General features: G+C 40.5%; 2 protein-coding genes, 4 long non-coding RNA genes and 1 pseudogene across 6 annotated transcripts; 5 read left to right on the top strand and 2 right to left on the bottom strand.

Moving 5' to 3' along the window:
* The first annotated feature begins 11,680 nt into the window (after nt 1-11,680).
* Nucleotides 11,681-18,362, top strand: LOC133391431 (uncharacterized). Its single transcript, XM_061645857.1, has 5 exons — nt 11,681-12,541; nt 12,611-13,061; nt 13,151-13,455; nt 18,099-18,227; nt 18,352-18,362. The coding sequence occupies exons 1-5, from the start codon at nt 12,406-12,408 to the stop codon at nt 18,360-18,362; spliced, it is 1,032 nt and encodes a 343-aa protein (XP_061501841.1). The 5' UTR covers nt 11,681-12,405.
* Nucleotides 18,363-19,067: 705 nt separating this feature from the next.
* On the bottom strand, nt 19,068-23,798 carry LOC133391430 (uncharacterized). The gene is made up of 2 exons (XM_061645851.1): nt 23,710-23,798; nt 19,068-20,317 (listed from the first exon to the last, which is right to left on the bottom strand). Exons 1-2 carry the CDS (start codon nt 23,796-23,798, stop codon nt 19,228-19,230), a joined length of 1,179 nt encoding a protein of 392 aa, XP_061501835.1. The 3' UTR covers nt 19,068-19,227.
* A 19,620-nt stretch (nt 23,799-43,418) lies between these two features.
* Nucleotides 43,419-44,160, top strand: LOC133392664 (uncharacterized). The gene is made up of 3 exons (XR_009765735.1): nt 43,419-43,520; nt 43,585-43,989; nt 44,054-44,160. It is a non-coding gene; the product is annotated as an uncharacterized LOC133392664 (long non-coding RNA).
* A 6,396-nt stretch (nt 44,161-50,556) lies between these two features.
* LOC133391362 (uncharacterized) lies at nt 50,557-55,392 on the top strand (annotated as a pseudogene).
* A 40-nt stretch (nt 55,393-55,432) lies between these two features.
* On the bottom strand, nt 55,433-57,484 carry LOC133391788 (uncharacterized). Its single transcript, XR_009765254.1, has 4 exons — nt 57,391-57,484; nt 56,661-56,930; nt 56,521-56,589; nt 55,433-56,459 (listed from the first exon to the last, which is right to left on the bottom strand). It is a non-coding gene; the product is annotated as an uncharacterized LOC133391788 (long non-coding RNA).
* LOC4576112 (uncharacterized) lies at nt 56,926-63,230 on the top strand. The gene is made up of 5 exons (XR_009765253.1): nt 56,926-57,258; nt 57,323-57,641; nt 57,760-57,904; nt 57,974-58,141; nt 62,170-63,230. It is a non-coding gene; the product is annotated as an uncharacterized LOC4576112 (long non-coding RNA).
* Nucleotides 63,231-64,265: 1,035 nt separating this feature from the next.
* On the top strand, nt 64,266-66,260 carry LOC133391790 (uncharacterized). Its single transcript, XR_009765260.1, has 2 exons — nt 64,266-64,520; nt 64,594-66,260. It is a non-coding gene; the product is annotated as an uncharacterized LOC133391790 (long non-coding RNA).
* The last annotated feature ends 5,829 nt before the right edge of the window (nt 66,261-72,089 follow it).

Genomic DNA, 72,089 nt, shown 5'->3' with positions numbered 1-72,089 from the left:
CCTATTCCGTCACGTTGTAGGGATATGAGTATTCGTTCAAAAGTGCATAAATCATATCTATTCCCTCGCGTCGAAAACCCTCCAATTCGTGATAATAATACGCTTTCGATTTGATTTTCCACTAACTGTCTAATTCCTGTCCACTCAGGGAATAAGCTACCATTCAGTTCTCTTTGCCGTCCTCTCGGAGACGTGAGTTAGTCTCACCCACTCACACACTCAGGGGTACCAATATACTCTAACATTTTAACAGTTTCCACTCAGGGAATCAGCTACCGCTCAGTTATCCTTTTGCCGTCCTCTCGGGGACGCTATTTTGTATATTTACTCACACAGAGGTACCAATATACTCTAACTCACATGTTTCAGTCAGGTAATAAGCTAACAATCAGTTGTTTCTTTGCAGCCCTTTCGTGGACGCGAGGCAGAATATTCATCCACTCAGGAGTACCAATATACTCTAAAGCTCCGTTTTTGCTTGAGAATTGCGACCGTTTCGGTTGTATTTTTCCTATAACGAACCTGCTGGAGGGACTAAATACGTGACGGTTGATACCTAACGACAGACAAACACATATGAAAGTTTGATGTCCCTGAGCAAAATGCAATTTTGGCCGCCATTTTGAATTGATATATCAAACCCAACTGATTTATGAAATATTACTCCAACTGAAGATTTAAGTCACGGTTTGGGCCATGCTTACGACAGATCCATCTTCAATTCACTTCAGGCGCTATTAAAGCGCAACTGTAAAACTAATTCGCTAAGTTTCGCTTTGTTTTTTTTTTTGTTTCCCGTTTCGCATTTTAACACAACACTTACGCTTGTGTGACAGTAGGTGTAGGTGTGAAACATAACTAGTTGGCAGCCATTTCGTATGGCGTGTCTATTTGCCATACGATCATACTCAAGCACGTTCCGCTTCTCAGGCGTAACCCACGCTCGTGATTCTTTAAGAAAATTTGGCACTCCTTTATGGTCCCACACACTATAAAACAAATTATCATTTTGTTCAGCGGCATTTGTTCATCAATGCCCTAATTTTTTTTTTTGCCACTATCACGGAGTCGCGCCCGCCTAGCGTTCATCTTATATGACAGGTCCGGTCTTTCCCTTTTTTTTCTTTGCTTCTATCTTAAAGGACAATTGCGGGAATCGACTTGATCACTCGATTTCCCTCTGCATAACGCTCTTAATTCGCTTACCGATTTGCGCCATTGTGGTGATTTCTGCTCGCCGAATACTGCATTTGGGGCCCTTTCCGTTTGAAGCTCGTAGGCTGAAATTTCAGCCTGTCAGCTGTTTGCATTGTATAGCAGTTTTCGAGCAGCTATCTAAGTGAGTATAATATACAGGTGGGCTTATCCCAAGGTGTATGAATTTAGAAGGCTGATTTTTATCGCTTTTGCTTCTGAATGAAGATTTTAAGAGTGTTTTGAGTATTCGTCAAGCCTCCAGGAAGCTCACTGGAGCAAAAGTTTTCAATCGTTCTGGCAAAAAGTGATATTCAAATTTGGTTATAAAAAAATGCTATGAGACCACCTGGACTACATACACTTTGATTCCAGATTCGATCACCTGATTTCTTTAATGCACCTTGGGATAAATGTAAACAAACCCGTGTTTTAGAGCAGGTACTCGAATCTAATTCTAGCTTTTAGGCTAAAATTTTCTAGACTGAAAATCGCAGACTAGTTTTTTGTGTGGTTTTGTATGGATTGTTTACATGCTTTCAGCCTCCAACTGTCAAACTCCATACAAAAAACTAACTAGAATCGTGAAGGCCCCCTTTATTGGTCTTGCTGCTTTCTTGTTCAGATCAATCACAAGACTGACGATCCGGTCCCCGTTTCCTTTTTTTCCGTGCTTTCTCACCCCTTTTTCGTTTTCGCTCTTGCTTGATTTATTTTCCTTTGTTACTATTATCTTGCATTATCGGTACTCAAATTGAACGTTAACGTAGATGATTTTGACGAATCCTACCGCTTTACTCCCTTATTTCATTTTTTTTTTTTCATATTTTAAATGTATTTCCCTTTTTTTATTATTATTCCTGTGCTATTCCTGATCTCTACAACTCTGTATTTGTGTGCTCTTCCGAATCGTGCTAACTCTTATTACAACGGCCAATTAACCTTCCGCCACCCGTAAAACGCTTGGTCGTTACAATTTATCCCACATAACCAAGATACCGAAAACGCCACCAATTTCCTGTACTAAAAATCCAGTTGCATCGAACAAAGCCAAAAAACTGTCAGATTGGTGGGTTAAACCACACATCTCTAGAAGCAGCCACTTCAATGTTTGTTAAAGTCAGTTTTTTTATGCACGCGTAATTCATTTGCTCGACATATATCACCTCAAAATGTGTTTAATTGTGTAAAGGAAGTAATGAAACTTGTGTGTTTAAGTTCATTTGTTGTGAAACATATTTGTGTAAGATGTGGATGCGTGTGTTTGTTTACTTGCAAATGGACTCTTTCATTTCGCTGGTCAGTGCATAGTTTATAGATTTATAATATTGCCGAAGTTATGTTGTGATGTAAGTGAATGAGTTAAAGTAATCAATGTGTTAAAATCATGTTCGGCATATTGACCTTAGCTCGCACTTGATCCATCTTTTTTTCGTCAACATGTTTGGAAAAGGTGGGCCAAGCGTGGGCAAGGTCAATACATCTTATTAGAACTGACAGCTCCAATTGTTCTAAAATTTGGTGGGTTAACGACTGAATCGACCACCACTAACCCACGTGGGTTTGAAGTGGTTTTACAGTGGGTTAAGGCCGATTTGGTTATTTGGGATTAATTTTCTTGACTTTATGCGAAAGAATCATTCGTTGTTTTCCATTTTTGTTGTTTTTATTCATCATTATCAGGAAATACAATTCGCTCTATCGACATTGACAATAAAAATCTACTTTGGAGCAAATCGGATATGAGCATGCTGAATTCCAATTTTCCGACTGGCTTCTATCTGTCAAACCTTGCCCACGCAACAATCGAGCAGGAAAATGTATGGAGATCTGTCAGATTCCGTGTTGTTTGTATTGAAGCAGTACCAATGTCATTGGTTTGAAAGCTCCCTTCACCTGGTTTCGCTTTGTCTTCCCGGTTCCCCGTCCTGAGCGTGTTGCTTCCATACGAGTTTCAACTTGTCGCCGGTAGCTTCTTACTCCTCTTACGAGTTGTTTTTTCTTCAACGGTAGTGAGTGGTTGTGCATCAGCCATTTTCAGTGTTTTGTTTAGTGCAATCAATACTGTAATGTGTTGGAATTTTCTAATAAAATAATTGACACAACTTAAACTGTTATGTATCCTTTTAAGTTATACACAAAACTAAAACCTTTTATTCTATACTATAGTCTACTTTGATTCAACAACACAACGTTGTATTCTATGATATCTAACACTCCTCCTCAACGCTGTGTTCTTACTTGTAATATTCACTATGCAAATACTAAACCACACAATTGTCTCAGAGTCTGGATGCGGATTCTCGATATTGGTTTCGTTAACATGTCAGCAAGCATTTCTTCAGTCGGACAATACACAAATTTCACTATCCCGAGATTCTTCAAATGTTTCGCAAAGTGGTACCTAGCATCAATGTGTTTCGTCCGATTGCTATATTTCTCTGATTCTAACATCTGCAAACAGCTTTGATTATCTTCATGTATGATAATGTTTAAATGTTCTTCTCCAAGATTTTTCAACAACTTTTGTAGCCAAATTGCCTCTTGTACGCTTCAGATAACGCAATAAATTCTGCTTCTGCAGTTGATAACGCAACACAGGTCTGTTTTCTACAACTCCAATATATTGTTCCACCACAAAATTTAAATATGTATCCGCTGTTTGATTTTCGGTCAATGCATTCCGCCCAATCTGCATCTGCGTAACCAAAAAGTCCAGAATCTGGTCCAGAATCAAAACCATATGTTTTGAAAACTTTTGGCTCTGGATCGATACAGGAGCTGATATATCTGGCCTGGTATTGGTTGCAATGAACAGCAATTGTCCTACTAACTTACGATATAATTCGTTATCTTCTAGAAATTCTCCTAGTTCGTGTTTTCCGTATCCCGTATCCAATGGAATATTCGAAGGTTTTGCTTGTTCTAATCCACTCGATACAACTACTTCGTTAATATATTTTTTCTGATTTATACAAAAATCGCCAGCTTCATTACGCTCTACTTCATTTCAAAGATAATAACGAATATCACCCAAACTTCTTATTTCAAACGATCTTGAAAGTGCTTGAGCTACTTGATTGATAATTGTCTCACCTTTACAAGTAATTAGCAGATTATCAACATAAACTAACACGTAACAGTGTATGTCATTCGTCAATTTTTGATATAAACATGGATCTGCATCGCAAGCACTGAATCCTTCCTGCTGTAAAACTGTATTCAAACGATCGTTCCAAACTCTAGCTGCTTGCCTTAATCCAGAAATATTTTTCTTCAAATTGCATACCTTATTTTCATCACCTTTAATTATAAAGCCAGGTGGCTGTTCCATGTAAATCTCCTCCTTAAGTAGAAAAGCTGTTTTTACGTCATATTGCTTTATAAGCATTTGTCTTTTTCCGGCAATGCACAAGAATGTCCTAAAAGTAGTTTGTCGAACGACTGGTGCAAAAACTTCATCATAATCTACTCCATAACGCTGACTAAAACCTTTTGCCACCAATCGTGCTTTGTATCGACAAATGTTACCTTTCTCATCTCGTTTTATCTTATATACCCACTTGCAACCAATTGGACGTCTTCTGTTTGGTGATTCGACTAAATTCCAAGTGTCGTTAGTTTTCAATGCATTTAGTTCTTCTCGCATTGCTTTTCTCCATTCTTCTTTGTCGTCACTTTCAAGAGCTTCTTTAAAATTTCGTGGTTCTTTTTCTTCTGGTTTCACTGTACATGTGTATCGTGCTGGAGGTAGTCCACATGAAACTCTTGTAGATCGACGCAATTGTTCATTCGACGTTTCATCTGAATAATTTTCTTCCGATTCGGATATAGTATCATAATCTGTCTCGCTATCAGTTAGTATTACATCCCCTTGAGCTCCATCATCTTCATTAGGTTGAAATTTAGTTTCCTGAGAATTATCGAGTAGCGACACTACTACTTCATTACATTTTTTTTATTTTTCTAAATTGGGTTGAGGTATTTGGTAATTGTGCGATTCTATAAATTTAACATCACGACTTATAGTAATCTTACCAGTTGTAGTGTCTATTAAACGATAAGCTTTTGATTCGACACTATAACGCATCAGTCTTAACTTTACCGCCTTATCATGCAATTTACCACGATGCATACTTGGTACATGACAATATACCTCTGTTCCGAATGCTCGCACGTGTCCAAGATCAGGTTTTCGTCCAAACCACCTATAGTACGGGGTATCATCTATAGCTTTACTTGGTAGGCGATTCTGTAAATAGTTTGCTGTATTAATTGCTTCACCCCAATAACATTCGTTCAAACCTGCATCAATAAGCATACATTTTGCCATTTCAACTAACGTGCGATTCTTTCTTTCCGCTACTCCATTTTGCTGCGGGGAATAAGGGGCTGTTAGTTGCTGAATTATTCCCTGATTTGCAAGAAAATCCTTGAAAATCTTTCCAGTAAATTCACCACCGCGATCAGATCGTAATATTTTGGGTTTCTTGTCAAATTGAGTCTTGACCAGTTCAACATATTGTTCAAATTTTTTTATTGCCTCGGATTTTTTATGTAACATATAGATGACTGTATATCTGCTATAGTCATCTATAAATGTTAATAAATACCTTTTTCCTCCCAAAGTGGCATTGCGCATAGGTCCACATATATCTGTATGAACTAGATCCATCACTGCATTGGTTTTACGTTCAGATTGCTTCGGGAACGGAATACGCTGCATTTTTCCTTTCAGGCAAATTTCACAAATATCCGAACAAGTACAATTCTTGAATATAATTCCTCTTGATAGTTCCGTCATTTTTGAAATACTGTGACATCCAACATGTCCCAAACGACGATGCCAAACGTGTATACAATCAGTTGAATTAACCATAGCTACTGAATTTTCTTCTCTTCCTAGGCATAATACGAACAAATTACCAAAAATCTTAGCTACTGCACCAATTATTCCACCACGTTGGATTTGTGCACCAGCCTGGTTAAATGTAATGGTGTATCCTTCTTGTACTAGACGTTTCACTGATATTAGATTTGATTTCATACTCGGCACGAATAGCACATCCTTCAACGTCACAATTCGTTCATTTCCGCTTCCATCCAGCACGATCAGCCTACCTGATCCACGTCCTTTTGATTTTGATTTCATTCCATTCGCTACGCTTACTTCTTCATCGAAAGTTTCATCCAAAATCTCAAAAAAAACTTCTTTCCTTCGAGATGTGACAAGTAGCGCCCGAATCTAGTAGCCACAGTTTCTCTGATAGAGATATTTTTCTGGTTGTAAATGCCCAATTTTCTCCGCTATCTTTTTCTAAACGCGAGCCACAGATTTTTTGCAATATCGATACCTTCGTCGTCACAGTTTTCTTCACATGGAAGTCTTCCAGTTTTTTCCATGCATCCGCAGCATTGCCCGCCTTTTTTATATGAATCAACTGGTTGTCTTCCACGCATAATCCGATATGAGCCATGGCCAGCTCATCCAGTTTACTCCAAGCTGCCGTTATTGGTTACGGTTTCTCTTCTTTCATGACTGACCAACATCCTTCCTTTATGAGAAGAAGTTTCATTCTGTAACTCCAATTCTCGTAGTTGGTACCATTCAATCTCGCGAACGACACTTTATCAGCCATTTTCCTGATCAGCCAACCTGTTGGAATTTTCTAATAAAATAATTGACACATCTTAAACTGTTCTGTATTCTTTTAAGTTACACACAAAACTAAAACCTTTTATTCTATACTTAGTCAACTTTGATTCAACAACACTACGTTGTATTCTATGATATCTAACATAGTGAATATTTATTTGGCGTTAATTTTTGTTTTCGGAGCGCGCTTCAAAGGCGATATATACTCAAAGAAAATGAGAATATCCGGGCAATTCGCTAAAATTCGCCGAGCCAACCAAACCAATTTTGAATGTCAAATGCAGGCATTGATGGATCCCTCACGTAGGTTTTTTGTTGTTGTACTAGAGTTAAGTGATTTTTTTAACATTATGTAAACATTTTTTTTCAGCTTGCCCTTCAGTTGTTCCTATTTCGATTGAAGAAGACTTTGGCATGCCAGAAGGCATTGATAGTGATACTCAACTTTTGGAAGATGATGAAGACGTGGAATCTATTCCGTCAACTAATGTTTTATGTTTATGTTTTGTTTATGTTTATTTGTCTATCGATGGACAATAATGCCCTCTCGAACCATTTTTGCAATGTTTTACAATGAGTTCTTTACAGTGGATTACAATAACATAGAACATAAAAATGTGCACTATGGAACCAAATTTAACACAGAAACACGATCATTAAGCTCAGTTGGCGAAATCCTCGGCTCAAAAGCGTCGCTGACTGCGTTGAAGGCACGGCACATGAGTAGGAACGGGTCAGAGGAGCCAAATTGCGTTCTACGGTCGTCGAGGGCCAACATTGCCCGAGTCCGGAGCGGGCTGGCCGGAACGTACAGGTTGATGGTAGCCAGTAGTGACGGAGAGTCAATACGGCCGTCGAGAAGTCCCGTGATGAACGACAACCTGGCTTTTCGTATTCGCTCACTTAGGGTGGGTAGCCCGAGTAGTAAACACCTAGTCCGGTAATCGAGCCTTTGGTTCCATGAGCGAAGTGCAAATCGTGAAATTTTGCGCTGGATTGATTCCAATCGAGCAAATGGACGCGCTGCAGTTGGCCACCAAATGATATTTGCATATTCCATCAACGACCGGATAAGTGAGCAATAGAGCGCCTTGGTGCAAGGTATATCATTAAGCTCGCGAGTCATATTGATAACTAGTCCTAGCATTCTGTTGCTGGTGGCTACTACGTGATCCAGCTGATCCTTAAATGATAGTTTTGTATCGAGCAAAACACCTAGATCCTTGGCACATTGTTTTCGCGCCAAGGACTGTCCATCAAGCGCATATTCATACAATGATGGGCAGCGAGAACGACTGAAAGTGATGGCTTCACATTTATCTGTGCATAGGGATAAAGCATTACGGTTGCACCAACACTAGAACTCATACAAGGAAGTTTGCAGTCGGGCGTGGTCTTCTGGTTCACGAATAACACGAAAAAATTTCGCGTCATCTGCGTACAGCAGATATTATTGTAGAGTTCTGGTCCGGTGTATTATTTATTCGCCCGTCTTCGGCGGTGGTTCAATAACAACTGTCAACCTATTCTCCCTACTTGTACATGCTGTCCCTCTCTGTCACTGCTATTGCATTCTACAATCCCTTTCCTCCTCCAAGAAAAACAGTGAAAAAAAAGCCTCTCTTATATTCTGTTATACAGATTTTCTATGGTTTTTCAACTTAAAGCAAACAATTCACGGTTTACAATATCGATTGTATATACATCTACGAATCCTTACAAAAACCATGGAAAATTTGTATGGTCTAACTTTTTAATTGTCATAATACTTCATGATTCTGACTACTCTGTCGTGGTTTCTTGCAAATGATTTTTTTTTTGTACATCTACATCTCGATCTTCTATTCTTTCACTTCCTTCATAGCATTAGTAACTTGATGGTTGTATCATAGATGTGCTCCATCTCTCCACGTGTTCTGAAATCCTATTGCGTGTAGTACATTTCCGTGTCTCGGGGAAACTCAATACTTATCTGATACATGTAACTGTAACTACAGCTGATTTTTCTTTGAGATCTGCGCTCAACCGCTTCAACATCCTTCTTTGGTTCAATTCTACTCGGTGTCACTTGCTTCTGCATTGCTCCTATAAATTCCGTGTCATCTTCCTACTCGCTTTCTTTGCTTGACTTCATTCTTAACACTTCAAACACATCTACATTTATAACTCTTCTCATCGATGACTCATGTCAGACTTTTTTTTGCAAAGTAGATTCCTACTCCAACGCTTACTTATTTCAACATCTCAAAGCCTATTTGACATAAATAACATATATTCTACATATTTACAGTAATGTTCAATTCTTGTCTTATTTACTTCTTCTATTTATCACAATTCCTACAATACGTCGCTTCTTCGAACTATCTTTTGTATCTATACTTCTTGTTAACTTTGCTCTTCCCTATTTTCCTAACTCATTCCGATGCATATTAGCTTTTGTCAGTCTCACAACCATGATCAATAGACATTACATAATCTTTCATTACATTATTATGGACATTATCTTTCAGATATCATCTTAGCTGGTCTTACGGGCTGGTTTTACAAACTTGAATCCGTTTTTTGATCTCACGTATAATCTACTGACCTGGGACTCGTGGCAAAAATATCAAACATGTTATTGTATATGCTCTTAAATTTTCTTCTTTCTTTTTTTTAACCTTATGTTTCATTTTGTCCGTAATGAATTTTCATTTCCCTTTTTTGCTATGTAAGATTGCAACTACCTTAAGTAGTCATTATGATATCTTTTTTTAATTGTTAAGCATTTAAAAATTAATTTCCCATCCCATTTTAATAATCTTCATAATCAGCCTGTTACTCTGTATTGTCCGTGTGTATCAATCTGTTAGTGACTTCATTTCGATTACTTTAACCTTCGCTCGCGTAGATAATTTTGCCCATTTGTCCAATCATATGCCTGTCTTCTTCTAATTGCTTTGGCTACTATCCTCGATGGAGCCTAATTTTAATCAGCTGTTTGCGTTGACCTTATTCGACCCTACTTCAAGACCTTAACCGAACTTATCGCTAATTTGCTCTAAATCAGGTACCAAAATCAGTCAGTTAGCTGTCAAATTGGACGTCTTTTCATCCTAGCAGCTATCATAGCAATTAGCCTAGCTCCATCTGGAATGGGTTGAATTTGAAATTGGTCGATCTGAATCTGGAGATCTGGACAATCTATCTGGATTGCTATTATAGCGAGTAAACCCTTCGGGCCAATGTTTTTTAACTTGTATCCTGTTATCAATTTTGGTATTGTATCATAAGCATAGGAAGAGCAATGATTCCCTCTAATATTTTTTAAATACTCTATCATTACCACAAACCTCCAAAGCAACTGCATTCTTAAAATACTACATCTTGTTGGATAAACACAATAACGATTAATGAAATCAACAAATTGATTATTTTTCAATCTCCAATAGCTAGATCCATAGTTTATAATCAAGTCTTCTGATCTATCTATCATCATGTGCATTTCGGGTGAATCACAATTCTGTCGTGATGTATTTGGTTTGCAAACAAATCCCGTTTGTTTAAATACATGCATGACTAATGATTTTATGTAATTATTTTTAACAGTAGGAATAATTCCCCGATTTTCGTTCGCATTACATTACTTTCTTTTAAATTATCAACAAGATTTCTAATTAACAAGACTCTAACAAAATTTGCCTATTGTATTTTATTTTATGCATCAAAAGAGCCTTATGTCAGTCAGCACCACATCTAATTTTGTTTTAATTCTATTAAATGTTATCACATAATACAAACTATCTGTACATTCTTTTCGTTTTTTATCTTTTCTTTGATTGAAGTTGGTTTTGAATACCTTGTTTTATTCTTTTTTTAATTGTATTTATTTATGGTGCTTTAACTATCTCCAACTTATTCGTTATTATTTTTGTTTACTGTATCGTGTCTCTCAATTGTATTTTTCCTCTAAATCTTCAATTTTATTCTCTCTCTCCCTCTCTCTCTCTCTCTCTCTCTCTCTCTCTCTCTCTCTCTCTCTCTCTCTCTCTCTCTCTCTCTCTCTCTCTCTCTCTCTCTCTCTCTCTCTCTCTCTCTCTCTCTCTCTCTCTCTCTCTCTCTCTCTCTATCTATCTATCTCTATCTCTATCTCTCTCTCTTTCTCTGTCTCTCTCTCTATCTATCTATATCTCTCTCTCGCTCTTTCTATGTCTCTCTCTATCGCTTTTTTTATGTGCAACTGTGCACTTCACATAACTGCCGGAATCGCATTCTTCTTACCGCACATAATCACATTCAAGATGTCACGCACATTGAGCTTCTCGCGCTTCCAGCCACTCTTCTGACTTGATTTCTATGATATGGAAGCATACCGGTCTAACATTAGTTTTAATGCGGCACTTCGGAATTCCTCGGTCTTGCCTTTGGTGCTACATACTGGATATTCATACTAGCTCATACTGGACTCACATTCTCATTACAATATGGCACTACAGATTTCTCTGGACTTGCCTTTTGTGCTACGGAATTATACCGGACTCACATTAGTTTCAATACGGCACTACGACATTTATCGGTCTTGCCTATTGCGCTACGGAATCATACCGGACTTACATTCTTATTACAATATAGCACCACGGATTTCTCCGGGCTTGCCTTTTGTGCTACGGAATCATACCGGCCTAACATTAACTTTAATACGTTACTTCGAATTTTTCGGACTTGCCTTTTGTGCTACGGAATCATACCGGGCTCACATTCTCATTATAATATGGCACTACAGATTTCTCCGGACTTGCCCTTTTGTGCTACGGAATCACTTATGTGCTACGGAATCATACCGGGCTCACATTCTCATTATATGGCACTACGGATTTCTCCGGACTTGCCCTTATTGTGCTACGGAATCACACCGGACTCACATTAACTTTATTACGGCACTTCAAATCTTTCGGACTTGCCTGTTTACTATGGAAAAACTGCGCTATGGATTTGTAAACAGACTCGCATTTTATTTGTTTCGGATTGCTGTTCGCTACGGTCTTCGACCGGACTCGCATCTTCTTTTACGACTGTTTGTTTTTATAAACTATTTTTATTTGCACTGCGGTCTTTAACCAGACTTGCATGCTTCTTACCAAAATAGCCACATTACGACCACAAGGTCGGAAAAAAGTCTTATAATTTTGTTTTCTTCTATTATCAGACTCCACAGTCTTAAAAGGAAATTGGTTCTGATACTTGCTATTATATTATATCATGCAGATAGCTGAAAACCTAAGACAACAACCGAAAAAATCGAAAAATTTTCACGGTTGAACTGTTTCACGAAACTGTCATCTTCATTAACGGTCTTTTCAAGTTTTGTTGCATTGTCGTTGTTATTTATCGAAGATTTTGACAAATACAGAAAGAATCAAAGAAGAAACGAAGAAAAGACTTTGTCTTCGTTCATTTCTTCATGTGTAATGGCGTATGCTTTGACAAATCTTGGCGTGCTACGGTGGGTGATTGTTGTACAGTGCGTGGTTGATGTGAAGTAAAAAGTAAGTATAAACTAAAATTAATTAACCAAAATGTCTGATGAAAATTACGCACGCAATATGAAAAAGAATGGTTTGTTGTACAGACGAAAAAGGAAGTTGGAAGATTTAAGAAAAGAAGAAGAGTGTGGTGCTGCTGCGGAATTCGACTATACCGATACGACTGATGGTTTGTGCTATTTTCCTTTTATTAACCATATCAGATTGCATGAATATACGAATTGTTCTTTTGTTGCAGGTATGGTGCAACCAAACAGTGACATTACAGCTAAACTTCTTGGTGAAGCATCTTTTCAAGGGGATGGCGAACAATTTCCGCTGATGTTTAGTCCAAACGAGGAAGAAGCCAAGAGTGGTAAAGAAGAAGCCGAGTGTGGTGAAGGTGAAGCTGAGAGTGTCGAAGGAGAAGCTGAGAGTGACGAAGAAGAAGATGAGATAGACGAAGGAGCTATTGATTTTGATACAATGTCAGTCTCTGATTGTTTGCATTATTTTGCATTGTATACCAATCAAAAGCACTCGGCGATAAATATGTTGCTTAAGATTTTGAGGACGAAGACTAATGTTGCTCTCCCAAAAGATGCCAGAGCGCTTCTAAACACCAATAGAAAGCGTCCAAAAATAAAAGATCTGGGAAATGGTTCATTCTGGAACCGTGGCATTAGGAAAAGTCTAATTCAAAGTTTACGGTAAGGCTATTTGAAACACATTTAGAATTAATTAATTTATTAATTTCTTCCATTATTTAATTGCTTTTTTGTTTTTGTTTTGTTTTTAGATTTGCAAAAGTACCAGAAACACTATCTTTAAACATTTTCATCGACGGGCTTCCGTTGCACAAAAGCAGTAAAATACAATTTTGGCCGATCATGATCAACATAAAGGAAATGCCTCAGATTGCCCCAATCACAGCAGCTATTTTTTGTGGACGTACCAAACCAAAAGATGTGAGAAGGTTTATGAAACCACTGGTTCATGAGCTGAATATGTTAATGGACGTTGGTATGGTGCTGAATAATCGTCGAGTCACAATTAAAGTACGGGCAATAATAGCGGATTCTCCTGCCAGAGCTTTTTTAAAAGGTAAATACAAAGTAAGCATGTATTTAAAAAAATTGAAAGATACTAATCCTTTTCATCAAATGTCTGTACTTTTGACCGATTTTTTTTTGTATCATTCGTACGCTTTGACTTTCTGGACTCGAATGATCTTTATTACCTAAACAAATAACACTTCCTCTTACATTCTATCACTTAGAATTGGTCCCTAAATAACGCTTTTACACAAACACTACTTCATATCATAAATTTGGTTGTCAAAAGTGCGGATTACTGGGCGTGAACCTTACTTTACCCGATTGGTACATCTGTAGTAGAACTATCATCGGATTAAACCAATCAGGCCAACAAGAGTGAGAGGAGGATCGAGCGTCTTGTAATATCATGTAAAGATCTCATGTTATTGTAAAAAAAAAAACTAGTAATGGGTAAAGACAAAAATCGGCATCGTTTCTAAATGACTCCGCCAAGCGGCTTCGTAAGGAAGGTGCAATATTCCAAGGCTAGAACCTTTTACCATCCGAAGCCGCCAGTCGACATCCGGAATCTTACGAATCGTCGGAGTCAATAGCCAGTTCCAGCTGCCGGCTAATGGATACGGATTGCTCTGTTGGCAACCACTTAGGAAATGACTGAATGTGGTTGTCGAAGCCTTTTTTCATGCAGCTTGTATGGTTTTGACAGGTAACGCATCTTTAGTGCGCGCTCTGACGCAGACGAAAAACTGATAGACGTCTTATATGTTTTCCTCCTCAAATTCCAACGCGCTATGTTTTTTCGCCTTCTCATATGTTTTGTTTAGATTTGGAAATCTATAAAATGATTTCCCAGTGTGTTTTATACTTTTATTCATACAGAAACTTGCCCCACACTTCCTTCGCAATTTGTGTAAGCCTTGCACGCTTAGTGTGTGCGACAGTGTGCGTGTACACACTGTCGTCCCCGTGGACGTTGACCGGTGGCAGCGCAACTGCCACGGCAAGTCCAAGGGTCGGCACGCACGGCTGCCCACAACATCTCTCCCTTTATTTATCCGGAGGAGTCGAACCGACACGGGATATTCCACTGAGGGAATACCGGTGTGGTGACACCTTCCGGCCGATGCTGATGAAATCTGGGAATGCTGTGGTGTGGGCGCTTTTCTTAGCTTACGGCTACCGGCACCCTTTTCCGCCCCTCCATCGCCATCGCACTTGATCCGTGTTGGCGACGATTACTTGCGGCGGCGGTGAAGCTGCGTGTGCCTTCATCGGGTTGAAGCTCGCTGATGAGATGGTGATTATGAAGTCCCTGTCCCTGTTCATGAAACGGGCTGTAGCCGGGGCGGCATGTCCTCCCTTGCCCCTGTAGAACAAGATTGCCACCGGGACGTCATGTGGTCTCGCCCCTCTTTCCACTCACAGTGTTGCAGCAGGGCAACCTCGCCCTCCTTGGACATTGTGACACTATTGCTGCTGTTGTTGATGCTGGGCGACATGGACCCTCGCCCTTCCTTCACACGTTCCTGCTGTTTTTGCTGCTGCACTCTGCTGCTGATGCTTGGTGGCATAGACCCTCGCCCTTACTTCACACGTTGCTGCTGCTCGCTGCTGCTGGTGCTGATGCTGATGCAAGTGATGCTGCATCCAGGGCGGTATGGCACCCTTGCCCTCTCGATCACGATGCTGCCAGGGCGGCATGACCCTTCACCCTTTCTTTGCGCGTTGCTGTTGCTCGTAGTGCAAGCTTTAGTATGGGATTGGACATAAATGACAGCAGCTGCGATTTTGCCGCTTCGTCGCATGCATTTTGTTAAATTTCAAATGGTTTAAATCACATCATATAATGATTATCCCTATAGAGATACAATAATGAGTCATAATAGTACAGTATCGGACATTAAGATAGGACCCTTTTTTTTCAATGCACCGTACACTTGTTTTGCCACGTTACTTGTGTTTGTGTGTGTGTATGTGTGTATGTGTGTGTGTATGTGTGTATTAGTGTGTGTGTGTATGTATGTGTGTCTGTGTGTGTGCATGTGTGTGTGTGTGTGTAGTAGTAGTAGAAAGAGAGTGTGCTTTTTAATGTGTATTTGCAAGTGCGCGTGTTTGTGTCTGAAATACATAGCTTGCCATGATGTCATATTGCGTTGAAATTATTCTTATTATGTGTGTTATCATGTGAAACATTGTGCGTTTACACTTGGATAAAAACTAAAGTTTGCATCGACAGCAGCGCTTGTTCCTCGGACGAAAATGCAGGTGTGCTGTTTCATGAATGTGAATGCGACACCGGTGCGAAATGGACACACGCACAATAGCAATGAACTCGGCATTCCCTCACAGGTGTTTCTCCAGTGCACGCCATTGAAAGGCCTTCGTGCATCTCTGCGTTGCACGTTGTGTGCGAATGGTAAACTTTGTGCGTTCATTGAGCTGGCGCGCAGTTGTTCTTTTCAATGGGCGTTTTGTTTCATGAGCGCGGCAGTATTCTTTTCTCGATTTTGAAGGGAAGACGCTTACTCGCGTACTCGTTGATAGTTTTTATCCATGCGATGTTTTCGCTGCTCCATAACGATGTAGTTCATCGCGTATAGAAGTAGAACGCAGGCAGAGCACGGGATCAGCCGTGTCCAAGTTTTTAACCAGCGCGTTCTTGACGGTCCAAGCAAGCAATGTTAGTAACAATGGGTCGAGGTAAACGTTGTACCGATCATCAGCGCCATATGTAAAAGCGAATGGCTGCTGCTGGCATTAAGCGCAAAAGGATCGAGTTCGTAATGGAACGATCGCGCACTTTTGTGGCAAACGCGCTTCGGACAACCGAAACGTGCTTAGACAACTGAAACGCGCTTGGACAACCGAAACGCGCAAGTCAACCGGACGTCCTCAGAAGACCACGGCGAAAGAAGACCGTAACATTGTTAATATATCGAAAACACACTAATCGCGAGGGCGGTGGTCCTGCTTATCGCACCGAAAACCTAACCCAAAACACAAAAAAACTACTTACAAATCTATCCGAAACGACCTACTTGTGAAACAAACACACACATCAATACACATTCAAACATACATCCACACACACACACACACATGCACACACACATACACACACACACACACACACACACACACACACACACACACAAACACACATACACACACACATACACACACACACAAACACAAACACATACAAACCACACATAAACTTGGCCCAACGGGTGCACGGTGCGTTAAAAAACCAATGCCCTATCTTTCTGTCCGATACTGTACCTCAAACATGTAGTAAATTGAGAAAACTAATTTCTTGGCGCATGTGACAAAATCGCATTCAGCGCTTTTCTGTCCATTACCTAAGAGAACGGCTAAAAGCTAAAAGTATAGCGTCGGTTCTCACCTTCTAACGGTGCTTTTTTAAATTTTTATGTTTAAAATTATAGATACACGGTACCTCTTATGCGCGAATTCGGAGATACGCGGTTTTCTGAATTTGACAATTCTTTGAGCAAATTTTACTGATTTGACACATCTACAGTCAAAGGCCAAAAAATTCCCTTTTGATCGAATGTTCAAAACATTTCAAAAGAGTTTAAACTGTTAAATTTAGTCACAATTTTATCAAATAATTAACTAAGTGGCTAAAACCACCCCATGCTTGCAAAATTACATGAACATTAGTTAAATTTGGGCTGAAAATTACTGGATTCGACTTACGCGGAAATTCGAGATACGCTGTATTTTTCGGGCGTTTTCAGTTCCCATTAACCGTGTATCTCGGGGACCACCTGTATTTATTTTTTCTTTTTTTATTCTATATTGTACTTGTTGTGGGCAGCCGTGCCGACCCCTGGACTTGCCGTGGCAGTTGCGCTGCCACCGGTCAACGTCCAGGGGGACGACAGTGTGTCACGCACACTGTCACACACACTAAGCAGCGCAACGCTTAGTGTGTGCCGAGCGCACAAGGAGAGTGTGTTTGCGAGCCGATCGAGCAGGAGCTCACGGCAGAGGCGCTCGGTGCGGCTGGTGCGCGGCCACCGCACTTGTGATTTTAAAGTGTTCATTGTGATTGTAAATTGTGTCGTATTATTTATTTTATATGTTGTTAATACGTGTAATAAAGTAGTGCAAGGTCTAAACACAACAGTACTAGTAGTGTAAGTTTTATGTTTTGAAACTTTTACACATTTATTAAAACGAATACAATAAATAATAACAAAACACAATACAATGAAGTATGGGGCCGCGCGCACGAGCCGCACCGTGAGCCCTGCTCGACCGGTAGCCTGTAACACACTCACTCTTCTGGGTTAGATGCGCTCTGCACATACTTAGCGCGCATCGCTAACTGTGGCGTAGTAGTGTGCGTGAGCGCAGTGTCGATCCCTGGATGTCGACCAGCAGCAGCGCAACTGCTACGACAAATCCAGGGCTCGGCACGTCTATCCACTACAGTAAGGTAGATAAGTTAGTTTAATTTAGCGTAACTTGATCAAAGGGCTCTAGGCCTACTATTATTATTACCAAAATTAAAAATCAGACTGCCTCCTGGCAAAATTCTTCACAACGATTAAAAGCTGTGGCTTTACGCTACATCTCGCAAATCATGTGTGTTCATGTACTTTATAAGATATCAATTCAAATGCGAATATATAGTACTCATACTATTTTTCTTTTCAGGTGTTGCATATTTCAATGGCAAGGAGGGATGTGCAAAGTGCACCTGCGAGGGAGAATTCAATGACGAAGGCAGATGTACCATTTTTAAGGATACAAATGCACCACTGAGAACGGATCGTAACTTTCGTCGTAAGGCGTACGGAAAACATCACAGGGAAGTATCGCCTCTTCTAGGCTTGAAGAATTTCGATATTATTGATGATGTCATAGTTGGTGACAATCTTCATTTAATCGATTTGGGGATAATGCGTAGATTACTATTAGGTTGGAGAGATGGAAAACTAGGTCTTAGAACTAAATGGTTTGCTAAACAGATTGAAGAAATATGTAAAAAAATTATAAAAGTTAAGCTGCCCAAAGAAATCCATCGAAAACTTGGTCCACTAGAAGACTTCAAATTTTGGAAAGGTACCCAATTCCATAGTTTTTTTAAACTATCTTAGCATTTATATTTTGAAAGATAATTTGCCTGATAAAGAATATGAGCACTTCAAACTCTTGTTTTGTGCCATAGTTTTGCTATCTTCTGAAGTTTATTCGTTAATTCGTTCTAATTGGAAAATCGCTGGTGAAATGCTTAAGGTTTATGTTGAAGATTTCGGTAAACTGTACGGAGAGAAATTTTTAACCAGTAATGTGCACAACTTAATTCACATCTCAAAAGAAGTACAAAAGTTCGGTCCTTTACCTTCAATTTCCACCTATGATTTTGAAAATGCTCTGGGAGGTTTAAAAAAACATCTTCGCAAAGCAGATCAGCATCTTCAACAAATAGTAAATAGACTATCGGAATTGGAAACATTTAGTCATGATTTACGTTCTATGAATCATAAAGAATTTTGCATATCAACCAAAACCAAACCAAATGGGGATACCATCTTGCAAATGAAAAATTTTATACTTTATACTTTTTTATACTAACGAACTAGTTTGTCATCCTGGCGATATTAAATGCAAATTAGTTGCGTATAGTGTAGATAATAGTTCTGATTATTTGTTTATTCCATTGTTGCACACGTTAACCTAAGTTTAATTTCATGTATTGAAATAGAAAATGTTAGAGCTAGATTTATATAGTAAGTAAGTCAAATAAATGAAAGGTTTTATGTTTCTTAAATGTAGACAAGATTTATATTAATTTTCTTTTACGGCTAGTTGATTTGCGTAGACCTTTGGCCTTAGATCGTTCTAATGCGTGTTTCAATCTATTCATGAAGAAACCTCGCACCGTTTCATCTGTGACTGGCACAAGGTTAGTACTTCCTACGCATTTAAAAAGATTTACTACATTTTTAAATGAATGCATTGCTATTTTAGTTCCTGATTTAGAAATACCTGTCCATGTGCACTTTGTTAAGAAACTCCTATCGAAAAGGGCATCAAGGGTTGCTAACATTCTGTTGTTTATATCTTTATCAATAATTTTTTGTTTCAATAAGCTTACTACTTGGGTATAATATTCTTCCTCATCTAAATCTTTTTCAAATTTTTCCAGATCTTCGGCATTGTCTACGAATGGATGGTCAAAACCAGTGAGATTAGTAGTACTTACTACGGTATGATTAAGTAAAGTATTTAATTGTACTTCGATTATGCCGATACGACTCACTATTTTCTTTTGTTCTTTTAAAATCTGCTTTTGCTCATTACGAAGCTCTATCATCATATTAGTTTGGGCTTCTAGTATTTCTTTTATCGTCTTGTCACGTGAAACTTCTTCTGGGACTACCTCAACTGAACCAACATATTCATCCACTTCTGACAAACTTGGTGTAAGAGGCGACGTAGGTGGTGAGGAGATGTCGATTTCATTCTCGACGCGGATTGGAGTTAAAGAGTTTTCCACAATTCTTGTTGAAAACATATCAGCGTATGAAGTTGTTTCTCTGCAACTAGCTAATATCGGTTCCTTTCCGGAATCTGTAGATGATTCACCGGACATGATCATTATAGTGCAATCAGCAGCTTCGTATGATAATCCTTGCCGCTTAATCTGACACTCCTGTTTCGTCCATCCTTCTTCCGGAACACTATTATCATTCGTAATTAGATGTTGTATGTTTCCTTTAACGTTTGGCCAAAACAGATATGTTTTTTTATGGCTAGTGCCTTGAACCCAGAAATCAGGAACAATGCTTAATTCAGCGTACCCTTTAGGCCTACGGGTTTGCACTATTGAGAATGGCACAGTTAGATATTGCTGTAAACAAATAGAAATGCTTTTAATTCATTAGAAAATCAGTACTGTACTCATGTACTACTCACGTTTCTTCTCACGGATACGGAAAACACGTACAAACTCTTTGAACTAAAAGATTTTTTATTATTTTCTGCTTTTTAATTACAGTGCTTCGCCAGTAAGTTGTGGCAATAGCCCAATGCAATAGCCAGCATTCGGAACACAATACTCGATTGAAACAAAAAACTAGAACCTTCCAGTTTGCAGTCTGACGAATTTATGAGGAATTTTCAAACCCAACACAATACTCATTTATATTGTATTTTCATTCGGCGGATATGTTTTTGGCGCGTGTACGGAAAGAGATAAAAAACATTGATCTGTCAAGCAAAACTAAACGAATAAAATAAACAACGAATTTTTTTTAACGAATCATCGAAACTTTCAATTTTTTTCGAATTATTTCATTTAAACAAAATGAACCATGAAATGAGTCTGAAATGTTTCATTACCATAAATTAAATATTTCATATTATGGTAGTTTTCTCTATAATTATGGCTTAATAATTTTCACAAACCAAGTCTTATTTTACTGCTAGAAGTATATCTTTAAGTCACTGTATAAGACGTCGTAAATCGGTTCTGATATGAGTCTGTTATCATGATTTGGCTATTTGGGTGATGTTTCAGTTTTCATCAAAGCCAGTGCGCTACGGATTTTTAACCGGACTCGCATCTTTTTTTAAAATTGAAATTTTTCAACATCTTTCTGTTTACTGTTTCTGTGCGCTTGGGGTTTTCAGCCGGATTCGCATTCTTTTTTATAATCATTATAATTATTTCGATATGCACTACGGTCTTCAACCGGACTTGCATGCTCTTTTAAAATTATATTTATTCAAAGTCTCTTTTTATTACAAACACTACTTTGCGCTGCGGAGTTTCAACCGGACTTGCATTCTTCTCGATTTTTCATGTTCTTTCTTATTTTTTTTTTTAGTTTGCCAAACTGCGCTGTAGATTTCAAACCAAACTCTCATTCTCTTTTCCCGGTCAGCAAAGTAAATCATGCTTTCTCGCTATAACATATTAAAATGTTTGTTGGGTTCTGTTAGTAAGCGTCAGTTTTGTTGATTGGGTACGCAACATGGCTGTCATTTACACTCGCGCCTTTTCCACGTTTGGGACAATGCTTCGGGATTTTGCCGAACTCACCTTTTTGCCTTTCTTTCGTAAAACGCTACGCGTTACAACTTTTTTTTCCAGACTCACTCTTTCCATCATCTCTTATCTGCACGTTTTACACACCACCAACAAAAAAATCGTACCGGCTGCACCAATTGTAGAGTTCTGGTCCGGTGTATTATTTATTCGCCCGTCTTCGACGGTGGTTCAATAACAACTGTCCACCTATTCTCCCTACTTGTACATGCTGTCCCTCTCTGTCACTGCTATTGCATTCTACAATTATCAGCCGGAAGGATCAACGTCGCGTCGTTGATGAAAAGAAGGAACAGCAAAGGACCCAGGTTGCTTCCCTGCGGGACTCCAGATGATGCATGCACTGGACTTGACATGTAGTGGCCTAACTTCACAGAATATTGACGATCTGTAAGGTACGATCTAAGCCACATTATCATAGGGTTTGCGAGACCAAGTAAGTCGAGTTTCGCTTGCAAGATGGAGTGATGCGGAGAGTGATACCGAAGAAGAAAGCGAAAATGACTTACAAAAACCATTTGAAACACTTCTTAGACTATGGGCTCTTTCATGCAAAGTTCCGCTAACAACTTTAACCAAACTGCTGAAATTGCTTACTCATAAAACGGATTTCAACCTGCTTAAAGACGCCAGAACGTTTTTAAAAATTCCTATTCTTATTGGAAATCAAATAGAAAATGTGGCTGGTGGGCAATTATGGTATCGTGGAGTCGAGAAAACCCTAAAACAATATTTTTGGTGAGTGAATAAAACAATTACATGTTAAATGTCATACACGCCGCTGGGTATTGCTATCGATGCATACGTTGTCTACAATACAATCAATTTTTACCTCCAAGTTTTCTAATTTCCGTACGATTTTTCCTAACATATTTTCCCACCTAATTTCATCACTGATGCACAATAAATTACAATCTCTTTTAGTTGATTGATTAGTTTCTAAAATAGGAATGTTCTGCTGTTCAGGTGTTTTTGGGGTAAAATAGATCGAGAGAGATCGACTGTCAAACCGAGTGGTTGTGCCTTCCTTGTGCTCCTGATTTTTGATGCTGTTTTGCCGTGTTACTGCCTGATTTTCAACATTTGCAACATTGGTGCTGCTGAGTTGCTTGTACTGGCTAGTGCGTGCCTTCGATTGTTATCAAGTTGCACTTGAATTCTTGCACCTAGTCTCCTGTTATTTCGTCAGTTTTGCCGAGATATTGTTTGGCTTCGTTCCTGCTCCTGTCACTCGTCAGTTTGTGCTGTGTCATTCGTTATGCAGTGCTCAACCTGCAATGCACCCACCGATAGTGCAAATTCGGTGTCCTGCGCCGGTGTGTGTGGCTCCAAGCATCATACCCATTGCACGGGTTTGTCCCGTGATTCTACTCGTGAGCTTGGGCGGAATAATCAATTGTTGTGGTTGTGCAAAAATTGTAACGAGTTTCGCAATGGCACAAACTCACTTCTCACAAGTGAGATAGCAGCCCTACTCGAGTTGGTGAAAGCAGAAATTCTCACCACGATTGACTCATCTCTCTCTTCTCTTAGATCGGCTATCAAGAGCGATTTGCTTGCTGAGATCCTCGCTCTCGCTGTTAAGCTAACACCCGTATTAGCTAAGCCGTCTGTTTCTCACGCATCGCGAACGCACACGTCCACTAATGCATCGTCACTCAACGCCACTAATACCAGAACGACTAAAACAGCATCCACTCGCCGTACATTTACCAACTCAATGGAGCTCACTGCAGATATCCAACAAGCAGCGAACGATACCAACACTGTGGAAGCTTCTGATAGCTGCAACCACTACACTCATCGTACTAAGGTGACTAGTGATATTAGTGCTGGGCACTGCCGAACAAATACAAAATCATCTTCTGATCCTGTTTTGAACCATGATACCACGAACACTGGCATAGCAGAAAAAGTATGGTTATACTTCACGAACATCAAATCGCATGTCTCCGCTGATGATATGCGTGTGTGGCTTAAAGCTGTGCTGCCAACCGACAACATAGATGTTTACCGTCTCACGAAAAAGGGCGCAAACCTTGATTTGATGTCCTTTATATCGTTTAAAGTGAGTATTCCCAAATCACTCAAGGATCTGGCGCTTCAATCTACTATTTGGCCAGTTTCACTTACTGTTCGTGAGTTTGTTGATCGTGGCCTACCAAAGCAACGTATACATGAAAGGGCCCGATTTGACCCTTCTGCGCTTACTTCGCATCGTTCAAGCAGTGCAAATTGCTCTTCTGCTGCGCCAAAAAGCACCGCTCATCCGGATCATTTTTTGGATCATCGATCGCCATCCCCACAGCGCGGGAATCAATCACTATCCCAGATGACCGAGATCCTAGAGGCTATCCAACCGGAGTTTCCTCCCACACCCCCTCAGTTATCACCGGGGGTGGGGCTTCAATCACAGAACAATCTCAGCAACACGAATCGCTCACCACAGATCAGCCCGTTTGCCAAACGGATAGCTCACAATTAATAGACCCCTTCGTGATCTATTACCAAAATGTTCGAGGCCTTCGCACCAAATATAATGAATTGCGCCTTTCTGCGAATGAATCAGGGTTTGAAATGCTTGCCCTTACTGAAACCTGGTTAAATGAATCGATTCCATCCAACATGGTCCTTGATAGTGATGCCTACAACATATACCGCTGTGATCGAAGCAGGTTAAACAACGAACGTTCGCGTGGGGGTGGTGTGCTGCTTGCATGTTCCAGTCGTTATCCGTCTGTGGCACTTAACATGAATCAACCTACGCTTGAAGCTTTATGTATTCGTGTTTCTTTTCCTAAGTTTCGTCTTTATGTGGGGATTGTTTATGTGCCACCGTATTTGAGCAGCGACCGCAACTATTTCGAATCCCTTTCTGCTTTCATCAGCGATGCATACATGCATATGAAACCGAATGATCATCTTATCCTTCTTGGCGACTTCAATCAACCGGCGTTAGGGTGGTCGCCTGCAGCCGCAGTAAGGTCAGATTCATCTTTACCTATGAGTCATTATGTGCCTCATATCTCTTTGAATTCATCCAGTTCCTGCTTTTTGGATGTGTTAAATTTGCATGAACTCTATCAGCTGAACGGGGTGCATAACCATTCAAATCATTATCTGGACCTGGTGCTCTCTAACTCTGCTGCTGCTGCTTGTTCTTCTGTGTATCCTGCTTCGTCACTGCTCCTGCCCCAGGATGCCCATCATCCTGCTCTGGAAATTGCGTTACCGTCTTCTTTATTTAGGGCTAGTAGGGTTAGGAATGAATTGCCTTCTGCTCCTAATTCATTGAGTGTTCGTTATAATTTTCGTCTTACAGACTATCGTAAACTTAATTCTATTCTATCTCGTGCCGACTGGTCTTTTTTTTATCAATGTACATCGGTCGACGAGGCTGTCCAATCGTTTAATGCTTTGTTAACCTCTGCACTCCTTTCATGTACACCTATTTTTCGTTCCCCTCCTAATCCTCCCTGGTCCAATCGTACTCTTCGCAACCTGAAAAAGGATAGAATGAAATATCTTAGGAGGTATCGTCTGAACCGATCTGCTTTCAACTTTCGTTTATTTAAGTACGCTGCCTCTGCGCATCGACTATACAACAGGGCTTGTTTTGAGGCCTATTCGAGTAGACTGCAATCGCGTTTCCGTTCTGATCCAGCATCCTTCTGGCAATTTGTTAGGATTCGAAGAGGGTGCAATACGTTACCTAATGAAATGGTACTTGATTCTCGAACTGCCTCTACGCCTGTTGAGATCTGTGAGCTATTCTCTGCACATTTTTCCCAAATGTTTGAGCCACCGGTTAGTGACCCTAACCTTATTGAGGGTGGGCTACTCTACACGCCAGAGAACTTAATTAATCTCTCCGATATTTCGGTTAGCTCTGAAACAGTTGTACAGGTGTTATTTGGGTTGAAACGTTCTTTTACTCCTGGTCCAGATGGCATTCCTGCCTCAGTTTTAATAAACTGTAAGGACGTGCTTGCTCCACACCTTGCTAAAATTTTCAACCTTTCACTTTCTCTCGGGGTCTTTCCTGCTCTTTGGAAATCCTGTTGGCTTTTTCCGGTACACAAAAAGGGATGCCGTAGCATTGTCTCTAATTATCGTGGGATAACTCAAACATGTGCCACAGCCAAAACTTTTGAGCTATGTATCTTTCCAACCATACTTCATAGTTGTAGTTCCGCTATTAGCCCTAAACAGCATGGGTTTATGCCTGGTAGGTCTACTTCTACTAATCTCATGTCTTTTGTTACCAATATTTTCAGATCTTTTGAGGCAGGTACCCAACTTGATGCAATATACACTGACTTTCATGCTGCATTTGATAGTTTGCCCCACTCTTTACTATTAGCTAAACTATCTAAACTTGGTTTTGGTGAAGGCATTATTAGCTGGCTGTCCTCATATTTAAGTAATCGATCATGCAGGGTTAAAACCGGGTCGTACTTATCTGAGGAGTTTTTTTGTACGTCAGGTGTCCCTCAGGGTTGTGTGCTAAGTCCACTTCTGTTTTCTTTGTTCATCAATGATGTCTGTAATGTTTTACCTCCTGATGGTCATCTCCTTTATGCGGATGATATCAAAATCTTTTTACCTGTGTCCTCTTCTTCTGATTGTATGAGTCTTCAGCATTACCTTAATGCATTTGTTCATTGGTGTTCATCCAACTTACTTCGCTTGTGCCCTGATAAATGTTCTGTTATTTCTTTCTCTCACTCTCTTTCTCCTATTTCATTTAACTATACTCTCTCTAACTCGTCTCTCTCTCGTGTTTTGTCCATCCGTGACCTTGGTATTATACTCGACAGTCGTCTTAACTTTAAACTGCAGCTTGATGAGGTTCTACTAAAAGCTAATCGAACTTTTGGGTTTATTTTACGTTTTACCTCTATTTTTAGAGATCAAAGCTTCTTAAGAAACCTTTATTGTGCTCTGGTAAGGCCTCTTCTTGAATATGCTAGCATCATCTGGAATCCTCCTACTATTGATGGCTGTTCGAGAATTGAAAGCATTCAGCGCCTTTTTACCAGGGTTGCTTTTCGTCGTTTGTTCGGTGCTGCCTCACTACCTCCCTATGAAACGCGATTGCAGTTATTCAATCTTCACTCTTTAAGCTTCCGCCGCCAAGTGTCTCAGGCATGTTTTATTGGTGGCTTATTACTTTCTGATACTGATGCTCCTGATTTACTCTCGTCCATCTCGTTGTATGTTCCCTCTCGTTCCCTTCGTCCTCGTGATCCTCTGTCAATTGAAACACGTCATACTCTCTATACTTTCAATGATCCTATTCTATCCTGTTTCAGGTTGTTTAACCACTTTTACTATCTCTTTGATTTCGACTCCTCTCTCAACTCTTTCCGTAACCGTATTTTTTCTTCTAATTCTCTTTAATTATTCTTCTAAGTTTCATTAAGTTTTGATAGTCACTACGCTCTACCTTTGTTTTTTTTCTTTAATTTTTTTGCTAGGTCTAGACTAGTTTAGTTAGGCTTAGTTTTTCATGAATTTTTTGTTTATTTGTTAGGGTTTATTTAGTTTTAAGTCTGCCTTATTTAGCCTTGATGGCGGATATTGTATTAATAAATGAAATGAAATGAAATGAAATGAAAATATGTATGGTCAATATTATTTCTCTCTTTTCTAAAATTTGAAGTTGACGAACACGGCACTGGAGTTGCTGATCTGTTCTGTGATAAAATTATTCCTCGATTTGGAGAATAATGGTTTTGAGATTCTAGTCCCTTTTTTTTATTTGATAGCACCAAAACTTGTTTCTGCCACATTTTCACTAAGTAGTTCAGACGAAGAAAAGGAAAAAGTACTCAGTTCTAACCATTCTTCTTCTTCTTTGTCCGGCTGATGCATGATGCCTACGAGGAGTAAATCGAGTTTTATTTTGCAAAGTAGATTCCTACTCCAACGCTTACTTATTTCAACATCTCAAAGCCTATTTGACATAAATAACATATATTCTACATATTTACAGTAATGTTCAATTCTTGTCTTATTTACTTCTTCTATTTATCACAATTCCTACAATACGTCGCTTCTTCGAACTATCTTTTGTATCTATACTTCTTGTTAACTTTGCCCTATTTTCCTAACTCATTCCGATGCATATTAGCTTTTGTCAGTCTCACAACCATGATCAATAGACATTACATAATCTTTCATTACATTATTATGGACATTATCTTTCAGATATCATCTTAGCTGGTCTTACGGGCTGGTTTTACAAACTTGAATCCGTTTTTTGATCTCACGTATAATCTACTGACCTGGGACTCGTGGCAAAAATATCAAACATGTTATTGTATATGCTCTTAAATTTTCTTCTTTCTTTTTTTTAACCTTATGTTTCATTTTGTCCGTAATGAATTTTCATTTCCCTTTTTTGCTATGTAAGATTGCAACTACCTTAAGTAGTCATTATGATATCTTTTTTTAATTGTTAAGCATTTAAAAATTAATTTCCCATCCCATTTTAATAATCTTCATAATCAGCCTGTTACTCTGTGTTGTCCGTGTGTATCAATCTGTTAGTGACTTCATTTCGATTACTTTAACCTTCGCTCGCGTAGATAATTTTGCCCATTTGTCCAATCATATGCCTGTCTTCTTCTAATTGCTTTGGCTACTATCCTCGATGGAGCCTAATTTTAATCAGCTGTTTGCGTTGACCTTATTCGACCCTACTTCAAGACCTTAACCGAACTTATCGCTAATTTGCTCTAAATCAGGTACCAAAATCAGTCAGTTAGCTGTCAAATTGGACGTCTTTTCATCCTAGCAGCTATCATAGCAATTAGCCTAGCTCCATCTGGAATGGGTTGAATTTGAAATTGGTCGATCTGAATCTGGAGATCTGGACAATCTATCTGGATTGCTATTATAGCGAGTAAACCCTTCGGGCCAATGTTTTTTAACTTGTATCCTGTTATCAATTTTGGTATTGTATCATAAGCATAGGAAGAGCAATGATTCCCTCTAATATTTTTTAAATACTCTATCATTACCACAAAAACCAAAACTTGTTTCTGCCACATTTTCACTAAGTAGTTCAGACGAAGAAAAGGAAAAAGTACTCAGTTCTAACCATTCTTCTTCTTCTTTGTCCGGCTGATGCATGATGCCTACGAGGAGTAAATCGAGTTTTATTTTTCAAATAACCACATTGACACAATCGTTACGATAGTCAAGTACATACCGTGCTGTACAGGAACACGGACGGCTAAAAATCGATGGTAAGTATAATATACTTTGTAGCAATATGTTCTCCTCTCTTCTTTCAGATACAACACACTCCGGCTGCCAAATAAGTATAAATGACTCTCTCTAGGATCCGCGACTGACCACATCGAAACTTCGAACAATAAAAACAAATTCAAGGAATAACGGTGCAATGGCAACACGGATGGCACTTGTGCAAAAGAGGGAGAATGAAGTAGGTAGTCGGGAGGAACAACAAGAAAGATTCAATATGATTAACACAAGCCGAAAAGGGGTGGAAGCGGGGGAGGGGGGGTTTGGTAGAGTGAGTTCTTTTTTTCCCCTGTCGATGTGTTCGAACACACACTCCCCATCGTAGTCAAATAATAAACATGGCCGCTTCAACAAATCCCAGGCTGCAAATGACAGCCCGAAAGACCAATACATCTTAATTATAATACATGGTTGACGAGTTCACTTGCTTTTAATGCATATTTGTTGACTATTTGGAATGAAATATTAAAGAAAATATTGAAATTTTGATTTGCTATTATTAATAAACACGTTCCGTCTCAATTCGGCTCGAATTTCTTTAGATTTGGCAATCTATACAAAACAACACGCTGTGGCAAACGTTGATCGTGTTTCTTCTTCTGAATGCTTCATCTTCTTCATGGTGGTACTTTGACCGCATCCGATTGTTTACTTTCAGATGTCATATCACACACAAATTCAAGGTTATTAGACTCTTTACAGATTACGACAAAAGCCCGTTTTGGCCGATTTCCAATAAAAAAATAAATGAAAATTTTGACAGACCAATTGGAATGGTTTGTTTACAATTGGACTGGTTTGTTACAATTTGTCTGGATTGCAATCTCGCAATGGTATGGTGTTTGGTGTTGAATCTTGCAAATCATAATTTATTCAATTATTTTGTAACTTTATAATTATTAATATTGTGATGAATTAACAGCTGTGACATGGGAGAAATCGAGTAAGTGAGAATCCAGTAAAAATATGCTTTTGTTGTGGTGAAAAGATCCAACATGTAGGAGTTTAACATTGTGTCAGGTAAAACGATTACATCAAGCAGGCAGAAGATTGCTGTGAAATTTATTGAAGATAATTGCGTGGCGCGCGCAGGGGCCTTTGCAATATTAAAATAAAGTAATACTTAAAATAACCTTACTTGCTATATATTTGAAAACAGACATGAACATTTAAACGTGGCAACTGTAATGTTGAAGTCAAAAAAGCAGTAGAACTTATTGAAAGCTTTACACATTGAAATAATTGGATCATGAGCTCCTCTGGAAGTACGGGCCCGGTCTATTTTGATCAGAAAATTTCGAGGACGTAGCGCGTGGTCAGGGGCGTACAAATTTATTTTAAGAAGAAGCTCGGGAGCATCAATTTCGCCTTTTATTAATTTTGCTACAAAAACTGCTTGTGCTACCTCCCTACGTCTCTCTAAGGACTGCAATCCTAGAAGAAGCCGTCTAGTTTGATAGGTTAGAGGCTGGTCCATGTTCCACCGTAAGGTTCTTATAGCTATTTTTGTGAATTTTTTCTGAATTCGCTCAATTCGTGTGGACCAGTTGTTAGTGTGCGGAGACCATGTTACAACATTAAATTCAAGTACGGACCGGACTAACGCGACAAACAGTTGTTTTAAACAGAAAGGGTCATTAAAATCAGATGTCAGACGATGAATAAAACCAAGCTGCCGATATGCTTTGTCGATGACGTACGAATATTGTTGACGGAAGGAGAGTGCTGAGTCAAGAATAGTGCCGAGGTCCTTAGTTTCTATGTTACGTGGGATTATACACGAGTCAAGATTATAGTCTCGCTTGATAGGGTCTTTTTTACGAGTAAAACTAATCACGCAACACTTATTGACACACAAGGATAGCGAGTTCGCAGAGCACCAATTGCTAAATACGTCTAGGCTGTGCTGGAGAGTCGAGCTGTCCGAATCATTTCTAATGGTCGCATAAATCTTGATATCGTCCGCATACATAAGCAAACATTGATTTGGGAGCGCAAATACAACATCATTAATAAATAGGATAAACAATACTGGGCCAATGTTACTTCCCTGTGGGACACCGGACGAACTAACGAACACGTTGGACAAGCACTTATTGATTTTAACACAGTATGATCTTTGGTTTAAATATGATTTTAACCATATGACTAGATTATTATGAAAGCCAAGCCGGCTCAGTTTCGCAAGGAGTATGTCATGGTTAATCCGATCAAATGCTGACATGAAATCAGTATAAATTGCATCAATCTGTGACTTGCCGTCCATTGCCGTAAGGCATTCAGACACGAATTGAACGAGATTGGTCGACACCGATCGTTTGGGAACAAATCCGTGCTGGCTTGGACTGATATAATTCAAGCCACCCCTGACTAACGCTTCCTGGACAAGAATTTCGAGTATTTTTGCTGATGCACATAGGGAAGTTACGCCACGATAATTAGATATAACATGTCTCGGACCTTTTTTATGAACGGGTGTCATCCACGAAGACTTCCACATAGTAGGATATGTAGAACTGTGCAGAGAAAGCTTAAACAGATGAACCAGTGGCTCTGAAAGATAAGTTGAGCACTTCTGTAAGACTATTGCTGGGATCCCGTCCGGACCCAGGATAAATGAGGGTTTAATTTGTTTGATTGCATTTTCTACCGATTCATTTGTGATGACAATATCATTTATAGACATATCTAGAACATCCGCGGGTGTGTGCTGCAGGGCAGTTGCAATATTAATTGGTGACGAAGATTGAAGGTCGAAAACTGAACTAAATTTTTTGGCAAAGAGCTGACTGATTTCAAGTTCACTTGTGGCTTTCTCGGTGTCTAGTGACATTACTGACGGGATTTTTGCATTTTTCCTCTTACGGTTAACGAAAGAAAATATTTTAGTCGGATCGTTGGATATACTTCGTTGAAGTTTGTTGATATAGATTCTATACAGATGCCTGTTGAATCTTCTATAGTTGCCACTAACAGTGTTAAACAATAGTCTGTCGGAGTGAAGATTAGACTTTATGAGACAATGTAAAGCTCTATTTTTCGCAGATTTAAGTCTTTTTAACTCTCTATTGCCCCACGGGGGACCGGAAGCTGCACGCTCTTGTAAAGTAGGGCAGCATTTTTGAAGGACTAGACCAACCTTAATTTGAAAGGAGTCGATTGCCGAATCGATTGATAAGGTGGGATTGCTATCATAATTAAGGAATGACCAGTCAGTATTGGCAAAAGCGTCAATCATTTTTGGGAAATCAGCTTTTCTAAAATCGAGATGTCTCAAGCTGTTCGATCCAGTGGCTTCCGTAGCAGTCTGGGTTGTTGATGGAAGTGTAATATTGACCAGCAAGCTCGGATGATATCGGTCTTCCTCAGTTAAACAATCTATGGAACGGAAAATTCTCATACCATCCTCAATTATACGCGGGCTTACGAATATAAGATCAAGTAAAGACCCATGATTGTTTACATTATTATTGACCTGAGATAGGGACTATCTTATGTGGGACACAAAGCTGAGAGTATCAAGCAGTTGGGAGCAGGCTGGGGATACACGGGATCTCTGAATGTTGACATGTAGAGAACCGTGAGTGTCACATAGCCAAGAAAGGCCTGGTTGATTGAAGTCTCCCAACACGAGGATCGTGTCTTGTGGATATTTCTCAGAAATTTCCATAAGTGATGAACAGTAAGCGGCAACATATTCGGTATTATTACTAAGAATCGGTGGAAAGTAAACGGTACCGATTATTACGAATGAAGTGCCAACACGGATGCGGATCCAGATACTTTCGGTTGATGAGGTCGCAACAGTGATTACTGAGGGACGATGCATGGTTTTAGCCGCAATCAGTACCCCTCCCCCTCGGGTTTTCTGGCTATTTGAGGAGTTACGGTCCATTCGGAAAACATCATATCGGTCATCGAAGAGTGCAGACGAGGCAATGTCATCCTTGAGCCAGGTTTCTGTGATCGCGATGATATCAAAAGAACAGCTTGAAGATGCACTGAAGAAACTCGAGAGTTTTGCGAAATCATTCGCTTCCCAGCATTATCAGCATTACGGACAGGGAGATAAATAAGCGAGTGAAGTACCCAGCTAGAAAGCATATGTTGGAGGGAAATGTATGCAGTTGCTGGAACTTGTGCGGTAATTTGATTCATATTTTAATGAAATGAATGTAAAAATAATTTTCATTTTTTACAAAACTATCTTCTCATGGATTTTTCAAGTGGGTGTGCAGTGCAGACACAGTTTCATCTTACGAGTTTCCTTTCCGTCCAACAACAGTTCAGTAACTATGAAGAGGGGGGGGGGGGGGGTGCAAATTGCCGTTTCTTCCCAAAGCAATGCCTGTTCATTATAGGTGAGGAATCATACCATCCAAACTATTACCGTAGTATCCGTTGGGATGAGGTTTAGCTCCCTTCAGACTCCTCCCGACTGCAACATAATGTCCTGATGACCGAGATGGCATGTTGCTACGGCTAGATGAGTATCTTTGCACTAATGAACGAATGACCCGTTGAATGTTGCATCATTCTAGGAAACGAATTATTTTACCGCCCGGATGTAACTGCAGCATCAGCAGAGGGAGAAGCTGCTCATATATACCGTCATATAGAGATAAACCGTTAGCTGGCCAACACATGTATTGGCGTATCCCTGTGGATCCAACAGTGCCGTGTGATGGGTCCAGCAAACAAATAGCCAACTCCATAGCCCATAGCATAGCCCGACTCCAGTGTGTGATCTGGTTGCATAATCAGTTCTGACGCGCAGACTGGATGCACGTGATCATACGTCATCTACTATCTCAGCTCATTTATGAACAATGAAAGACAGTCAATCTCATATCGAAGCAAACCACTAATAATCAAAACTTGAGAAGCATATCGACGATCGTGGGGATCATTAAACCAAACATACGACACCGAATTTCACATGGGAGAAGAGTAGCACCCGATTGCCCCAAGAGCCGTCTAACGGTTAAACGCTTTCAACCTGGTCAGTTCATACCAGACTAATTGGGTACCAAATAATGCTCGCGTATTCTAAAGTAGGTTAGACTAAGCTACAGTAAATGGTTTTGAGGCAATAGGGTAATGCAAATCATGCATCATCAATGATTCCGGCCCACAAGTGGAGCGAGTGTGCTAGATCGGAGTCGGAAACAAATCCGACCCTACCTCGGGGACCTACTACCGTAAGGACTTCAAGTTGACTCGAACGATAAGTAGTTGTAAGCAAGCATAAGCGACTCCGACCTACTGGTGCAGCGAGTTTGGGTCAGGTCAAAGAAGGTTTAATACCCGACCCGTATTCGCTGCACCAATGCACAATGGGCAGTTTAGAACAAATTGCGGGATAAAATTATTTTTGCAGAAATTGTTAGTTTTTATCGTTTGTAGTAAAGTATTATGAAAGTAAATAACATTTTATTTGTAGTTCGCATCCATACCACCAGGTGGCGCTACATAAAATAGTGTTTTAAGGGATCTTTGCTTAGTTTTATCAATTTTGTGTGTTTTTTTTTTCTTGAATTATTTGTTGCTAATAGTATAAATCATTTTAAAATATACTGTAATGTTCGATAATGAAGATTAAATGAATAATAATAATAATAAAATAAAAAAAAAAACATAATAATTTTGAATAAGATAATTTTTTCTGCTTTGTATAGGACAATTGTAGCTAATTCTCGTCACTTTTACTCACAGGTAGTACAAATATTAAAAATTTACATACATAACTTAGGTGGATGCTATTACAAGCTCCTGACGTCTAGTTCATATTTCTAAAGACATGAATAAAGGCATTTAAATATTTAGATAGAGCAGGTACATTGAAATAAAGTAGTTCCCAAATTCGTAATGAAAAGCAGCGCATTTTGTTTGTCTTTGAATATTCATCCAATACTTTTCCAAGTCCTGTACTGCCTTCAGAAGGGGTAATAAAACTAAAAATCCGATGTTCTTGGTTTTACAATTATCCAAAAAATCAGATTTCAACGATAGCTACAAACTAAGTATTTACTTCATTTGTAAAGTTAAACCCTGTCTTTGTTTTAGTGCGTGTAGCTACTGATATTGAACTGGTTAACGAATTAGAGGAATACAGCTCATTATACAAAATTTCCTTCTGGATGCATTTTCTTTCTTGCAAAATATTCTTTTGAAACGACTAACTAATTTCTTTTTAAAAATAAATAAATTATTTTTATTTGATATTACGCCAAACCAACTAAAACTTTATTGCACGAGCCAAAACCACCACCAAACCACCTGATAACCGTTACCAAAGTGCCGCGTCTTTTTTTCGCCATCGCGCCGCAAAACCGCTCGATCATCGTACCGCTTCGTTCGATCGCTCGCTCTCTCGGTTTTCGTTTCGCTCGTTCTCCTCTCGCAACTATCCGCAATATTTATTCTCACGGCCGCCCCTTTAGCCGCAGCTACACGTAGCCTTATCGAAAACGGATCGTAGCGGGCAAGGTCGCTACATGTCATTACACTTTTTTTTTTCGAAAGCAAGAAAATTTGCATATGTGCCTTCTATTTCAAGCCTGCTGCCTGCATATTATCAATTCGTTCCATTATCCTACCACTTCCGTCGCATAAACGTGTACCGTGCACCAGCAATCGCTTTGTCTCTCATTAAGGATCTCTTGCTTCTTGGCTTATTAGCATCTCTCGCAACCTAAGTATACGGATCGAACAACCTGCTTCGCTGTGCTTATTGTTTCGTCTTATTGTTTTAGGTGCTGTCTAATAATTTGCCGTGTGCTCGTTCAATCCTCTGCTAAGAGCAACCTCTGGGGGAGCATTTGATCAACTCTGTTCTATCAAATTCATCCGCTCAACCGCACCAGATCAACCTATGCCACTATGCCATCAATTCGCTTGCTTGCTTTTCGCTTCCATCCGTGCGTGTAGCGTTCTACCCGTGCGTGTAAAGTGTATATGTGTGTGTACAGTGGTGACGTGTGATGTCTGCTACCGTTTTAATTTGTCCATCTTCTTGTATTTCCCTCAGTTTAATTTGAGGAAGCCTTGATAAAAAATCGGCAACCACATTCTCCTTCCCTTTTCTATACCTTATTTCACATTCTAATCCCTGGAGCCTTAATCGCAATCGTGATAAAATTGGAGAATTTTCTTTGAGTCTCCATATTGACACTAGTGGTCTATGATCAGTGTATATGATAAACTTCTGTCCATAGACATAATGTTTAAAGTGCTCTACGGCCCACACGATCGCCAAGAGCTCCTTCTCGATTGGGTGGTATCGTTTCTCTGCTCCCACAAGAGTTTTGCTAGCATAAGAAATTGGCCTTTCAATGGTTTTCTCATTTGAAAGGACTGCTCCGAGAGCGTAATCACTAGCATCAGTGGTGATTACAAAAACATCATTATAGTTAGGACGTAATAATAAAGGCTCAGAAGTAAGAAGTTGTTTTAATTTTTCAAATGCTTGCTGACAGCCTTCATTCCAAACAAAATTTGTATTTTTCTTTAATAATTCATGCAATGGTTTGCGAATATTGGACACGTTTGGAAGAAATTTCCCATAAAAATTAATGGTTCCCAAAAACGAACGTAGCTCCTTGAGAGTTTTTGGTATTGGCATATTTAAGATAGATTTAACATTAGCTAATGTTTATGTTTATTTGTCTATCGATGGACAATAATGCCCTCTCGAACCATTTTTGCAATGTTTTACAATGAGTTCTTTACAATGGATTACAATAACATAGAACATAAAAATGTGCACTATGGAACCAAGTTTAACACAGAAACACGATCATTAAACTCAGTTGGCGAAATCCTCGGCTCAAAAGCGTCGCTGACTGCGTTGAAAGCACGGCACATGAGTAGGAACGGGTCAGAGGAGCCAAATTGCGTTCTACGGTCGTCGAGGGCCAACATTGCCCGAGTCCGGAGCGGCCTGGCCGGAACGTACAGGTTGATGGCAGCCAGTAGTGACGGAGAGTCAATACGGCCGTCGAGAAGTCCCGTGATGAACGACAACCTGGCTTTTCGTATACGCTCACTTAGGGTGGGTAGCCCGAGTAGTAAACACCTAGTCCGGTAATCGAGCCTTTGGTTCCATGAGCGAAGTGCAAATCGTGAAATTTTTCGCTGGATCGATTCCAATCGAGCTAACGGACGCGCTGCAGTTGGCCACCATACGATATTTGCATATTCCATTAACGACCGGATAAGTGAACAATAGAGAGCCTTGGTGCAAGGTATATCATTAAGCTCGCGAGTCATATTGATAACTAGTCCTAGCATTCTATTGCTGGTGGCTACTACATGATCCAGCTGATCCTTAAATGATAGTTTTGTATCAAGCAAAACACCTAGATCCTTAACACATAGTTTTCGCACCAAGGACTGTCCCTCAAGCGCATATTCATACAATGATGGGCAGCGAGAACGACTGAAAGTGATGACTTCACATTTATGTGTGCATAGGGATAAAGCATTACGGTTGCACCAACACTGGAACTCATGCAAGGAAGTTTGCAGTCGGGCGTGGTCTTCTGGTTCACGAATAACACGAAAAATTTTCGCGTCATCTGCGTACAGTAGATGATTATCAGCCGGAAGGATCAATGTCGCGTCGTTGATGAAAAGAAGGAACAGCAAAGGACCCAGGTTGCTGCCCTGCGGGACTCCAGAAGATGCATGCACTGGACTTGACATGTACGGGCCTAACTTCACAGAATATTGACGATCTGTAAGGTACGATCTAAGCCACATTATCATAGGGTTTGGGAGACCAAGTAAGTCGAGTTTCGCTAGCAAGATGGAGTGCGATACACTGTCGAATGCTGCCTTGATATCCGTATAAATAGCATCTAGTTGTAAACCGTTATCGATAGATTTATGGCATTTGCTAACAAATTCTAGTAGATTAGTCGTTGTAGATCGCCTGGGTACAAAACCATGTTGATTCACACTAATATAGTTGCAGGCCGAGGCCAACAATGGCTGTAGGTTTAATCCCTTCCTCATTTATAGTGTGGCCCAAATAGTTTATTTGTTTATGAAGAATTTTACATTTTGATGGTTCAATCTTGAGGTTGTGCTGTTTTAATCCGTTTAGAACTTTCTCCAAATTGAGATTATGTTCCTCTTCTGATTCCCCAAACACTACAATATCGTCCAAGTACACGAATGCCTTAACGGGTTGTATAGCGTAAAGAACAGTGTTCATAAGTTTCTGAAAAGTTGAAGGACTATTTTTCAAACCCATTGGCATTCTTAAAAACTCATAATGTCCTTTGGACGTTGAAAATGCTGTTTTCGCAGCGTCTTTACGTGCTATCGGTATTTGGAAAAACCCAGATTTTAGATCAATTGTGGAAAAATATTTACTTTGGCCAATGTTATCCATTATATCATCTATCCGAGGAATTGGATAAATGAAAGGCTTTGTAATTAAATTAAGAGCTCGAAAATCAACAACAATCCGGTATTTTCGTTCCCCATCAACATCAGATTTTTTCGGTATGCACATCACGGGAGCATTCCAAGGGCTCTTACTAGGTCTTATAATTTGTTGCTTTAACATTTCTTCTATATGTAACTCCATAATCGTATTTAATGCTGCCGGAAATCTATATTGGCGTTTGTAAATGGGAATATTAGAGTTTGTTTCTATTTCATGTGAAGCTGCATCTGTATATGTTAAATTATCCCCTGGCAAATAAAATATATTTTTAAAATCATTAATGATATTTTTTATATCTTTCGCTGTAGTCTGTTCTAAATGATCAAGACTAATTTTTCTCAACAATTCCACATATCTTTCAGAACCTATCAGTTGTATTTCCTTACTTGTTTCAACTACATCACAATCTATTTCTTGTTTCTCAATACGTGGAAGTAGTTCGAAATCTTCTGGTGGGGAAGCTAAATCGCATTCAATGCTATCAATAGGTAATTTTTCAATATTACTTTCATTGACCTCTCCGTTAACTGGACTTTTTAAGGATATGCTTTGAAAGTATTTATCGACTTTTACTGTGTATTCCTTTAGAAATTCTGCCCCCAAAATTCCTGGGACGTTAAGTGTTTTAATTATATAAAATTTTATTGGGTATGTTGACCTACCAATATGTAAGTAAATTAGAATTGAACCTACTGTGTCGGATACTGTTCCATCAAAACTAGCAAATTTTATATTATCATTATAATCGATTGAAGATGCCCCAAGCTCTTTTGCTAATTCCAAACTTAGAAAGTTAAAGCAGGCTCCAGTATCAATTAAATAATAAATTTCTTTTGCTTCCATACATTTCGATAAAATTTTGGCCATTAATTTACCGTCTTTAATATAATCGATATTAAGCAATTCACTCTCTTCTACAAAATCGCTACATAAACCGTTATCAGATTTATTCTGATGTTCTTGACATGAACCGAAGAAGAATATATTATTTTGGCTTGTAGGAACACCAGTGTTTTTATTAAGATTGACTAGTGTTCCTTGTTTTAGTTTTTTTGATTCTAGGTCGGATTATCGGATTGTTGGTGATTGTGTGAGCTGTTAGAGTTATTGTAGAGGTTGTTTTGAGAAGGCCCTTGTGTAAAATTATTTTGAGGTATTGTGTTTTGTGTGTTATTGTTTCTATATGGTGTAAAGTATCTTCTCGGGCGAGAATAATTATTATTAAAATTAGGAGGATTAGTATTATATGTTGTACTGTTGTGTTGGGGTATCCCATAATTATTAATATGTGAATGGTTTAAGCTACTGTTACCATTATCGCAGCGTTTTCTACTATCAGTGCTACAATCTACATTAGGAGCAGTTTGGTTATTTGGATAGGTGTAATTATAGCTGTTTTGGCACGGGTTCATGGAACTCTCATTGCTGTAAGTTTCGAAAAAATGCGTGCGGTTTAATCTTTCCTCGATCTTTCGGATATGTTCGATTTGCACTACCTCTTCCTGGAGATATTCCAAAAGTTCATCAAAACTGAGATGCTTATTGGTTCTCGCAAGAGTTTTTAATTCCGGGTTCTTTAAACCAGCCAAAAAATGTATTTTTAAGTTTTTCAGTGCGTATGAATCTTCCGTATTTGCTCTATCGTTATTAATAATGTGATCTTTAAGTTTCATCACTCTTTCTTTGTATTTGGAAAAAGGTTCATTGACCTCTTGTTGCAGCGTCTCGACTTGCTGGAAAATGGCTTCCAAGCTAAACTTTTCTCCAAACACTTTTATCAGATTCATTTTAACACTGTTCCACGAATCATCCAAAATTCGATTAAAAGAACCCGCAGCCTCTCCCTTCAATTTGAACATTACCGTTCGTATAAGGTCTTCTTCTGATTCCCCTTCAGGAATTTGTTTCGCAAAATACTCTATTTGATATAGAAAACCGTCCAGATCTTTTGCTGTTCCGTGATATTCCGGATTGTAAAGCATTGCTTTCTCTATCGGAAATTCGTACGCCATACTTGAAATTGTACCGTTTAACGCTCTCTCGATTTCGACACTTTGGTTAAGAAGCTCTGCTTTGAGGATCTGGAGGCGTTCTTTATAACTATATTCCTGATTCATACAGGATTCGCTAACAGTTGTGGAGTTTAAGTTGTATGTAGGTTGGAATGCACAAATATTAGTTAAGCTACCTGTATTAATTTGAATTGCTCTATTTCTAAGTGCTAACACCCTATTGTTCATCACCTTACGCCCGAAAATAAAATGAAGGATTTGGGAATAAATTACAAAGAGAAAGATCGTACAAACTATCTTAACTATTTATGTATTTTTTTTCTAATTATATTTAAAACGAATTAATAAAAGATTCAAAAGAACTTATGTGTAGTATTATTCACTATAATTTAATATCACTCACTATAACGCTGCTATTTTCCGCCACCACTTACCCAAAAAAATTTCACCAGCTACTCCCGTTTTTTGCACACCAGTCAGAAATGTTACCTGCGCTAAAAATTTTGCGCTTTTCCGCTGTCACCACATGAAACGACTAACTAATTTCTTTTTAAAAATAAATAAATTATTTTTATTTGATATTACGCCAAACCAACTAAAACTTTATTGCACGAGCCAAAACCACCACCAAACCACCTGATAACCGTTACCAAAGTGCCGCGTCTTTTTTTCGCCATCGCGCCGCAAAACCGCTCGATCATCGTACCGCTTCGTTCGATCGCTCGCTCTCTCGGTTTTCGTTTCGCTCGTTCTCCTCTCGCAACTATCCGCAATATTTATTCTCACGGCCGCCCCTTTAGCTGCAGCTACACGTAGCCTTATCGAAAACGGATCGTAGCGGGATCGTAGCAAGGTCGCTACACTTTGTAGCATCTCCCCTCTATCCTTATATTTAGTTTGTCTTGAGTTTTGGGAGTTTCTTCTCCCAAAACGCCAATAGATGCTACTGCATTCATAACGTTTTCCTGTTATACGTATAATTTAAGAATTATTTTCCTTATATCCTTCTATAATCTACAGTAGGACCAAAAGGTATTTGGTTCTGATTTGCTTCATTATATTTAATAATAAAGTTAGGTTAGAATAGAAATTTACATATTAGATAAGTACATGAGCTGAAACTAAGATACACAGCTTCGTAATTGAAATGAAAGTTGATCAAAAGCATGTAGAATATATTTTTGTAGAATACACGAAATACGCTACACTAGGCACCTATGGAGCCGCCTAGTTACGCATGTGTCTGTTTTTAGAAAAAGTTGATGTGAAAAAACTTCAATAAAATTCGCGTTCGCAAACTTTTGCAGAATATTTTTTCACAGATTGATAGTATATATATTACACTATGATGTGACATATATGAGACAACGCCACTCTACGCCACTTTTATAATGGCATTAAGTCAAAAATTGAAATGATGAAAATTTTCAGAAGGTTTCTTCAGTTATTATCGTATATTTTTGCATAAAATTAACTTAACTCAAAATTTTTCATGTGTTTATAAAGCTGACTAAATATCCTTTATAAAATGTCTAAGCTTATCAAAATCGGTTCATATTTGAAAAAGTTACAAAGGTTCAAAATTTTCCAAAAAAGTGAAGATTTTTCTGCGTTTTTTTAACAAATCTCGACTTTGAGATGTCTTTTCTAGAGAACCAGAACAGATAAAGAGCTCATATTTGGTATTTTTCTTAGTTTAACCCTTAGTATTAAAACCTATTATCTGGAATTGCGCTATTACAAAGTTGATTTTTTGAATTTCATCCCGGCAAATGCCCATTGTGGCAATGGGCCGGAATCGCTTATGCTTTCTCGTATCTACCGAAATCGTTGCACATACTACATCTATTTGTACGTTTCGGGTTGACCCACACGACTACGGGATGCTTCGGATTGCTCCGACCCGGTAAGTTCCAGTTGCCCCGCCTTTCACTAGTGTGTGTATGGGAGAACGTGCGTGAGTTGTTGGATCGCTGACCAAGGAGTAGGAGAAGGTAAAAGTGAGTTAATGTTTAACAAGCCCGTTGTAACAATAATAATTAGGAAATAAACTTCAAATATATTAGTGTTTTAAGTAGCATTTATCAAATACGATTTTCATAGCTTTCGTCACAACAATTTACGCAATCACAAAATATTATATAAATAAACACTATGTACAAAACATTTTGATACTTATACTGTACGGGCCGTACACCAGCAGCACCGTGCACCCCTACCGAGAGAACCTACTTGATCAACCTTTGTGCACACTCTCTTTTCTGCCATGCAATGCACTCGCCTCACACAAATGTGGGAATTTGTAAGCTATGATCCCCCTACCTATGTATGTCACCTATGTACCCATCACAAATGCTTCAAAGATCATTTTCGCTCTGATATTGTACTTGACTCGAGCATAAATGAAATGGACTCCCGCCGTTGTTTAACACTGCCGGGACGACATTTATCTCTCGTCTTTTCGCTCTAGCACTTAAATTAAGCTGCACCCGAGTTGGCATGAATTCTCCCCCACTGGAACAAGACTGCAGCCGGGGGGAGACTGCAGCACGAACATTCGTTTGCTATGATACGGAACTGTAACAGGAGCAACATAGACGATCACCCTGAACCCGACGGTTGTGGCGAATCGGCATGGAGCCTCGCCGCTTCCCACACATCGCAGTAGGGTCGCGTTCAGGACTGCATAATTTCTAACCCTTTTTAACAATGCTGCTGCTAGACGGCATAAACCCTCGTCCCCAGAAACTGTGACTGCAATTTCAAACCTGGAGAACAAACGGAACTGGGTAAACATTGCGATGATATCCTTGGCAAATCAGCAGAACTTACTCAGCATTGAACAGGTCAACAAGGAAGTCGTATTCTATTAACGATGGAACGTGATAGGATGAAAAAAACTTGAAGCGTTAGTTACAGCTTCTGCAATCTTATTTATGTTGTTTATTCCAAGCATCAGCTGACCGGCGTCGATTTTGACAGACAAATTGTAAACAAGGTTTACAAAATGGTGACCCTCTCAATCGCTCTGTCGGAACCTGTATAGAGTCTAATAACCTTGCACAAATTGATAGCGAGCCATTGTTGCAGCCATATCTTGTAATTGAAGCGATTTGTGATTAAAAATAGTTTTGTCGTCGTTGTTTTTGTGGAAATCACTATGAATAAAAGTTTCTCGAAGCGGATCAAATATAATTCTTACTTGTATCGCCACTGTGATCGTTTGGAACATGAAAACCAGATAGATGACGGTGCCGGCCCTAGTGGAACTTCCAATGGTATGATGTGTATTGCAATTATGTATTACTTCATTTATAAGAACTATTTTGATACGTGTTGCAGTAGCTGAACAAGGTATGAATTCTTCACAAGGCAGTGATGCACTTGCACAGGATAATATCGTCGGTGAAACTTTCTACGAAGGGGAAGCTGCTTATCTATCAGAAGCCGATGATGATGTAATCGACTATTTAATGGAAAGTTCGGATGATGATATAGATCCAGCAGCATCAGATGACCCATTCTCTGCTGAAGATGCTTTGCGTCAATGGGCAATATCAACAAACCAAACATACGACTCGATTGCCCAAGTGATGGATATAGTTCGAAAAGTGAGTTCCTGTAACCTACCTAAAGACGCTAGAACCCTACTAAAATCAATCGAAATATTTCGGCTGATATCCTGACGGTAGAAGGTGGTCAGTACTGGTATTATGGAGTGCAGAAATGTCTCACAAACAAGCTAAGGTACATTCATGAAAATGCTTCTGTCTTACTTTTCATGAACAAACTAATTAATGTCTGTTTGCAGTGATACATCTCTGAATTCGGACACCACACTCTTGCTTAATGTATCCATCGATGGTTTGCCGATATTTAAAAGCAACAATTTACAATTCTGGCCGATTTTAATAAATATTCATAATGTTGTGCGAGTTGCGCATTGCGTTTGCTGCTTGGGCAAACTGACATATGTCAGTCAGGGATTGGGTTTGTCGCTTGGGTTTGCATTTTTTGTGACAGTAGAATTCGGAGTGCGACACGCACACATTGAAGGTATAATAAATGTACTTTAGTCTTGCATGCGACATCAACGAAGAGAGATCGTCTTGTCCGTGAGGGCTCCCGATTTATGGTGAAAGAAAACTTACTACCCCACCCCCTCAAGTTACAGTCCACCGCTAGAGACACAACATTGTGGTCCTTCGAACCGGATAAAGTTACCCAGTGTTGTGATAAGTGGTTTGTCTTTCTCGCGTAAAGTCGGTACAAAGGAACATCCGAGACCGGGTGTTAAGGGCTCTAGACGCCCTACAGTGACGTGACTTTCGGTGCGTTACTACTGACAAACAGATCGAACAGTATCCGTAAACGCGAGTGTTTTCGGTCAGTGCTGTTCGACGGAAGCTGCCTGAGGGCATTCCAGACAACAAGAAGGGAAAAGTGTTCTTTTCAGGAGAAGTGTTTGGCTTGGGTTTTAGCGGTTGCAAATGGCGTGCCGGTGCAAGTGAATGTGTGTTAGTGCGTTCAGCTTGGTATCGGTTCGTGTGCAATTGCGCAGTGGCGCAAGCGAATGTACGTGTACGTGTATGCGCGTGTGTGTGTGACAGCTTAGCTTGGCGCGGATTCTTGTGCAAAGGCTCGATACGACGTTGATGGTGTGTGTGCATGTGTGACGAACGATGCCATCACCATTTACTCGATCGAAAAAGCTAAAACGAACACCAGTTAAGCGTGGGACGACATCACCGAAACCAACATCATCACAACAAAAGCTAGTAGAAGACAATTCCGACGAAATGGAGGCACATCTGAAAGTGTTGGAGAAGCAACGGGAAGCAGTGTGTGGAAAGCTTAGTCGTGTGTGTGCAGCTTTGTGTGACAGTGCAGAGCAGCCTAACCTCAACGTAAAAAACGTGCGCTTCCTTCAACTCCAGGAAAAGGCTTTAGAAAACATCTATAGCGAGTGCAACGAAATACAGAACAAAATCTACGAGTTATCGCTGCACGATGACCAAGACAAAGAGCAGAATGACAAATACATCGAATTTGAGACAAGTTTCAATGACGTTTCGTTGAAACTGACCTCGTGTTTCGATGCCGTAACGAAAGTTGAAGTAGCCGTTCCACCTGCTCTCCCACTGACCCAGCAGCAGGCTCAGCCCTACCTCCCTCCGTTGCAAGTGCCCCTACCGACTTTTGATGGGTCATACGAAAAGTGGTATTCGTTCAAGGCGATGTTCACCACGGTGATGAACCGATACCAGCAAGAAGAACCGGCCCTGAAGCTTTTTCATTTGCGAAACTGCCTTGTCGGAAAAGCGGCTGGTATCATCGACGATGAGCTGGTAAACAACAACGACTACGAAGCTGCCTGGAAGGTTCTCACTCAGCGGTATGAAGACAAAAGAGTGGTTGTGGATAAGCACATTGAAAACCTTTTCAGCTTACCCAAGATCAACCAGGACAATGCTTCGAGCCTTCGTAAAGTGATTGACACCTGCTCTAAAAACGTTGAGGCATTGAAGAATCAGAACCTTCCGGTAGGTGGTCTCGGTGAGCAAATGTTGGTCAACCTTATAGCTGGTAAGTTAGACAAGAAGTTGCGAGTGGCTTGGGAGACGGAACAAAGGAAGAACTTACTTTCTTCCTACGCCGCTATGATGGAGTTTTTGGAGGAGCAGTGTCGAATTTCTGAGAAGCTCGATACCAGCGTGAAAACATCGACGGAAGGTACGAAGCCGAAAACAGTGGTAAGGAGCCTGGTAGTGAGTGAACCTAAACCGTTAGCGAAGTGTCCAGTATGCAGTGCTGCTCATGAACTCCGAGCTTGTGAACTTTTCAGGGCTAAAGGTGTTAAGGAAAGGTTCGAGATTGCAAAACGGTTCGGTGTTTGCTTCAATTGTCTCTCCAAAGGCCATCAATTGCGAGCATGTTTATCCAGTTCTTGCCGTCGTTGCGGTAAGAAACATCATAGCTTACTCCATGAAGATTCCCCAAGTCAGGTTGCTACTAACGTAGGTCAAACGACATCTAGTGAATCAGTGATAGAAGAATCCCAAACAGCCAACGTACAAGCTGAAACACCGACAACCCTGTGCGCAAGTGACGTGGAACCGGAGAAGCAGACCGTCCTTTCGACTGCCATTGTTTTAGTGGATGGTTTGTGCGATTCTCCCTACCCTTGTAGAGTGGTATTAGACTCTGCTTCGCAGATGAACTTTGTCACCGAGCGATTTGCAAACCTTCTCTCCCTTAAGACAAAACCCGCTGACGTCACGGTCAGTGGTCTGAACGGCAATAGAACTCGTCTTTGCCGTAAACTGCGCACGACGATTAGGTCTCGTGCCAGTGACTTTACAGCTGAGTTAGACTTCCTAGTGACACCACGAATCACTGGGGAACTTCCGACGAAGTCTTTCGACATATCACAGTGGCCCATCTCGAGCGAACAGGTGCTGGCCGACCCTACCTTCAACAGAAGAGGACCTGTCGATATGCTGATTGGCGCTGGAAGTTTTTGGAACCTGATGCTTGACGGCCGATGTGAACTCGGCCCGAACCGACCTGCGCTGCGATACACAAAGCTGGGTTGGATCGCTGGAGGTGTGATCGCGAGCGACACGACGGTCGTTGCGCGTACACTTTGCCAAACTGCTGACGATGAGCCGCTCATCGAACTGCTGAGGAACTTCTACAAGGTAGAATCCTGCGACGAGCTCCGCCCTTCCCCGAAGGCGGATGACGAAGTGTGCCTGGAACACTTCCGGCGCACACACGAGCGAACAGAGGAGGGACGGTATGTAGTACGACATCCATTCAACGAACGTAAACGCGAGCTTGGCGGCTCGCGAGACATAGCGCTGCGACGTTTTCTGGCTTTGGAGCGAAAACTTGACAAGCAGCCGGACTTAAAGGAGCAATATTCGCGGTTCATCCGAGAATATGAGGATCTCGGACACATGCGCGAGATTGTGGAAACACCGAATGACGACCCAGGATCGGTGTTTTATCTACCGCACCACTGCGTGCTGCGGCCTACGAGCACGACAACCAAGCTGCGAGTCGTGTTTGATGGATCAGCGAAGACGTCAACCGGCGTCTCGATCAACGACGTTTTGATGACTGGACCGACGGTTCAGAACGATCTTACTGCAATTTTGCTTCGTTTCAGAGGATTTCAGTACGTCTTCACACTCGACATTCCGAAGATGTTTCGTCAAGTGGTGGTCCATCCGGATGACACAAGGTACCAGCGAATCTTTTGGAGGTACAATCGGAACGACCCACTTACGGTGCGAGAGCTGCTGACAGTTACGTATGGCTTGGGACCTTCCCCGTTTCAAGCAACCATGGCTCTGAAGCAAGCTGCAGAAGATCATCACGATGAGTTCCCAAGGGCCGCAGAGGTGGTCAATAGGGAGACATACATGGATGATATCCTGACTGGTGCCGATACCCTTGCTGAGGCTTGCCAACTACAGCGAGATGTGACTGGACTACTAGCGAAAGCCTGCTTCAGCGCTCACAAGTGGTGCGCCAACCATTCAGATATCGTTTTAGGTGTAGCTGAAGAACAACGAGGAGACACTTTCGAGGTTACGGACGACACCTCGAAGACCATCGTTAAGACACTGGGCGTGACATGGAACCCGTTGGAGGACTGGTTCTCGGTGTCCGTTCCTGACTTTGACAACCCAGAAGGAATGACTCGAAGGAAACTTCTGAGTCAACTGGCCAAAATCTTCGGCCCACTTGGATTCTTTGGCCCAGTAATCACCTACGCGAAGCTGATCTTGCGAGAAGTAGGTGAACTACAAATCGATTGGGACGACTCCATCCCAACCGAAATCGACGAGAAGTGGCGAAACTTTCGGACCGAGATGACATCACTGAGGGAAATCCGAGTTCCGAGATGGATTTCCTGGAAGGATGTGTTCCAGCTGAGACTACAAGGGTTCGCTGACGCATCCGACCAAGCCTACGGTGCCTGTTTGTACGTGCAGGGCACTTTCACCGACGAGGAGTCCAAGATGCAGCTTGTTTGCAGCAAGTCTCGGATCCTACCGAAAAAACGAAGTCCGAAGGAGAAGGCCATCACGACCCCTCGAGCCGAACTGTTAGCGGCACTGTTACTGGCTCGAATGGTCGTGAAGTTCCTGAACGCTACGGAGCTTAAGTTTGAATCAGTACATCTTTGGAGCGACTCAAAAATCGTCTTGGCTTGGGTCAAGAAAACGCCAGAACTACTGCAGACATACGTATCAAATCGGGTAAGCGAGATCCAGCAGCTTAGCCAATTCTTCCACTGGCATTACATTTCCACACATGACAACCCGGCCGATTTGATATCACGTGGAGTTACACCGAGGAAATTGATTGGTTCAACTATTTGGTGGCGGCCCCAACCAACACAGCACCTCATGAAGGATGAGGACGAAGTGGAAATTCCGGATAATGAGCTGCAGGAAATGCGAGCTGGAGTGGCTTTAGCCATGACTGTTCCGATCGAACGTTTTCCGATCTTTGACAGGTTGAGCAGTTACACACAGATTGTAAGGAGTATGGCCTACTTGGTGCGACTAGCTAGGTTCATCAAGTCACGCAAAAGGGAGGTGGTAAAGGGCCGACTGACAGCGAAGGAAGTGCGTACAGCGACGCTCTTAATAGTACGACTGGTTCAACGCGAGACTTTCCAGCCCGAAATCATCGCACTTATGGACGGTGCGAATACAAAACATCGACTTAATGGACTACAAGCGTTTTTGGATCCTGACGATGGGATCATACGAGTTGGAGGCAGAATCAAGCGAGCCTTCATACCTTACGACAGTCGACATCAGATGCTGTTGCCGGCTAAGCATCCAATCACTGAAGCTCTCGTTCGCGAACTACACATCGACAACCTACACATCGGGCAAAGAGGTTTGCTTGCAGTTGTACGTCAACGGTACTGGCCACTGAATGTGAAGAATACTATTCGAAAGGTGATACGGAAGTGCATCGTGTGTTTCAAGGCAAATCCGTTGAAGACGACGCAACTGATGGGTGACCTACCGTCGTATCGCGTCCAGCCAGCCCCCGTCTTTTCGAATACCGGTGTGGACTACGCCGGTCCCTTCTGGATAAAATCAACGACTTCTCGCAAACCGCAAATCACCAAGGCGTACGTGTGCTTGTTTGTGTGTTTGCAGACTCGGGCGGTTCACTTGGAATTGGTTTCAGACTTGACGACTGACGCCTTTCTAGCGAGTTTGAGACGGTTCATCAGTCGACGTGGATGCCCAAAAACGATACGCTCTGACAACGCGACTAATTTTGTCGGAGCTAAAACCGAGCTACATGAACTTTGGCGTATGTTCCAGAACGATTGTGCTACGAAAAAGATCACCAACTATTGTGTCGACAAGGGTATTGACTAGTCGTTCATACCACCACGAAGCCCACACTTTGGTGGCATTTGGGAGGCTGGTGTGAAGCAGGTCAAATACCACCTAAAACGTATTGTTGGCGATAGGAAGCTGTCTTACGAGGAGCTTTACACGACATTGACCCAGATGGAAGCAGTACTGAACTCTCGTCCCATGGTACCGAGTTCAGATGACCCATCCGACTACACTGCGATCACGCCTGCACATTTCCTGATCGGACGTGAGATGCAGACGGTTCCTGAACCTGACTACTCTACCTTGAAGGAAAATCATCTCTCACGATGGCAGTTAGTGCAGTCCATGCTGCAACACTTCTGGAAACGATGGACCGCCGAGTATCTGCCGGAGCTGCAGAATCGATCGAAATGGCTGAAGCGGAAGGTGATTAAAGTAGGATCACTTGTGCTACTAGCTGACCAGAATGCGCCACTACTGCAGTGGCCACTTGCCAGAATCGTTGCCGCACACCCTGGAGACGATGGTACAATTCGTGTCGTTACCGTTAAGACAGCGAATGGAGCGGAATTCAAGCGTGCGGTAACTGAGGTCTGTTTTCTACCGTTAGACGAGGATGAAAATTGAAATGACATTTCAACGCCGGGGAGGATGTTGTGCGAGTTGCGCATTGCGTTTGCTGCTTGGGCAAACTGACATATGTCAGTCAGGGATTGGGTTTGTCGCTTGGGTTTGCATTTTTTGTGACAGTAGAATTCGGAGTGCGACACGCACACATTGAAGGTATAATAAATGTACTTTAGTATTGCATGCGACATCAACGAAGAGAGATCGTCTTGTCCGTGAGGGCTCCCGATTTATGGTGAAAGAAAACTTACTACCCCACCCCCTCAAGTTACAGTCCACCGCTAGAGACACAACACATAACATGCCAGAAATTCCTGTTATGATTGTTTCAATTTACAGCGGAACAAAGAAACCTAGCATCGAATGTTTTTTAAAGCAGTTCATCGAAGAAATAAACCTATTAACTAACAATGGGGTACAAATCCCATTGTTGAGCCAAGTTGACAGCTGACGACTGAGTGTGTTTTCTCACTGTGCTCCGCGTAAATTCGTGAATTATTTCGTTGTTTCGGCCTAATTTTCGTCAAACTGCCGTTTAGCTGTGACATAAGCTGTCTCTGGTATTCCTGCCTTCAATTGTTCGCCACAACCTTTCCTGATTTTGCAGTATTCCTGCGTTTGTTCCTGAGTCCTGTGGCATCTATCTGCAACGGCAACTAAAATGGAGGGAGTTTGTTATGACTGCTCTGTGCCACTTGAATCGCTTGAATGTGGTATTATGTGCTCGTTCTGTGATGCTGTATATCACTCAGCGTGCACTAAATTACCTTTCACTGTGATCGAAGAGATAAAACGGACGGCATCTCTTCATTAGAGCTGTGTAGGGTGTTCGAATACTCTTGGCAACCCACATAGTAAAGCAGTTAAAACAACGGGTATGCAGGTCGGTTCCGCTCTCCGCTCTCATGCGCTTCCAGTGCTTGCGCAAACACTTGAATTCGCTTGCATCTGCATTCAGCTCCCGACGTACCGATTATACATTGCTGCTGCCTACCTTCCTCCCAACCACAGCACGGACGAAGGAAAAATAAATGCATTACTGGACACCGTCACAGCATTTACGACACACTAGGTCCAAACGACAGATTCGTGCTCGTGGGAGACTTTAACCAACCCGCTCTTTCCTGGTCGCCTGCGCAATCGAATCATGAAACCCCTTTTGTGTTTTTTGAACCTCATACTAGTTCAGTTCGTAGCACCCAATTCGTCGATGGACTGCACCAGAATGCGCTTTACCAACCTAATAACAACACTAACTCTATGGGGCGCATTTTAGACCTTGCATACGGAAATTGGTCAAGTGCAACAACTTCTTCGCTCATACGCGTCAGCGAACACCCGCTGCTGCCAATAGACTGCTATCACCCACCGCTCGAATTTGATTTGGAAATCACAGCATCGTCTATGAATCACGCTACCACTGTTACGGAAATAAAGCTCAATTACGCACGTGCTGAACTAAACTCAAGAGACTGATCTGCTCCTTCAACCAATCCTTTGAATGCTCAAACTATGCATCCATTGACCATGCCACGAACGATTTCTCAGAGTTTATGCGGGCCGCATTGCGTGAATGTGCTCCTATTAAAAAGCCCCATCGCGGACCGCCGTGGGGTGACCGCACATTACAAGCCCTAAAAAAAGCAAAGCGAGCCGCTTATGACTATTTGCGCGCTAGTCGATCCACACCGTGTCGGCTTTACTGCAATGGTGTTCATGCACTTTATCGACGTTATAATAGAGTCTGCTATCGTCGATATATACGCCACACTGAACGAAGCTTGCGAAAGTACCCTCGCCGCTTTTGGAGCTTTGCCGACAACATGCGCAAGTCAACTGGCCTCCCCGGGACTATTCGGTATAAGGATAATTGTGCACACTCGCCATTAGATATTTGTGAACTGTTCGCCACGCGCTTCGAGGATAGCTTCATCTCTAACATCACACATCCGGAGGCTGTTGCTTCCGCACTCGTGAACACTCCGGCAGATGCAATTCATGTCACGCTACCTATCGTCACCGAGACCCTGGTTACCCAAAAAATCGAGTGTCTCAAGCCGTCATACTCCGAGGGGCCAGATGGTATCCCAGCGACAATTCTCAAGCGTTGTGCCGTATCGGTAGCTCCTGTTTTAACTAAGATTTTTAACGAATCTCTGCGCACAGGAACCTTTCCATCACTGTGGAAGGTCTCATGGCTAACACCCATCCACAAAAAGGGCAGCAAAAACAAAGCAGTGAACTATCGAGGTATTACCTATTTAGCTGCCTGCGCCAAAGTGTTCGAGCTCCTCATCTATGAACCATTAATAGCATCTGCCGGCAAATACATCAGCACCAACCAACATGGATTCATGCCTAAGAGATCAACTACGACAAATCTGATGCAATTCGTTAGCGGCTGTTATAAGTCCATTGATGATGGTATGCAGGTTGATGCCATTTACACGGACATTAAGGCGGCTTTTGACAGTGTGTCCCACAACATTCTTCTGGCAAAACTTGATAGACTTGGATTATCACCACCCCTGGTAAAGTGGATGAAATCGTATTTATGTGGTCGTTTATATGCAGTTAGAATGGGCTCCCACCAATCTAGATCTATCGGTGCCTCTTCCGGCGTACCCCAGGGCAGCAACCTGGGGTATCTGTTGTTTCTGCTCTACATAAACGACTTGTGCACGGCACTCCCGGATAATAGTTGCCTACTCTACGCAGATGATGCTAAAATCTATCGTGAAATCCGTGAGCCCGAGGACCATCTTCAACTTCAAGCCACTTTGACTGAATTTGTCTCCTGGTGCAAGCGTAACGCACTAAGCGTCTGCATCGATAAATGCGCCATAATCTCATTCAGCCGTTCAAGAGCTCCAGCGCTGTTTAATTATACGCTTGATGGTCAGAACCTTGAAAGAGTGAACTGTGTAAAGGATCTAGGAGTCCTCCTAGATGCTAAACTCTCCTTCGAAGAACAGATAGACCAAGTAGTCGCCAGTGGCAATCGTCTACTTAGCTTGGTCATAAACATGACGCGCGAGCTTCGTGATCCTATATGTTTCAAGACACTGTACTGCGCACTTATCAGGCCACTGCTGGAATATGCTGGCTGTTAGAATCTGGCGCTCTAACCAAAAAAAAAGATAACAAAGTGAATTTGTTAGGTAAGCACTGAGGGTGCACCAAAAAATTAGTTTATTTCGCTATTCTCCGTTATCTTCGCTCTTGGGTGTTTTTTTCGCAATTATCCCATTTTGCGCGATTTTCTCCCCTTTTATGCCTATGTCCATACACAAAACATCGCCTTAGCTGACAGTTTGTTGGAACCTTATAACAGTTTCCAACACTAGCATTGTTTGGTGGCCAGCATCTACTCGGGCACTTGCGCAGCTAGAGTCCATCCAACGGAAGGCAACGCGCTTCGCCCTTCGTGATTGGCCGCGTCGTCTCGACTACAGAACTAGGTGTTTGCTGCTTGGGATCCCGCCTCTCGCCGAACGTGTTGAGCACACCAGTCTGGCATTTATCACGGGAATCTTAAACGGAACCATCGACTGTCCCGAGCTACTTTCAAGGATTCACCTCTATGTTCCTGCCAGAATACTTCGTCGCCGACCAATGCTGGCAGTCGCTGAAACCCGAACAACATTTGGCTCTCGCAACCCCCTTCTTTGTATGTGCCGTTTTTTAAATTCAGCTGACGATATTTACGAGCCTGGAATGACGATAACGGAACTGACTTCGCGTTTAAGTGTTCGGAATGCGTTCAACAATAACAATATATAAATGTTCTGTTCGTTATCTAATGTGTATTGTAAACAAATTTTGACTCGAGAGGGCTTCATAGTCCATCGATTAATAAACTAAACTAAACTAAACTAAACTAAATCAACGGCGTGAGAGTTGATGTTGTGGTACGCGCCATAATTGCCGATTCACCAGCACCAGGGCGTTTATAAAAAGTTAAATCAAAATTGCATTTTATACTTCTAAAGCACAAACTATTGATTTTATTCGTTTTTTACAGGTGTCGCCAACTTCAATTCATTTGATGGTTGTTTGAAATGCACTACCAAAGGTGTCAAAATGCAAGGAAGAACAACTTTCCTTAATTGTAGCGCACCAAAAAGAACCGATAGACATTTTAGAAAGCGGAAGTATGGTGGTCATCATAAACTTGACTCGCCACTACTTTTGTTTAATAATTTTGATCTTGTGAAGCAAATAATAGTTTGTGATCAACTACATTGGATAGATCTTGGTGTCACCAAACGGATATTGATCGGCTTGTTGTTTGGTAAATTTGGGTTAAAAAAAATTGTCGTATGCTGAAATAACGACAATATCTGGTATGTTAATGACAATCCAATTGCCAAAAGAAATCCATAGAAAATTTCGATCATTACGCGATGTGAATCACTGGAAAGGCTCAGAGTTTTCATCATTTTTATACTATGCAAGTTTTTCGGTGTTGAAAAACAACATGAGTGATCAACAGCACAAACATTATATGTTGTATTTCTGTAGTATAACATTATTCTCCTCGAACATCTACAAAAAACATTGGCCGCTTGCTAATAATTTAATTACTCTTTTTGTAAAAAAGTATGTTGATGTTTACGGACCACAGTTTATCTCGAGCAACGTTCACAATCTTACACACATATTCGAAGAAGTAGATGAACTTGGTCCACTGCGGACGTTATATTCTTATTCATTCGAAAATGCTCTACAACACATACAAAAAATTGTTGCCTAACGGATGGAAGAGCTTGGAACAAGTAATTAATAGAATTGCAGAACAAGAAGCGTATTATGTCCATAAAAAAGATGATATTTCAAGTTATCCATCTATTAAACAGAGAGGTAACATTACCACTCTCCATGTTCGCAAAGGATTTTGCTTGAAACCTGGACACCGAGATGGGTCGTTTTCAACCAAATCTGGAAATGTTTGCCAGTACACTAATGTAGTTGCACAGGAAAATGTAACAAGCCTAAAAATAATCGCCAGAAAATTAAGCAACTCAACTCATTGCTTTGATTATCCCTTTACATCTAAGCTGATTAATATGCACCGTGGAAATCTCCGAAATCTCTTTTGAGGAAACAGAAGTACAAAATGATTTACAAGATGTAAAATGTAAATTGGTAGCTGTTCCTCTCCCAAAAGACAACGAATTCGACTTTGTTCCGTTAGTTCACACGTTAATTGAATAAAACAGGAATGTACATTTTAAATTTAATCTTTATTGAAATTCTTATGGTTTTCATATCACATGACGGTATTTCCGAACACATTTAATAAATTCATTCATTTCTAACTTACATAACGACACTGAGCAACTTATACGATTTCTAGCGTCGATGATGAGAAGTTCTAACTAATCCAACTAAGTTTAGCCTTTGACCACCATGCTTGAATTTGTTTTGGGTGAAACTTTTGATTGCTTTATCAGATGGTGTAACACCTCCATATGTTCCTATGTCTTTAAATTGCCTAATTATATTTTTGTATTCGAAAAAGCATATTTTTTCAATGGGACGACTTATGCCCGTCCACGTGATTTGAGTCACTAGCTCCTTTGTAAATGTTATGTCCATAGCCGCATGCATCCTTTCTTCTGAACAATCTGATGGTAGACGAGTTTCTAAATAGTCATTGAAATTCTTTCTAAACTCAGGTTCCGACAATCTTTTTTCAAGCGTGTTTTCATCATTTTTGTTTGCTAGTGGTTCCCACTCAAAACTCGACACAGCCACAAACCCTGGACGAGGAATTAATTTGTCAGAGACAATGTTGAATTCTGAGCGCATCAATTTGATTTGTCCTTCCAAAGCTGCTATTCTCTTGTTTGATATATCTGCTTGCTGTCTTTGCTCCTGTTGTATTAAGTCTAGTTTGTTGATAATTTCGTTCCATATATAATCTTCTTCAGGTTGTCTATTGGTTTGTGTTGAACAGGATTTTGGCTTCGTAAGTGGGTTATAAAACATAAAACATGAAAATTAGCATGCAGTATTGCCATCAAAAAGGAACACTCTGTTTACTTTTTTGCAAGTGTTGTCGTGAGGTGCTCGGTGTTTGGATGAAATTTTCTTTATGTTCTTCGTATGTTTGTGTTTTATCTGAGCACGAGGATAAATCTTCCAAAACATCCGGATGTAAATGATGATAGGAGTTTATTTCAACTGGCGGAGTAGAGGCTAGAAATAAACCATTCATTTGTAAATGAAGCGAATACCTCGTCTACGTATTTACCCTTACGTGCTTGATTCATCGGTAACAATACAGCCTTCCCATTTTTCATTTGAACGATGAACCGGACGTTTTGCGCTGAAAGTATGGAAATATGATCGCGTGAGAACGACCAAATGCAAAACACTTTTTTTCTACAATGAACTCACTTTTCCATCCTGCGTCCCTGATGGTTTATATAGCGCTATAGTTGCGTGTCTATCAGCGGAGGAGCGTTGGACCAATCACTACTGCGGTGGGGATATGTACTGCACATTCGAAGGAACGAGTTCAAATCCATTCATCAAAGAATCAAAAGGTAAATCTATATCTCTTATACGGACGTCACACGAAGCGTAAACTTTGGCGTAAACTGGATTTCAGCCATACAACCAAGGACCGTAAAGATATCAGGTCAAGTTATAAGCCCGATTTGACAGCTACGTGGAAGAAGAATCGACAAAGAAAACTGACAGTTAGTTTTCCGCTTGTCTTTACACGCATTGTTATTGTGTGAGTGTGCGAATCATGACTACAATGTTTACAATCCAAGAGCTGTACAGTAAATTAAATAAGATTCGGTGCTTTCAAATAAAATTGGATAGAAAACTGAAAAAGTTTTGTAATTTGCATTACATACAGTGCATCACGGTGCCGCATCGTACCAGCAGGTCGATAAATGTTGTGAATGAAGGAACGGCGGTATATTAGGAATGGTTGTTTGAGCAGCACGATGGCAGCGAAGCGGTGAACCAACGCCACTTTGTTGTAAGTTAAATTGTGTTCATTTATTAGATTGTTTTATTCACTAATCAATTATATATTATTTTAGGGGCGGTGGAAGTAAATGTAGTAGCCACTGATAACCGACAAGAATATTTTGGTGATGATGAAGTGTACCTCTGTTTGGAAGGTCTATTCGACGAACAATTCATATCGCCGGTGATTAGCTACGAGGTAAGCGGCATAGGTGTGCTTCTTCATGCCGTATGATTAAACATCCCTTCGCCACTGGGACACCGTGTGACGGAACCGTTCAAAACTAGCTTGAAGCTGCGCTAGCTTGTGATGAAGTCTCTCCCGACGAAGGTGTGCGCAAGCTACTTTGTACCCCGGCTGCTGGTGATCTAGGAACGGCAGCCCAGGATTTGGTACGAGGATATGTGCCATGAACTGTTGAAGGGATGGAAAGAAATTTATTACAATAGATCGAAAGGTGGAACTCGATACAAAATAGTTATATAATAAATCTTTTTAATATAATTGCAGAGGAGTCAAGTCATAGACAACATTAACAATATATCGTTGCCAAACGCGGAATCGTACACGGACGCAACGCCGCAGCTGACCCTCAGTTTTGGATTTGTTACTCGTGCTGTTAGATGTGTTCCTCGTTTTTACATATTCCCTTACGGTGTGTATCGATGTGGTGCACGCTTACCTCAAATTGATATTTAAATTTATCATGCATGTCTTTTTGCAGAAATCTTATAAACTATACCGGTTTCCGTTCGAAGAAAGAGGACTACATTTAAATTCTGCCAACGATGGGTCGTTCTGGACAGATTGACTATTTTGCCGTGAAATCTCACATCGCCTCCTAGTTTAAAAGTGTACCAACATACACACATCGATATCGTTAATCGGCATTGTAGGTATTCAGATTACATAAACTGTACGAACTACATGTTCGTCGTTCCTCTATTTTTTTTTTTTTGTTTGCGCGGAGTGAAACCTTCCAAAGGCACCCACGATATCCAACCAACCGTCCATATCGTGGGTAGTGTGGGATTCATTGATCGTAATCTATCTGTATTACAGATACAGATGTAAACAGTTAGCTTACGATCTATGCGACCTCACTAAAACACTCCGCGTACCTGTTACCTTCCTCTTGAAGATTTGTGTGAGGGTCTTATTTGATCGTTAGGACATCAAATCGCGCTGATTTCGTACCTGTGAAAACAGTTTGAAAAAAGAAAAGAAAAAGAAAAGGAAAAGGAAAAAGAAAAAAAAGAAAAAAAAGAAAAAGAGAGTTCCATTCCGGGTTCACTGTTGCTTCGTCGAGGTTTCGTCTCCTGGCTCGTCTTTTCCGATGTCCATGTTTGTACCACTACGTTCCTTCCTTCGTCGGTTTATGCTTCTCATTGGGCTTTCATCAGTGTGCGGCCAGATGAGAAAGATGTTTGCGTTCAATGTTTTATCCTTGATGTGCACGTTTTATGTATCATTAGCGTCTAATTATTCTTTCGACGTCAAGGCATCCTAGTTATCTAGGATGCCTTCCCCCTTCCTGCTTTGCCATGCATCATCATCCGCCCAAGGGGTTGGGACTGGGCCCGTGTACCCAAGCTTGGATATTTGATGACACATGTTACCACTCGGCACGTAAAGGACGTGTCAGGATAGGAGTTGGATAGGAGAGCCTGTGTTAGCCTTCTTAGAGGCTTCGGAACCTACCCCGTTGCCAAGAATTTGCTGTTCTGGTGCAATTAGTTGATCATCTTTCTCATCTTTTTCCGCGCTTTTGGATCTTGCTGTTGTGTATTGCGTTTGCGACTAGTGCCCTCTTTGGCTTCATTGTTAGCTTTCATATTCAGAAATCGCATACGAACTATCACTCTCTGTTTTGCGAATGTTGTTTCTTGTTTCTGAATATTCACCTTTAATCTTCGAACGATTGCAGTTTTTTTATGGAAAGTACCATTTTTGTGCAATTTCTGGAATATTTTTTCCATCTTTTTGCCAGTGTTTAAAAATTCGTCGCTTGGTTTGTAAAGTCCTCCCAGAGATAGATGCTCCACAAATGTCGATGGTTGACAATAATTGTGTTCGGATATTATTTTAAAGGTTTGCATTCCCAAGTTCAATGCCGGATATTTTGCGTAAATTTTTTTTGCGAGGTAACCCATTATGTACTCTAATCCATCTGCCTCTTGTTCGTTCATAGAAGAGAGATTACTACTCACACTGCTCACTAAATCACTGTCGTCATTGGTCACTAATCCATTGACCCTTTCCATAGCGTTGATATCTGGGAGACTAGGATTGATTCCAGCTTCGGAAAACATCGTTGCTGCTAAAAATTCTTCGCTTTGTACAGATTCATATGTGTCGTCGCCATTCGTTTCCGCCGTTGTCAGGTATTCATCCTGTTCCTGATTTTTTTTTCTTCGGTATCTGTCTGATTATGTAAAATACTTGGAGATTTGCCGAGTATCATAATTATTATTCTGTAAAGACAACTCAGCGGCGAAGGGTGATCATAAACCCCTCCTTTTTGTCTAATCTGTGAGAAAAAGTTTTCTAGCACATCTTGATTCAACTGTCAAAGGAAAATAATACGCAACGATTAAACAAATTGTAAAACAGTTTGATGGGTGATTCAATTGATATTTACCTTATATGTAGGTATAAATTTAATATCATGTTTTTCTTTCATGTCCTGATACAGCATTTGAAGAGCAGTTGTTTGCATCAGAATTGATTTTTGAAATATCTGAAGCGAACATTTTCCGATGGCAATTGAATTAAGCATCAACTCGCGCATGTCGTTCAGGGCCTTTATCTGATTATCGTTTCCATTGTATGATTTTTTATAGTCCTCTTTAGCATAAGGCGAGTATGAATTTGATACGCTGAACCATAAATCAACTTTTTCTTTAAAGTCAGCTAGATCTTTTGCTTTTTCACTATGTACATATCTTCGCAAAGAAACAGATACTGTGCGCGATAAAAGTTGTGCTGCTTTTTTCACATTTTGTTTCTCCTGGCTAGTCATTTTGATGTGTCCTTGGTTTATTTTGAACACAGGAGTCATTTCTGCAGCCATACGACCCTCAACTATATGTTTAAGGGGCTCAATTGTTATTGTCTTATCATGATACTTGAATCCGTGATCTACTAGCCAGTTCCTCGTCAACTTTAACAAATGAGGCACATCAGGAACAACATATACATTTTTTTTGAGATGGGATGTGGAAAAAATGGATTATTATAATCGACTGCTCCCAATTCTTTCCAACAGCTAGTATTTGCAGGACAGTTATTGTTGTGTTCGGATTTGGATATGTGACGCGAACACAATTAATATAATTAAAACTTATATATTAACAAATAAAATTATCAATCACGACACACGTCTGCTCGCAACCAAGCCCGAATCAAGAGAGACCGATCTGTCCATCTCCCAAGCCCTGCACGGCTCTCCGAATTACAATCCTAATCAATATGCTCTCATTACACAATTACACCTAATTAGCCGCCTTCCTAGCATCATGGTCCGACACCGGTCATGAGCCAGGGGAGTACAACTCGCAGCCACAACAGTTATCGCTAACTATGGCGACCACATTTATATTTTTTTCATTTGATTTTTCAATAATTTCCATTATGATTTCTTTGGTCATGCTTTGGTCAAATCCTATGTAGATTGGCTGCTTCCAGTTCTTAAATAGTCCTCTAGCCATTACTACTTGTACATAATTGAACGGTCCCATTACTTCATCTGCTGCCGGGTCATATTCTAATACGCTTTCTACTTTCATTTCATCAAAACTTAGAACACATTCTCGATCTTTGTTGCTAAATGTTTTGGCCGCGGTTCCAACTAAATTCAAAACGTCTTCTAAGATGCCTTGCTTTAGTTAATTTTTCGTCCATACCTTTGTAAGGTGGATGAAGCGAGCAGCCATAGGCACCTTCAAATCTTTTCCTACGTAACAATATGCCCGCGAACTAAAATATTTCAAGGTAAACGCCTTGCTAATTTCCTCTTTCGTCCATCGTACTCGCTTCTTGTGCTTAATAATCAAATCAATTTGATTGTCAGAGTGTCTCCTAACATTCTCTTCATTATTGGAACTACATCTGAACTCTGGATGCTTTCTTTCTGAATGGTTTCCAATTTTTTTTCCAAATTCACATTTTGCTTCTTTAATGCTGTTTAATGCTGAATCCAAATGCTGTTTCAAATTATGGTTTGCTGCTTTTAGGTTTTTAGCCTCCTCTAGTTGAGCAGTTAGGGCAGAAATTTTTAATTTAAGGAATTCAATTTGTTCATCTTTTTCTTTCTCACACGACTGATATAGCTCATGTCGGCGTTGCTCTAGAACAACCTCGTTCAATTGTTCTTGCTCATCATTAGTTATGTTCGAGCATTACAGATGGAATTGCTTTAAACCGAAACACAACACAAACGTATTATTAAAATAATAAAAACAGTAACAATAAATTATATACAGAAGTTTAATAGTGTTAATATATTAATGAAAAAATAAATAATTATTAATAAATAAGTTACACGCATTACATACGAAAATCGTACACCTCAATCGATACTAATCCTTTTATGTTATGTAAAATGTTATGGTTTAGAAACAATGATATAAACCCATTGAATGGCAAAGGTTTGGAAACAAAAAAAAGTAAGTAATACGCTTGCCATTGGATTTGCATGGATCTTTATCATCCGCTTCTTGTTTTATGATCGTCATTTCATTTTGAGGATTATCAAAGTTACAGAAAGGTGGCTATGGAATTTTGTATTAGCCATTAGGGAAGCAGTTTTTTTTTTCAAATTTATTTACAAATAGTAAAAAATGCCTAATATAATATTAAAACACTTGAAAGCATTCTGCACATTCGTAAACATTAACATAAACTTTTTTTACGCTAAAGTTATCCAATGTTAGCCAGCGACGTCTGGACATTCGGACAGCTCCATGTTTGGCATTATGTTCCCCTAAGTGACGCAACGTGTTGGAACATAACCACCGGATAGACAGATGGCCCCACGACGACCAGAGATCGGGAGTTCAGCTTTAACCGTCGACCAGTTTGGTTCATTTTTCTATTAAAATTACATATTTTAAAATTAATAAATTGTAAAAATTCAAAAAAGCAACTAAAAACTAAAGCAAATACTATAATTATATCTAATATACACGTACAGACAGACAAGCAGACTGATAGACAGACAAAAATCAATGCAAGAAACATTATTTAACTTTGATTATTAATATTCTGAGCGACATTTGCCTAAAATACTGATTAAACATACTATTAAATTGTATGAGAAGCAAAACATGTAAACAAGTTTTTCATATTATTACCCGATAACGTTGAAAGATATTTTAAAACTATGATAAAGCAAACTGAAAGAAACTGTGACTCTAAAGACACTTTGGCCTAAACAACCAACCACTACGGCCTAAATAGGTGGCCTAGCAGTGGTTGAAGAACTGAAAAGCAAATGGCAACAGTTAAAGGAAGCATGCAGCAGCCTTCCTCGTTCTACGCCATTACAATTTTCTTGTTTAATATATAGTTACGTGCCTAGCTACCGCCATGACTACACGTGCACCCCAGCAGCACTAACGTAACGCTAATGTGTTGCACAGCCGGTAACAGCAACCTGATTCCGGCGAGTGACCAGGCGCATCCGATAAGAACATCAGCACTAATCGAAACAGTCAGCTAACCAACCAGCCAACCAGCCAACCAGCCAGCCGGCCAGCGAGCCAGTTGACGATCAGTCAAGCTCCATACCGACAGCTTAGTTCAGTTTTAGCACTCCACTAGTAAAGAAAAACGTTTTTTTTTTTAACTTATTTACTCGCTCGTGTCTTTAGTTACACACTTGTCACCGAACGTTCATTCGCGAGGAAAGCTATCCACTAATTCTCTCTCCCCTCATCTAGATTTTTGTGACCGCTTAGGTTTTGAACTAGTGATACGAGGGTTGCCCCCGCCCCCCCCCCCCCCCCCCCCCCATTAGCAACTCTAACTGGTTGGAGCAGCGAATACAGGTCGCTCCAAAGTAGGTTCAAGACGCCACGCAAACTGGATGAACCAACGGATCGGAATCGCATTTTTTTTTACTCATGCATCTAGTATTAAATCTGGGACACCCGAACTCGTTCTACCAACAGAAAGGATTTTGTAACGATTGATCTTGCTCACTCGACGCAGCCCCGGGTTAGAATTATCACCGGTCCCTTATTCTAGAACTACAAATGCTACGCACTGTGCGAAGATACATTTTCGATTATTAATGTACGCATTTAAAAGCAGAATTCACTTAATCTACATTATAAATAATTACTTCTAATTATATCATAATCAATGAAAACTAGAAAAGTACTTACCCTCACATTTTAATTTCCGCAATGCTGTAGTTTTCATCATAGGAGCGTTGTGCAGCTGATAGTCCTGGGGCTGAAAATGAGAAGAACAAATAATGGAAAAATTAGTAGGTTCCCAGCCTTCGTCACGGTTACAAAATTTCTTCCAGAGACTGCGTAACACAGCATCTTTCGGAAATTTATGGAACACAACATCCAATCCCAGCTTTTTCACTTTGCAACGGCTGTTGCTACATGAAATGACTGAACACGCGGTAGGCATGACGAGTAATAAATGTTCAGAAATATTTTTTTTTTCTAAAAAATGAAAATCTAAATTTGTGATGATAGCGCGGATTGGGAGTTGTTTATGCTGAGCATGAAAAGTGAGTAGGTAAATATGGAATTTAACCGCCAAAAATGATACCTATACATTTAGAGCTAGCGAAACATAAACAATCCACCAATACAGGCTCATGCGGAAAACCATCTGTCAAAATCGGAGCCCAGGGGGGGGGGGGGGATCGCCAAAAGCGCTATAACTACACCTCATTATACATTCCACCTTGGTTTACATACAATTAATCCGCGTAAAGATACGCGGAAAACTAACTGTCAGTTTTTTTCGTCGATTCTTCTTCCACCTAGCTGTCAAAACGGGCTTATAAATTGACCTGATATCTTTACGGTCCTTGATGTAAACGAAAGAGTTATAAAGTAAACGAAACAAGATCTAGTGCTTTAAACTGAAATAGGAAAGAAAACTGCAATCATATCCAGTTCATCACGGTGCCGCATCGTACTTTCTGGTCGATACACGTTTAATATGATCGAAGAAACGACCGTATGTGTAATCACAACAATGAGCAATCGTTCAATGCCAGCGTTACAATAACCAACGATGCGGTACGCATTTTAAGTTGTGATGTATATTACATGATTGTTTTATTCACAAATCTAATTAAATGCTGTATTTTAGGAGCGGACGATAATCAAATTGGATCGACATTTCTCCATCATAGTGGAATTCCATTTGCACAACAAGTAACGTGTGAATAGCTGTTGCTCGGAATCTTGCCATTTCGAAAGTGTCGGGCCTGCTGGGTCTTATTCCGTTCGCTTTCGATTGCCACATGACGCTAACTACGGAGTCCGTAGTACGGACTTAGCACAAAACGAAGAAAGGCTCATCAAGTGAGTGTAGGCCATTTACGTCCCTACGGACGATCTAGCCAAACCGGCTCTGGCTAACACAACTGCTTACATCGACAGCAACGCTTTCGCGTGCCATAGTCAGGCTGGACATCTACCCGGATGTCGATTCGCTTGATTCTTACGCGCGTTCCATATAACCGAACAATAACGGCGCTGTTCCTAAAGTTTTCCATGGCAGGAATACAACTCACTCCAGAACATCATAGCTGTCCTGATAATGAATGAGCACCAGCAAGATGCTGAGCGGTGTGCTCGACAATTTGCATGAGGTTTTCGTCTACATGTTCGGTTCGATTTAACAAATCGCCCAAAAGGCGATGTGTCTGGCCAAAAGGCGAAGGATGCTGTGTAAGATCAACTCGGTCAACTTCAAACGAAGAAAAGAGAATTTCGCCGGTAATCACAGCGCCGTTTGCTTAAGATGAGAAGCATCTAGGAGGAAATCCTTTCAAATTTTCCTCAAAGCCCTTTGAATGGAATCTTGCTTCAGCTACAAATCATATGTGTTAGTTGTAAGTGGAACAGAGCGGAAAGGGAGAGCCGCCAAGTTTGATCCGACATAACATCAATGTAGATATAGTGTTTAAGTTTTGTTTTGTGTTTATTTCCTCATCCAAAATTAATCAAATATTAGTTAAGCTCGACTGTGGCTTCAATTATATGTATTTCATCTCAATTCGTATCGTATGATTCCTCAGTTTTTTTTTTTTACAACGGGTTTTATTTTCTAAATCTCCAAAACCCTCTCTCGCTCCTACATTTATACCCGAGAGGACTTTACCTCGACTTCCGTCTCGGATGCCGCTACTTTTTTGGCAAGACTTAAACCACAATCCGTGGATACTGCGGGAGAGTCTTCGTCGTCGATTGACGCTTCACGATACGGTCCGTCTGCGTTGTCCCCGGTTGCTCGACCGTCTTCGTCATCGTCCTCTACGCTTCAACTTCGCGACCGGTTTGCTTCCCTGAGAAAACGAAGGTTCTGTCTTCTCTCCCTAAACCGTACCTGTTGAAGCGCAGCGCGACAGCAGCGTTCGGCTCGACGCTCTTCCCGTTGGCGTACTAATGCTGCTCGCCGGTTGGTGTAGTTTGTGTTTGTGGCTGTTTGTGAGTTCAAAATATTGCAATGAAGTAGATGACAAATATCGTTTGCAGCAATAAACTTTGCACGTGCATTACTTACACAGTTCATTTTTATGAGTGTTGCTCCGGGAGGCAGATTGCTGGAAATTTACGAATCATGCAACCAGCCAGCATTACAGTTTGCTGCTTCTGTAACTACACTTCCTGCATTTGAGCAGAACCTGACAAAGCGTTCCCGTTTGGCGAACGCTTCAATTTCTCGAAGGAAAATTTCCATTTTAAATCACGAGCTGTGCTCCAATAAACTAAAATATTCACTCAAATTGATCTTCACCAAATATTGCAAAATGTAAACAATCCATCAATACATATACAAGCGGAAAACCATCTGTCAAAATCGAAGCCCAGGGGGCCGCGCATAGCCAAAAGCGCTATAACCGTATTAATACACGATGCGCAATCTCAGATTGCTCATATATTCGTTTTATCAAAACATAAGTCATTTTGCGTAGCAAACCCTGAGCTATAAACGTCATTTCCATACATTTTCGGGTTGCGCCAAGATTGCGCATAAATTTTAAAGATTATATGTTCGAAATATATAATTTTTTTTGACAGATAAATATATCAAACCGACCCGTTTGACAGATAAATATATGCGCAATCTGAGATTGCGCATCGTATGTTACTACGGTAACTACACCTCATTATCAAGGTGGATTAAAAATATCAGGTGGTGGATAAGGGCCATTGGGGGGTCGCCATAGTTGAGGGACTTTACGTCTTTTTAGAACCGTTAAACATTGGTTTCCGCACACAAAGCTTAGCAAATAGTACAGAATTCTTTGTTATTATGTGCATTTTTGTGTGTCTATTGATTTTATCGAAAAAGTGAATTGTTGCGTACGACCTCATTATGAAGTAAAAGCATTTATGCGGATGTAGCGAAGTAAAACACTTCAAGTTAAAACATCTCAAGTTAAAACAAAGTTCAAGCAAAACACGTCTCAAGCAATAGCGCGCGCGCTTCAGAAACGCAACAAACATAAACAGTTAGTCAACCGTTCTCACGGTTCAAACGAGGAAGTAACTTTACGCAATTCATAAACCATAGGTACATGTCGCATTAAATATAAATAAAACTTGTTATCAAAATAGTCATAGATACAGTTAGCTGACCTATATGCGGTCAGCAACTAAATGGCATATAAGAGATGAAAACCTAAATAAAGTAAGCGCATTCGAACACAAACCTCAGAATCGCTCGTTTCTTAATAGTCGGAGGCACTGTCCGGTCGACGAAGGAAAAATATACCCGACTCGGTGTAAAGCACCGGCGTTGGGCGCTGCGACGGAGCAACACATCCGCCAGCAGCATTAATGGTGGCTCCAGAGAGGAACTAACGACCTCCTCGTAGTGAATAGCACGTGATTCAGACCAGCATAAGCGCCGAAGCACCGTGAGTGAAGTAGAACGGCAACTAAGTGCGTAAAACAGCACGACTGCCAAAACTCCGCGAGTTAAAGTGCGTAAAATAGAGAAGATCACAACCGTGAGTGAAATAGATAGGCAACAAGGTGTGTAAACCAGCACGACCGCCAAAACACCGCGAGTTAAAGTGAGTGAAATAGTAAGAATCACAACCGTGTGTGAAATAGATCGGCTACAAGGTGCGTAAACCAGCACGACCGCCAAAACACCGCGAGTTAAAGTGAGTGAAATAGTAAGGATCACAACCGTGAGTGAAATAGATCGGCAACAAGGTGCGTAAACCGGCACGACCGCCGAAACACCACGAGTGAAAGTGCGTAAAGTAATAGGAATCAGCACCGTGAGTGGAATAGATCGGCAATAAGGTGCGTAAACCAGCACGACCGCCGAAACACCACGAATGAAAGTGCACAAAGCATTAAAATCAACACCAGGAGTGAAATAGAACGGCAAATAAGTGCGTGACTAAGCACGACCGCCGAAACACCATAAGAATAAGGTGACATCATAAACAAAACCCGAGAACCGTTAGCGAACACAAGAGCACGGAGAGTACCGACAACGATATAAACAAACCAACGGCAAAACGTCAAAAAGCCAAATCAGCAAAAGGCTACGCCAACGTAGTGGCCATTCGGTGGTTACACAGCAAGGTCGGCGACAACGAAATAAAAACAACGAGTAACAACAAACAGCTTAAGTTTCAATGGAAATAGCTGATTGAAAACATCGATTTAAACAACAACGAGTAGGCTTACTCGGTTCGGAACGGACAGCAAGCAGTGACTCATCGTCAGGTCCGACAAACAAAACGAACAGCGAGCGACAAGCGGCAAGTCCACCGGCGTCTCCAAGCACCAAGCAGCAAGCAGCGACTCATCGCCAGGGCCGGCAAACAAAACAAACAGCGAGCGGATAACGGTCAGTGCACCAGCGACTTCAGGCAGCAGACAGCGATCGCAGACGTTCCAAGCAGCAGAGCGGGGCCGGCAACAACGTGACTGAAGAAAGCATCCAACCTACTAGAGACGACTATACAGCAGTAGCCGGACCAGAGAAGAACCCACCAAATCGACTAGCATCATCAGCAAGCGGACATCCGTGATACGGCATACAAAAGCATCTCAAACGCTGAGTAAGTAACAATGGAATTTATTACTAATCCAAACGGTCATTGTAAACTTTGTACTAACAAAGATGAGTGGGGGAAACAGATTAGTTGCACGGAATGCGACAGGTGGTTTCACCAGAGTTGTTCGGGGGTAAAGAGTACCCCAAAGAATTTCGTATGTTCAAAATGTAAGAAATCTGAAGAAGAAAGGAAGGAGATAAAGAAGGCTCTAGAAGAATCACAAAGACTTTGCGAATTATTAAAGGAAAAAAGAGAGAAAGAATTAGAACAAAGTAATAACAATAAAAAGGACAAGAGGAATTAAATGAAGCCGCTAACGATGGGAAAAAAAGCGTGAAGCATTAATTCAAACAGAGAAATTATTGCAGGAAAAGATAGATAATGAAAAACGAAGCAGAGAATCACAGAAACAGCAAGAAGAAGAAATAGAAAGATTGCAGAAGACTCTTGAAGATCAAATCATAATAGAATCAAAAAAGCAGGAAACAAAACAATTGCTAAGCGGTAAGACCCTGAAACCCGAAACAAGCGAGGAAAATATTTCGCTTACCGAAAATATTAACAGACTTGTAAGCGCACTAACTGCTAGTTCTTCTGCTGGCAAAAGTACGCTTATGGAACTTCCTGAATTTGATGGTAGTTATAAACTATGGCCTCGATTTAAAACGGCCTTTGATGAAACAACTAAGAAAGGAAATTTTTCAAAGCTGGAAAATCTGAATAGACTACAGTGATACTTAAAATGGAATGCATTAAAATCAGTCAGTGGTCTCATGTTAAGTCCTGATAATCTTGATAAAATTATCGACCGATTAGAAAAACTTTATGGTAACCCCGAAAGCGTCTACAAGTCTTTGCTTAACGATCTCACAGCTTGCAGGCACATTTCAATAGAAAATCCAACATCAATAATAGAGTTTTCCAACGCGTTGAATAATATGGTAGATAATATGAATTTACTGGGGAGAACACAATATTTAAATGATCAGAGGCTCCTAAGCGACCTCATAGCACGGCTATCAACAGATCTTAGAAATAAATGGATTGCAAAAACATTAAATGAAAAAGAGATTCACACATTAAGTGATCTGGCACTATGGATAAAACCAACCGAGGACCTAGCGGCAGTTTTGGTAGCAAATGAAAATGATCAGAAATTTCGAGGGCACCGTTTAAATGCCCACTTACAGCCAAAGATGTATTCTAAAGACAATCATTGTCTGGTATGTAGAAGGGCTCATGAAACAACTCAATGCCAAGAGCTCATAGATAAGCCAGTATGGCAGAGATGAAAACTGTTAACCCAAAAGGGCATTTGTACTAATTGCTGCAAATACAAAAACCATAAGGCAGTTAGCTGCCGGCTTCCTGCTCAATGCAGAGTGGAACGTTGCTCACAAAAACACCATACGTTGCTCCATAGGAAAGAGGAACAATCCCCCATCATATATTCCTCCACAAAGATTAAACTTCCACAAAGAGGACAGAAAGCTTTACTATCAAATCATACCGATCACATTGTATCACGAATGTGCGGAAATAAAAACATTTGCCTTGTTGGATCCAGCGTCAGCAACAAGTCTTATTGTTGATGACTTAAGAAAACAGCTGCAACTAACAGGGCCCAATATGCCTCTTAAATTATCGTGGACGAATGGAAACATACAAGACGAACCACATAGTCAAATTGTTTCCTTGAGGGTTCGTGGGCCAAATAATAAAATGCTCAACATCAAGAATCTACGCTCGGTGAAGGAACTCGACCTTCCCAGACAAACGGTAGATGCTAAGAAATTAAGCAAAATGTACAAACACTTCAAAAATATCGATTTAGAAAGTTACTATGATGCCATTCCCACAGTTTTATTAGGTCTCCCACATGCTTATTATACTCAAAGCATTGGATATCGCTCCGGAAAACCTAACCAGCCGGTAGCTCAAGAGACTCGTCTGGGATGGACAATATTCGGAGGAGGAAAACATTATTGGCAAAATGATATAAACAAGTGTAGTCCTCTATTTACAATCAAAGATCAAAAAGAAGAAGATGAATAATTAATGTCATCACTTATGCAGAAATTTTTCTCAACTGAAGAATTTGGAGTTAAATCAAACGAAGCGCCAATGCCAAAATTAGAACAGCAGGCGTTGGAAATTATGAAGGATACCTTGGCATATAAGGAAAACCGATACGAGATAGGATTACTTTGGAAGGAAGACAAACCACAGTTACCAAATAGCTATCCCCAAGCCCTAACAAGATTAAAATCCCAAGAAAGAAAATTCGAAAAGGATGTTGAATTAAAAGAATGGTATCACCGAACTATTGCGGAATACCTAAGCAAAGGATATGCTCGAAAGGCTACTTCTGGGTAGCTGCTCGAACATAACCGGAAGATAAACTACATTCCTCACTTTGCTATAGTAAACAAGAACAAGTTTCCACCTAAGCCTCGTCTAGTATTTGATGCAGCCGCAAAAAATGAAGGAAGGTTACTGAACTCATTCCTCCTATCCGGTCCTGATGCTACCACCTCTTTATTTGGTGTACTCATCAGATTCCGCGAACACGAAATTGCTTGCTCTGGTGATATAAAGGAAATGTTCCACCAGGTAAAGGTTAAGCAAGAAGATCAGTGTGCCCAACGTTTTTTGTACAGAGAATCTCCTAACAAAGACCCTCAGGTCTATATTATGCAGGTAATGACATTTGGAGCAACATGCTCTCCAGCATGCGCACAATTTGTAAAGAATCAAAACGCTCTAAAATTCGAAAAACAAAACCCAAAGGCGGTGAAGGCAATTACCGATAATCATTACGTAGATGATTATCTGGATAGTTTCGCCAGTATTGAAGATGCTGCCAAAACAATAAACGAGATCATAACAATTCATGATAAGGCTAATTTTTTTATACGAAACTTTGTGTCAAATTCTCATGAATTGATAAGCTCTCTTCCTGAGAACAGGAGAGCGAATAAAGAGATGCATTTTATCGAAAACAAGGATGATACTTACGAGAAAATTCTTGGCATGCACTGGGACACGAGAAACGATACTTTCAGATATAAACTAAAAATTCCACCACTAGAGGATAAGATATTGATCAAAAGGAATACACTTTCAAATATAATGAGAATCTACGACCAATTGGGCCTGGTCATCAATCTCACTACGGAATCAAAGGTCCTCATGCAAGAACTATGGAAGGAGAAAGTTGACTGGGATGATGTATTGCCAATTAACCTCCAAAGAAAATGGCAGGAATGGCTCGACGCTACAAAAACTGTTGAAGATATTAAGATCGTCAGATCCTATTCAAACATTAAGGGAAACTGTCGCAGAGAGCTGCATACATTTGTAGATGCCTCAGAAAGGGCTTTCGCAGCCGTGGTATATCTAAAAACAATACAGGGAGACACAGTAAATGTCAATATTTTGGCAGCTAAGTCAAGAGTAGCTCCCACAAAACCACTTACAATACCAAAGATAGAACTTCAAGGGGCAATACTTGGTGTCAGACTTACCGATACTATTAAAAAGGAATTGAGAC

This window comes from Anopheles gambiae, chromosome X (genome assembly GCF_943734735.2).
Source record: "Anopheles gambiae chromosome X, idAnoGambNW_F1_1, whole genome shotgun sequence".
Classification (NCBI taxonomy): Eukaryota; Metazoa; Arthropoda; class Insecta; order Diptera; family Culicidae; genus Anopheles; species Anopheles gambiae.
The sequence above is the reverse complement of the archived record's forward strand: the minus strand, read 5'-3'. Positions and strand labels throughout refer to the sequence as shown.

Excerpts from the sequence above, each read along its gene's own strand:
- LOC133391431 (XM_061645857.1), top strand. The coding sequence starts at position 12,406 with ATGTCTGATGAAAATTACGCACGCAATATGAAAAAGAATGGTTTGTTG. Across the intron at positions 13,062-13,150 it reads AGTCTAATTCAAAGTTTACG|ATTTGCAAAAGTACCAGAAA; the intron begins GTAAGGCTATTT and ends TTTTGTTTTTAG. Across the intron at positions 13,456-18,098 it reads TGCCAGAGCTTTTTTAAAAG|GTGTTGCATATTTCAATGGC; the intron begins GTAAATACAAAG and ends TTTTCTTTTCAG.
- LOC133391430 (XM_061645851.1), bottom strand. The coding sequence starts at position 23,798 with ATGGCGATCGATGATCCAAAAAATGATCCGGATGAGCGGTGCTTTTTG. Across the intron at positions 20,318-23,709 it reads CACTGCTTGAACGATGCGAA|CATTTCTATTTGTTTACAGC; the intron begins GTAAGCGCAGAA and ends ATGAATTAAAAG.